The 72,089-nt window shown below is 40.0% G+C and overlaps 1 non-coding gene across 1 annotated transcript; it reads right to left on the bottom strand.

Moving 5' to 3' along the window:
- Window positions 1–27,682: 27,682 nt before the first annotated feature.
- On the bottom strand, window positions 27,683–27,755 carry TRNAV-CAC (transfer RNA valine (anticodon CAC)). Its single transcript has one exon. It is a non-coding gene; the product is annotated as a tRNA-Val (tRNA).
- Window positions 27,756–72,089: the final 44,334 nt, after the last annotated feature.

Consider the following 72,089-nt stretch of genomic DNA (forward strand, 5'->3'; position numbering starts at 1 on the left):
GGTGACTGAGAATCTATTCCTTTCAAAGGGAAGTTTGCAAACAACCATCAAACTAGTGAATTTGCAGGAGGTTTGTATTTGAAATGATATTTCTTTCTGGCTTTTGCAATGTCATTCTTAAATGCTGAAAAGAAAAAAAATTCTAAACCAAACAGACCTCATGGTTTCATTTTCCTGGTAAGAACTGTAAGAGCATATAACAAAATAAGTGGGGGTTAATATAAGCAGACATCCCAACTGGTATATAATGAGGCAGCTATTGCTATTTTTTAACTTATTTTTTTAAAAAAATATTTCTAATAGTGTTATATCCATCTGTCCTGAGAAAAATCTGATGAGAATTTTTCCTGGTTAGCTTTATGTCATGTTTCCCTAAAAGAAAACAAAGAAAACCTGAACAGAATTTTGTGTCTCTGTGTGTGTGTGTCTGTGTGGGCAGAGAAGGCTTGTCTGGGCATTTGGTTCACATATGTCTCATAAGCAGCCCCACCCCCACCTTCCTGTTTTCTGACATACTTTCTTGTTGCATCTTTTCAGTGGGAGTCTCTGCTCTCTCATCTGAGAGTTGACTTTTCAACTGAGAATCAGCACAGCAAATAGAATAGAATAGAATAGAATAGAATAGAATAGAATAGAATAGAATAGAATAGAATAGAATAGAATAGACCAGACCAGGTTGGAAGAGACCTTCAAGATCATCATGTCCAACCTATCAACTAATCCAACCCACCTAATCAACTAAACCATGGCACCAAGCATCCCATCAAGTCTCCTCCTGAACACCTCCAATGATGGTGACTCCACCACCTCCCCAGGCAGCCCATTCCAATGGGCAGTCACTCTCTCTGTGTAGAACTTCTTCCTAACATCCAGCCTAAACCTCCCCTGGCACAGCCTGAGACTGTGTCCTCTTGTTCTGGTGCTGGCTGCCTGGGAGAAGAGACCAACCTCTGCCTGTCTACAACCTCCCTTCAGGTAGTTGTAGAGAGCAATAAGGTCACCCCTGAATCTCATATCATTTAGTTTGCCACACTGTTCAGTCATGAGTAGTAGCAGGGAAAAGCTGCTCTTGTTTGTTTTTAAAAACATTGTGCAGGATGTTAACAAATTTAATATATAGGCATTTATAAATAGATCTCTACTCCAAACTGTCATTTTAGCATCCCTAGAAAACACGGGGCTTAGATTGTTGTATCCCTACCCCCATCTACCATTTTGTGCAGCTTCAGGAGAAGAAAAGGGGGATGGAAAGAGAGAAAGTTACCTTAGATAAGGAGAAAATCTTGGGCCTTACAGGTCTGTCTTACTTTTCTGATGGCAACAATTAGGATGAACATGCATAAGAAGAGCACTGAAGTAGGATCCCAAAATGCACAACTGTAAGGTAGACACTCCAGAGCAGCAGAAGTATTCTCAACACTCAACACACTGTCTGTTAGTCTGAGTCACCACTGTGGCATCCTTCCTCCTTTTTTTGACAAAGGTACAGACACACTAAAATATCTCACTTGACAGTGTGAGAACAGAAAGTGGGAGCAGGCCTTGGTAAAAGTTCCTGCAAGACGTAATCAACTCCCTTCTGTCACATATAAATTAGGAATTTATTAATTTACTAATTTGAAATTATGGTGTGTTGCACCTGAGAGCAGCTGCATCTGCTTTCCTTTACATTTTTAACACAACATAACTTTCCCTGTGCAATAGCCTGCAAGGTTTTTGTGTTCTGTCATGTAGTTTTTCTTTGGTAGCATAAGCTGCTCTTGAAAGCCCATGGGGCAGGTTTTAATCTGTTTGATGTTTTTTTTTAATGGTGGAAAAAAGTGACTAAGGGAGGTTTTGAGTTTTATGGCCCCTTCTTCCAGGAAGATATCTTCATTAACATATATGGAGCTGTTTTTCTAAGAAATACTATGCTGATCCAGAGATCAGAAGTTGTTTATACTGAAGAAATATCCTATTTGGGATCTCAGAAAATATTTGGGGTAATAATAGAAACAATAACTCTCAACCTGGAAGATGAGTGAAATCATTACTTTGAAAGTCTTAGGAATAGTTGTTTGTAACATGAGTAAATATTGCATGGTAAGATACAGTTTTGGGTCAGTGGATGGTCCCCTGTAAAAATCTTCCTATTTTGTATGTTTTCTATTTATGACAGAGAGCTTGCATGCATTCAAACTTTAAAATGCTCTGTTTCACCTTTCTGAATGAAAGTATTTTTGCCTCTCCTACATGTAAGCTGTCCAGATATGCAAAACTTGGAGAGCCGCATACCAGTGATTCAGCACCATAAAAGAGCAGAGATAATCTCCATGCTGCTCTGTTTGGTACTAACCTTAACGTACTCCTCTGCACTAGGTAACGGGATTAGTGACTCTTCAGGAAATCTGCTCTTCCAGTTTTCATTGCATCAGTATTACTTAGCTTCACTTAAAGCTGAAGAATTCCAAAGGACCTAGAAAAAAATCCACCCTTAGGGAATACTCTCTACTACTAATGAAAGTCTGTATTCAGAAGATGATTACAAAGGAAAAAGTGTGTAGAGCTTGGAATGGGAGAAGCTGAAGGGAACTTCAGGAAAGGCTGTTGAAAAAGAAAGTCCACAAATATGTAGATGCAAGGCTGTCTAATATCAGTTTACTTCATATATTCTTAATTCTTCTTGAAAAATCAGATTTAAAAAAGAAATCATCATCTTTAATTTAGAGAGAGAGAAAGAAAGTATGTTAAAGACAGTTGTACTGGGGACAGTGCTTATACTTGTCCCCTTTAAAATGAGTTATTAAGTATCCTTGAATACAAATTTACTTACAGGAAAGTACCAATACATTGTTGTGGGAATAATAGGCTTTGAACAGAAAAAAAATGATTTACCATCTCCTTGAACTTCAAGTTTTCTCCGTGGCAAAAGAATTGTAAGACAATAATATTGGTTAGCAAAAATCCTCCAAGAATGACATACTCAGAAAGTTTAAGAGATCTGTGTTTGTGTTTGCAGTGCCTGGACTCCCTGTGGAGGGTAAAGTATACAACACTGGACAGAAAATAGTGTAATATGTCACTGCAAGCAGCTAGTTGACCACACATGCTACAGACCAAAAGAATTGAAATCTGGATTAAGATTTCTTAACCCTTCAGTTCATAATTCATATCACAAGGTGGCTTGTGGGAAAGGATGAGAGCCAGGAGTGACTGTGATTGATGTAAGGAAGGCCAACAGGGCTGACATCCTGGTTGGAGTCTGTTATAGACCAGCCGCTTGGATCCCCACAAGTCCATGGGACCAGATGGGATCCATCCTAGGGTGCTGAGAGAGCTGTCAGAGGAGATGGCCAAGCTGCTCTCCATCATTTTCCAGCAGTCCTGGCTCACTGGAGATGTCCCAGAGGACTGGAAGCTGGCCAACGTGGTGCCCATCCACAAGAAGGGCCGGTTGGATGAGCCAGGGAATTACAGGCCTGTCAGTCTGACCTCAGTGCCAGGCAAGATCATGGAACAGGTCATCCTGAGTGCAATCACACAGCACTTAGAGGATGGCCAAGGGATCAGGCCCAGCCAGCATGGATTTAGGAAGGGCAGGTCCTGCCTCACCAATCTGATCTCCTTCTACAAGCAGGTGACTCGCCTGGTGGATGTGGCGAGGCCTGTGGATGTAGTCTACCTGGACTTCAGCAAGGCCTTTGACACCGTCCCCCATAGCAAACTCCTGGCCAAGCTGTCAGCCCGTGGCTTGGACAGCAGCACTCTGAGCTGGGTTAGGAACTGGCTGGAGTGTCGAGCCCAGAGAGTGGTGGTGAATGGTGTCACATCCGGCTGGCGGCCAGTCAGAAGTGGAGTCCCCCAGGGAGCAGTGCTGGGCCCCATCCTCTTTAACATCTTTATTGATGGTCTGGATGAGGGCATTGAGTCTATCATCAGTAAATTTGCTGATGACACCAAGCTGGAGACAGGAGTTGATCTGCTGGAGGGTAGAGAGGCTCTGCAGAGGGACCTGGACAGATGGGCAGAGTCCAATGGCGTGAGATTTAACACATCCAAGCGCCGGGTTCTGCACATTGGCCACAACAACCCCATGCAGTGCTACAGGCTGGGGTCAGAATGGCTGGAGAGCGGCCAGGCAGAGAGGGACCTGAGGGTGCTGGTTGATGGTAGGATGAACATGAGCCTGCAGTGTGCCCAGGCAGCCAAGAGGGCCAATGGCATCCTGGCCTGCATTAAGAACAGTGTGGCCAGCAGGAGCAGGGAGGTCATTCTGCCCCTGTACACTGCACTGGTTAGGCTACACCTCGAGTACTGTGTCCAGTTCTGGGCCCCTCAGTTTAGGAAGGATGTTGACTTGCTGGAACGAGTCCAGAGAAGGGCAACGAAGTTGGTGAGGGGCTTGGAACACAAGCCCTCTGAGGAGAGGCTGAGGGAGCTGTGGCTGCTTAGCCTGGAGAGGAGGAGACTTAAGGATGACCTTCTTGCTCTCTACAACTACCTGAAGGGAGGTTGTAGACAGGCAGAGGTTGGCCTCTTCTCCCAGGCAGCCAGCACCAGGACAAGAGGACACAGTCTCAAGCTGCGCCAGGGGAGATTCAGGCTGGAGGTCAGGAGGAAGTTTTACACTGAGAGAGTGATTGCCCACTGGAATGGGCTGCCCGGGGAAGTGGTGGAGTCGCCGTCACTGGAGGTGTTCAGGAGGAGACTTGACAGGGTGCTTGGTTGCACGGGTTAGTTGATTAGGTGGTGTTGGATGATAGGTTGGACGTGATGATCTTGAAGGTCTCTTCCAACCTGATCTATTCTATTCTATTCTATTTTATTCTATTCTATTCTATTCTATTCTATTCTATTTAAAGCAGTAAAAGTGACACATGGGGTCATGTAGTACGTTTGCAAGGAAAATAGACATAAAAATGCAAAGGTCGAGTTTTTTAGAGTTAGAGTTTTAAAAATGAAAGATAAATCAGGCTTTAGCATACATCAACCCACAAGTGTCTGAATCTATTCTTGCTAGCTGAGCTTTCCTTTCCCTTCCTAACAGAAATCTTAAGAATCAAAGTGGAGCAACAGAAGGTCCACTGGGACTGCCCGATTGAATAGACCTATTCCTGAACTCCTCAGATATTTTTTCTCTCAGTTTGTGGGCCAATTCTAGACATTGTGGATGATTCTGAAAACATTTTCCGAGTGTAGAGGTCAGTACTAATACCTTCAGCAGCAGCTAAGACACTGGAGACAAGGTAGAATATCTTGCTATTAGTGTGCCCCAGGTATCTTTAGAAATTCCTCTCTGCACCTCATTCCACTTAGAAGAGAACTCCTTAATAGAGATGGGCTGCTTACTCTTACATATTCTGATATCTTGAAACTGTGTTCCTCCTCTGGCAATGAGATACCAGAGCCTTGGAGGATGCTGTGCAGCACAACTGCCTTTCTAAAAGGTAACATGTAGGGGAATAGTTAAAGAATGATTCACAGGGATTGAACTGAAGGGTTCCCACTGGTGTTAGTTTGCCCCCTGTGAGTCTGACAGGGTAGATTAGGCTATACTGGGGAAAATAACATTCATGCTCAGTCACAAAAGATCACTGCTATTGTGTCATTTCTGAGAGGAGACAGTAGGTATTAGCCATCGGGTCTCAGTTTTGTTGATTTCAAGCTTGTTAAGCCGATTTTATGTTCATTGAAGGAGTGCTTGTGGTAATAACCAACTAAGCTGAAGCACTGTCATTCTGTAGCTAGGGCTCATAGAACTGAAACTCATCTCTTTTAGCTTAGTGCTGAGATAGGAGCCATTTTTTGCTCTGAAATTTATTTGTTAAAAAAGAAAAGCCAGTTTAAGCAGTATAAAGAGCTGTCCTGCTCGATCATGCAGAGCACAGTGGTTTCAGCTGGGTCCTGTAGTTCCTTCCCAAGCACTCTGGACATCCTTTATCAAGACGTTGTTAGTCCACCTCCCTCAGTCATAGAGAAGATGATGAATCTCTGATTTATACTTCCTGCCTGCCTGTCTATTCCTCCCATACTGCCTTTTTTTTTTGTTTTTAACACTTGCTGTTTGTTTCTTTTTTGCTGTCAGATACTAAAGAGTTAAAACTGTTTGAATCCACCATAGTCTCTCTTAGTGATGGGAAAAAAAAAAAAAAAAAGGCACTGTTTCTTTACTTTACTTGAGATATGACACAGAGGTTGCAGAAAAATGCAGTAAGTGACAGCATCTTTCAGGTTATTCTGTCATTTTTCTGAAATAAGAAAATTTTCAGCACTTATGAGTTAGGAACACTGACTCATTACCAACAGAAACAAACAATTTCAGGTGTCTGAATAAAAAGAAAAGAAAAGGAAAAGATCCCACAATAAGGCTGTTGCTGTCAAATAGCAGAAAATAACCTACCGATAACACGTCCGTATGGCCTGACTTCCTAAAAGACAATAGAGCCAGTCTTCTTAGGTTAGCTTTAGTCTTCTTGTTGGATTTAAAGAAACACATGAAAAAAATATGCATAATGTTATTATATTACAGTAGAGTACATATATCTTCAATAAAATGTGTTTTGATGTGCAGCTCAATGCAAAATAACAGACAAAATATATCTTACAGACAGTATGGTACTTAGAATTGTTATATGTCCAGAAATTCATGCATTATTGCTTCTCTATAGTTTATTATGCTGAGGCCAAATACTACAAAACATTCCCATGGATGATTTAATAAGTAAATGAACAGTCAGTAATGACAAAGATCACTTTGATTTCTCTTTTAGATAACGGGAAAGAATTAATTTTGCATGTGGAATCACCTTATCTGAAATAGAAACAAATTGTCTCCCTCATAGAAATAACTCTAAGACAGTCATTTATACAGTTGTACTTTGGATTTTGTGCTCTGTGAAATAGCTGTGTTCAGGTCAGGGTTTCTTGCTTCTTAGAGTGAACTCTGCCTTTTTCAAGTGAGGAGAAAGTTCTTCACAGAGAGAGTTGTTAGCCATTGGAATGGACTGCCCAGGGAGGTGGTGGAGTCACCATCCCTGGAGGTGTTCAAGAGGGGATTGGACATGGCACTTGGTGCCATGGTCTAGTAATCATGAGGTCTTGGGTGACAGTTTGGTCTTGATGATCTTTGAGGTCTTTCCCAACCTTGTTGATGCTATGATTCTAATATTTATTGCCTGAAGGCATTAATCATAATCCATTTCCTGTGAGAAATTAATATGCAAACAGACAAAGTTTATGTTTTGTTACTTAATTGTAGCTGGTCAGAAACTCCCATGATATAATTTCTGTTTCTGGACTGAATGACCATGCATGCTCTGCCAGGGTGAATATTTGCATGGGTGAATTGAAATTAATATTTCTGTGTGTACATACTTGAAATTCACTTCCACATTTGTGCCAGAAAATTGGATTTCAGAGAAGGTGAACAAAATGGGAAATTCTTTTAAAAATGGAGTGAAGTTCTTTGCATTAACCTAGAACTTACATTGCAAAAAAGAATTTTAAGAGGAGAATAGATATAAAACTGTTTACTGAGTGGTGACAAACTGTTTCTGAAGTTTCATAGTGTGGTTTTCTTGACCTTATTTCTTTCCATGGGATCAGTTGGATTTCTGCAGTTTTAATTCCTTGCTTCTGAGTTTAAAGAATCAAAAAGCATTCTTGGCTGCATCTGTATATACATTTTTGTAGCTCCTTCTGACTCCTTTTGACTCTTGCTTGTGTGGAAGATCAGCTGGGCACGTAACAGTGTACATACTTGCCAAACTGGTGCCCTTCCTTGCAGTTCTGAATGTTTTATATACTAAAGCTTTTATCTTTAGCTATCTTGGTTAGCTCTTCTGTGAGTTTCCCTGCTGCATTTTCAAACTCATGCTTCATTGATTTGGAAATCAATAAACCATATCTAACAAATCTGACCTGCTAATGAATAAGGATTTGCTCAAACTACTGTTTAAAGCCATGGAAATTTTATATTGAGCCCAGGAGTGATTATTTAAATGTTGATTAGTTAACAGGTCATATTCTTTAGAACAGCACTATTAATTTCAACAGCTCTATTGATTTCCTTCCTATCAAATTTGAATTGATAGCAAGTTCCCAGGCCAGTGCTGTTGGTTTCAATTGATCCAGCAACATGGTTTGACAAAAATATTGTGAAAAATGTGTACTATTAGTGTTCAATAACTCTTGCTTCAATATCTATTTTTATTCCACTCCCCAAAACTCATATCAGATGTAACAGGTATGAACGTTCAGACTAAGGCCTCAAATGAAAATTACACTTTGACATAAATAATGTGTGACATACAACTCACACTGTTCAGTAGAGGATGAACTCCAAATGTTACAGCTTCATTGAAAGCTTTTATTTTATTTGAAAATTGTGCTGGAAATCTTTGAGGAGTACACTTCTGTATGGGAAAAAAAAAATAAATAAAGAAAAAAAAAAGACATCCTTTGTGCTGTTCATGGTACTTGAATGTCTTAATTTTGACTGCAACTATGCTGCTCAGAGACTGACTTTTCCTCTGTTTTTTTTCCTCGTATTATTTTCTACTCCCTTTCTGGTTTCCATACAAAAATGTTCAACCCCATACATGTTAGAGAGAGACCAAAACTGCTACATAAGAAATATGTTGGTTTTTTAATGTTTGACAGAAATATCATAGAATAGACACAAAGAGACTGATGCCGAATTTTGCCCCAAAAGGCAAGAATAACTGCCTAAGAGACTCAGTTTAAGTCAGATAGACAGGAGGTATTTTATTAGCAACGCGTTGGAGAAATCACTAAATGAATTTCTACCTTTCCCGTAACAAAAGCATGTCTTTTATACAGTTTTGGATGTGGTATTGCATCACATAATCATATCTCTGCATACATATTCATAAGAGGCGTGGTGTAGGCGGAGCGTGGGCAGGGACATCTCTTTTGAGGATCTTCTTGGTGGTCAATTCCCGGTGTGCCTGGCTTAGTTTTACTGACTGGACAAGGCTGTTAGGGTCAGTTTGACCTTTCTGGTTCTGAATCATGCTTTCTCCGTCAGTCCTTATCACTTATCTCCTTTTTCTGTCACAGTGTCCCAGGCCTTAGCGATTTATTGCTCTATGTGGTTTGTGCTCCCTTCCATTGCTTCACATTCTCGAAAGCTATCTGTTTTGGGGCTTCAAGACCCTTCAAAATTACAGGAAGGTAAAGTGTTAAGTAAGCCAAAAACCTGGTGTGTATAGATCAGAAGACTAGGCAGTATGAAGTTTAAATTGCAGTGTAAGTGAAAGACAGGTTTTCACTGAGCTTTTAAAGACAAATCAGTCCAGTCAGTGATCCATGCTTTGTGAGTCAGCCTGTGGTTTTTTCTTACATTTATATATCTACTCAGTGCTATCAGTACTTATTTCTGTGGCACTGGTAAACAGCCCCTGTGTGCTGGGCTTGGATTCTGTATTTCCAAATATCTGGGAACTGGGTGCTATGGGGTTTTCTCTGCTCTTAGTCTTTCTTGGTTGCCTGTGATACCCTTCTAAAAAATAAGAAGCATGTCACCCTTCATAACAAGCACACTGTTGCTAATATCCTTGTTTCTTATCCCTGTCTTCCTTAGACACCAACACAGACATGCATACCCTTTATCCTCCTGTTCTAACTCTCTATGTATGACCAGAGAAGAAAACTTAGTTCCCAACTGCAGATACTCTTTGAAATCACATAGCTTTTTTCTCTGTCTGCTGCTTCTGCAGCCATCATCCTCAGCTTGATTCTGCAGCTCTGGAGAAGTCATACTGGAATTTAAGATAGTTATCTGTCATTTATATTAATGGTCATTATAGCTTTATGCACTAGCACTACTTACTTTCCATTGAGCTGAATAACATTTCATATATTTCCAACAGTGGAATTAAAGACTGATGAATCAGTCTTTACCTATCATACTGAATCTTTCTTAGAAAACTTGGCATGTACTTTGAAAGTATAAGGTGAGGGGATGTTAGTCACATTAGCAATTGACCCATGCTTAGAAACACTGGAGGAGATGTCAGTCATAGAGTGGAATTTGGAAGCAGTGACCAATAATTTATACTAGTGATCACTTGGCCCTTATCTAATAACCCACTCTGTACTTTTCACAACCTAATTTCATTTGATGTTAGTGATCACTGCTTTTCCACTTAAAATGATCTGATTAAACCTTGAAATATTTCCATTTTTCAAGATACAGCACATCTTCTGCAACTCTATGTAACATATATTCAGGTAGAATTTGATTAGACTGGGCAATTTACTTGTGATTCATGCCTAGTTTAAGATACTGAAGCAGGCAGGAAGGTGCCAGCACAATTTTAAGCCATCTAGGGCACCAGTTAAAGAGCCTTTCTGTGTCCTTGATACATAATGAACATTTTAGTTACTTTCAGAAGCACATTAGATTTGCTGATTGTAAAAACAAAACTTGCACCAACCTGTCAGGAGCCCTTACATTCTTTTTTCTTTTTTAATGTATCTCTCAGAATTCTAGGGTGTGTGAGAAATCTGCACAAATTATCACATTGTGAAGGATTACTATGTGACTGTTTTAGGTGATGGGGCCATGGGTATAGCAGAAATTAGTATTGACAAAGGCACCTATCACCTGTATTTTTATAGGTCATAGTGTAACACTTGCATTTGTTACTGGCATAATTAAACATATTTATATATGTATGTACTTATGCATTTTGTGTCTACTGTTGTGTATTTGTGTATATGTACACAATGTGTATGCAGTTATACAGACATAGATAGTATGAGTGTGAGTTACATATCTATTCATACACTTATCTATGTGACATATATAGGCACAACAGTTGATGCAAGAGAATACTGTGCCAAACTGGTGCTGGGAGTAGAGGGTATCAGTGAGCAGGCTCATCCTTCATGTTCTTTGATCACTTTAAGATCTCAGCAGTGGAAATGACCTCCAGGTTGGGACAGAGGGCACAAGTGCCACCTGAGTGGGGTCACAAAGGCTGTCACTGCAGTAAAGTCCATTTGTTCATGCGAATGTTTAGGTGTAGTTGCCACAGAAGCCATCTAAGATTGTGGCCAGGTGGGGGTTGGTCTCTTCTCCCAGGCAACCAGCACCAGAACAAGAGGACACAGTCTCAGGCTGCACCAGAAGAGGTTTAGGCTGGATGTTAGGAAGAAGTTCTTTACAGAAGAAGTGATTTGCTATTGGAATGTGCTGCCCAGGGAGGTGGTGGAATCACCATCATTGGAGGTGTTTAGGGAGACTTGATGGGGTGCTCGGTGCCATGTTTTAGTTGATTAGATGGTGTTGGGTGACAGGTTGGACTTGATGATCTCAAAGGTCTTTTCCAACCTGGTTAATTCTATTCTATTCCAAACCATTGTTTCTATTCTAATAAAGGCCAGTGAGAATTAAGGCTTGTACAAGTGGGGTGTCCAGAATGCACTGTGAGGACATAAAAACTGCTCCCATCTAGCTGTTTGGGTCTCTTCAGGGTTAATATTTGGTATGATGCATAAAAAACCCAGAATTGATAAGCGCCAGATGGATTTAGCCCAGAGACTAACTTGGATGTTTGGTTTATGCTACCACAAATTATCCCTGGTTACAACAGGGTGAGTATGCTCAGACAGGTACTGATATGAGGCCATGATTTCAAGACTGTCAGTCTTTGATCTACATTAAGGAACCAGTTAATACCTTGAACAGTACAGAAATTCAACTTTACAATGGATGTAGTGAGGAAATCTCAGCCCATCTTCTGCTCAGAATGATAAGGATTGGAAGGGACCGTTGGGAATCACCTAGTCCAACCCGTCTGCTAAAGCAGGTTCACCTAGATCAGACTGCACAGAAATATGTCCAAGTGGGCTTTGAATGTCCCTGGAGAAGATTACACAAGCTCTCTGGGCAGTCTCTTCTACTTCTCTGTCACCCTCAAATTAAGGAATTTTCCCCTTATGATTACCCGGAACTTCCTCTGTTTTAGTTTGCGTCCATTGCCTCTTGTCCTATCTCTGGGCACCACTGAAAAGAGACTGACCCCATTCTCTTGAACACTGCTCTGTAAGTATTTATAGGCATGGATAAGATCCCCTCTCACAGAATCACAGAATACATCTGTCTGGAAGAGACCTCAAAGATCATCCAGTTCAACCCCCAACCCAGCACTGAAGAGTCAACACTAAACCATGCCCCTAAGTGCCAGGTCCACATGCTGCTTGAACACCTTCAAGGGACAGTGACTCCAACATTGCCCTGGGCAGAACATTCCAGTTGTGGTGGGTTGAGGTTTTCAGTGTAGAAATATTTCCTAACACTCAGCCTAAAGCTCCCCAGCTGCAGCTTATAAATATTTCCTCTAGTCCTATCAATTGACACCAAGGAGAAGCAGCTGCCCCCCTTCTTGCTCCAACCTCCCTTCAAGTACTTGTAGAGAGCAATGAGGTCTCCCCTTATCCTCCAAAATGAACAGCTCCAGCTCCCTTAGACACTTCTTGTAGGTCATGTGTTCCAAGCCCTTCGCAAGCCTCGTAGCCCTTCTCTGGACACACTCCAGCACCTCAATGTTCTGCTTGTAGTGAGGGGCCCAGGACTGAACACAATACTTGACATGTGGCCTCATCAGTGCTGAGTACAGGGGGATGATCACCTCCCTGTTCGTGCTGGTCACAGTATTTCTAATACAAGCCAGGATACCACTGGCTTGCTTTCCCACCTGCGCACACTGCTGACTAATACCCCCAGGTCTCTGAGTTGCAGTTTTGCAATTTGTGACCCAGGTGCAGGACCTGGCACTTGGGCTTGTTAACTTCATAGAATTAGCCTTGGCCCGTCAATCTAACCTGCCCAGGTCCTATTGTAAAGCTTCTCTACCCTCTAGTAGATTGGCACAGCCAGCCAGCTTGGTGTCATCTGCAAATTTTCTGAAGGTGCACTCAATCCCCTAATCCAGATCATTGAGAAAGATATTAAATAGGACAGGCCCCAGTACTGAACTATGAGGGATGCCACTGGTGACTGGGCGCCAGCCAGATTTAGCTCAATGCACCATCACTTTTCTCCAGGTTGAAGAGCCCCAGGTCTTTCAACATCTCATTGTAAAAGGGATGTTCCAGACCTGTAATTATCTTTGTAGCCATTCAGTGGACATTTGTCAGTATTTCCTTGTTTCATTTGAACTGGGGAGCCTAGAATTGGATATGGTACTATAGATGTGGCCACAAGACATGGATATGATACTCCAGTGTAGCCACACTGCTGGCTTTTACATCCACCAGGACTCCCAGGTCCTTCTTCACAGAGCTGCTTTCCAGCAGGTCAACCCCTAACCTCTACTGGTTTATGGAATTATTCCTCCATAGATGTAGGACTCTAAGCCTGTCCATGTTGAGATTCATTAGGGTCCCTTCTATCCAGTTCCCCAGTTTATCTATATCTTGCTGAATGGCAGCACAGCCTTCTTGTGTGTCAACCATTCCTCCTGGTTTTGGGAGCAATCAAACTTTGCAAGACTACATCAGTACATCTCCATCCAGGTCATTGATGGAGATATTGAATCAGACTGAACCCAGTACTGGCCCCTGGGGAGCTCTTAGATACAGGCCTCCAACTAGACTCTGCACCACTGACCAGAACCCCTGAAGCTCTGTCATTCACATAGTTCTCAGTCCACCCCACTCTCCTCACTTCCTAAGCTTACCTCTGAGGATGTTATGTATTACATATTATCTATCACAAGTTACCAATGCAGCTTTCCATGCAATTTTTTTCTATTTTGAAATATTCTCAGAATTTTTCTGTCTTGACTGCAGTCATGTCTCTGGACACTCTTAGCTTCAAAAATCTTTCACTTTGCCCTAGGTTTGATTAACTCTTTACCCTTAACTTCAAGTTTAATTAACTCAACCTCTCTAAAAACCCATAAGAATCATGGAGTTCAGATATTAAATGATGCCTCTTAATTTTGCCTCAGCCATTTAGTACCTTTAATTACTGCAGGTATATGTACAAGAGCAACATATAAAATACATATTTTTCTAATACTGTTAATTGCACTTTTTTTAAAGTTTAGTGTAGGGACCTGTTGCCTACATTTAATTAAAGTGGAGCAACTAACATTCTAAAAGAACAGAACTACTTACATTAGTAATCTGTCTGCTCACAACATCCACATAAAAATATTTGAAACTGTTTTTCCATTGATTTTTTTCCTTAGGATTAGGAACTGATAGGTCAGAAAAACTTCATATTTTTAACTAGATTTTAAATTTTCTGAAATCAGGTCAGCAGTGATCTATAGAGGGATTCTCATGTCTTTCAAATCACTCAATGTTTGAACTAGGAACAAGGAAGCAAACAAAAACAAACAAAACCAAACTTTAGAGAACAATGGAAGAACAGTTTCCAATCAAATAAATATAAATAATCCACAATGGACAAAGCCCTTTATACAGTGGTGTGGTGGGTTGAAATTACCTCCACAACTAATTTGGAGAGCTACCCCCCAAAATAAAATTGCCAGACTATCTCAGTTGGAAGCAAATAAAGTTATATTTACAAGCAAACTAAAATCTAGAGGTATGAAATGCAATGAATATGTACAAAATAAACAATGTTTACATATATTCACATGTGCAAATAGAATCATAGAATCATAGAATCAGCAAGGTTGGAAAAGACCTCAAAGATCATCAAGTCCAACCTGTCACCAAAGATGCCACACTCTACATAGTAACATTTATGAGAATGTCCCAGAATAAGGCCTGCTTGACTGCACTACATCACCATACCACTTTTGGCATATTAAGTGTCTCTAAGTTTGGGTTTGGCTTATCCTCATTTACAGTTTATAAATAACACAAGGACCACCCTGGACAAAACCAGGGGTTTACCTTTAGCTTCTGGCTCTCTGTCCCCTTCCCCCTGTACAAGGGAAAAGAGAAAATAGAAGAGCAGAGAGTAGCTTGTTAGTTACTTAGCCACAATTAGAACGTGGCCAAGGTCAGCAACAGCCAAGCAAAAGCCACCAGCTAGTATCAGCTAGAGCAAAGAGACAAGAACTAGAATAATTTATGCAACTAACTTTATATTAGTTATCAGACCAGTGCAATTATTTAGACCTTATCATTATTTCCCCTTTACATCCAATGGTAATTTATCTATATGCTACTGCTTTCTACTGAGATCTGCGGAAAATTTCCTCGGCATCAGCCTAAAACCGCCACATATGGTTCAGCTGCCTTTTATTGCGCTAATACACATCTGAGAAAAAAGTTGTAAATCTGTTGTGCTGCAGATACACCCAAAGACTTTGCAATTTAAACAACCAAGAGAGGTCTTGAAGAAGGATAACATGAGGGTAGATAAGCTTGTTTGCCTAAGGGTGAACGACAGGTCTCATAATAAGCACCGGGTTTCCTATTCTAGTACTATTCCAGACTGCATAGCCGTTAGGACTTTCATCCCTCACACTTCTTTATGGCAAAAAGAAGACTGAGAGGTGACTTGGTTATAAGCATAGACAAAACCACTCTATAAGGAGAAAACAGTGGCTACTGAAGTGTTCTTTAATCTAGAAAACAAAGGCATTACAAAGTACAATAGCTGGAAGCTGAATTCAGACAACTGTAAATGAGAAACAAAGTAAGCATCTTTACACAGAGAAGGTGATTAAGCAGTGGAGGGAAAACATATCAAAGAGTTCTCAGCTTTCCTATCAATTAGAGGTTTCCATAACATTTTTCAGATGATACAAAAAACAGTTTTCAAAAGAGAATCTTTGTCTGGAAACATATGTGTAAGTTTTGATAAAAGCAGAATCTTTAAACTGTGAAATCTAGTTTTGTTTACAGTTGTTTGGATTTTCTTTCAGCAGCTGTTATTTTCAGATTAAGGAAAGATAGACAATATTGCAATTGCATTATGCATTTTTGAAAAATTATTGTTACTATAAATGATGGTCTCCTGGAGTTATGATATGTCAGAAACCCAGCTTCAGAATAGAATAATAGAATAATAGAATAAATCAGGTTGGAAGAGACCTTCAAGATCATCACGTCCAACCCTTCAACCAATCCAACGCACCTAAACAACTAACCCATGCAACCAAGCACCCCATCAAGTCTCCTCCTGAACACCTCCAATGGTGGTGACTCCACCACCTCCCTGGGCAGCCCATTCCAATGGGCAATCACTCTCTCTGTATAGAACTTCTTCCTGACATCCAGCCTGAACCTCCCCTGGTGCAGCCTGAGACTGTGTCCTCTTGTTCTGGTACTGGCTGCCTGGGAGAAGAGACCAAGATCCACCTGTCTACAAATAAAACCTCAAAACCCCACAAATCTATAAGCTTCCAGCCTTTTGGCTGGAGAGGAAGACACAGAAGTGACTCAGTATATTTCAGTCTCAAAAACCAAAAGAAAAATGAATGTTTGAAATCTTATTTAAATTTTGTCTGCATCGATGATATTTATTAAATACTCAAAAAGAAACCTGGGTTCCAGGTGGAATAATGAAGATGAGGTTGAGATTTTTTTTTTCCCCTTCTCCTGACATTTTGGTGGGATTTTGTTTGATTGTTTTTGTTTTTGTTTTTGGTTTTTTTTTTTAATGGAAATGATCAATTATCACATTTTCAAATGAAGAAGAAACTCAGACTGGTGGCTGTTAGGCAACATCTGAATTATTGTGAACTTACAGAATGAGAAGCCTTTACTTTTCCATGTCTTTCCTTTGTGGTTTAAAATTTTTGTTCTACCCTCAGAAAATAGTAGCTTTGATCTTTCTGAGGAAGTTTTCACCTTCTGAACTCTAAGGCTGGCTAGATCTTAAATACCACTAATAGAGGGTGTGCAGCATCAGATGGGCATAAGTTTGGCTTGTTCTATTTTAACATTTATATTTTACCCTGCACTCCATCCTGTGGCAGATCAGTCTAAAGATAGTCCCAGAAAAAAGCTTGAAATGCTCCAATTAACTTCTATTATACTAAGAAAATGTTGGTCTCAGATTTGACTGCTTCAGTGGCTCCAATAAACACAAATCATCCTGGTGCAGTGTACTGAATGAAAAGTGTGAACCTGATCCCAAGCTGTTAAAAGGATGCAGCTGAGTTATTTGTTTGTGTGCTGCTGGAGGAGGGAAGGAAATTTCTCTATGGTTCTGCTGCTTCCTTTGTTCTTCTGTTACAGCCTTATCTGCGTGCCCAAATAAAATGTCAAAGGCTGCAAGAGAAAGTCAGGAGCAGAGTGGTTTGTGAGTGAGAATCTGAGTGTGAGGAGGGGTAAGGTCATATCTTATTTTAAAGTGTTCTTGGTCACTATAGCTGCCCATAGCTGCCCATAGCTCCCCCAGCTTTCTCAAGAGGTTATGTTTTTCCAGCATTGTAAGACTTCCAGGGGAATAAATTAGCAATCCTCCTCTTATCTGATGCTCTGCTTCTTAATTCATACTGAATGTCAAAGGAAAAGATCCTGTTGTGTACAAAAACTCGGAAAGTCTGAACCTTTACTGGCAGGCTATATACTCCTTCTTTACACAGTCCTTCCAATCTACCTCCTGTTTCTGGAGCCATTTGTTCACTCTCATGGGAAAGGATAGCACCTGTGAACAGCTTTCTGTTTCCAGGATGATACCCCTAGTACAAAGCAGCTGTGGGAGGAGGCACCAGAGTGGAAACGCAGGAGAAGACAGGTGAAGTATTTTGAAAATTTGCAGCTATCTTTTTCTCCTTATTAAGAAAAGGGTCATAAAACACTCCTCTCTCTTGCCCCGATGGACTTAGCTGCCCATGTGAATCAATATTACAAAAATTATTTTCAACACAATTCCAGTTTCTTGGTCAAAATATACCAATCTCTGAATTCATAGAACAGCTGACTTTAATTTATTGTCTAGTAAATTGCTTGCCAAACTTGTATAGAATAACAGATAGAGCAGGAATACTTTTCTGATGTTTCACATTGCCTGTGACCACAAGTTCTTAGTACACTTCCAAGACTCATAGTTTTTAATAACACATGAATAATGAGGCATAATTCTCAAATATTGATTGAAATGAATAGAAGAGACATTTGCTATGTGTTCTTTGTCTGGAAGAGAAGGGGAAGAAGTTGCAAGGTTATACATTTTAACATGGCTCATATAACTTATCTACAGATATTCACAAAAGCAGAGCCTTTTCACCTGATAACCAATCTCTTCCTTAAGCCTCGTGTCTCTCTCCCTCCCTACCCCAAAACTCCTCCTGTATTTTTACATCACTGTGAAGCTGCTCAGGTTTGTTTGCTGATGTGGTCAGGAAAGTCATACAATGACAGCTTAGGCTTTAATTTCCAAGACAAATCAATGAGCAATTCTTAGACTGAGAAACAACAACTGACATAACATAACTACTAAACAGAGCGAAGGGTTGTGGCCACCACATATGTTTGATTCTGTAGTGTTTCTGACTCCAAGCGGATTCAGCTTCTGGTCAGATAAGACTAGCAGCATGGAGAGGATGTGAAGCCATGTTCTGTATTTTGTCTAACTAAATGGGTGTGAGACTTTGAAGATTATAAAGAGGAAGAATATATAGTTGGGGTTTACCAGGGCTTCTGCTGTATTGTTTGCTTTTAGCATTTCTGAAATTGTGGCTATGATATTAAATGCTAAAATTATTGCTACAAATGAAAGATTAATACATTAATATCCCAACCAATTTGATTTCCAAATGTTAAAAAAAGAGAAAGAATAGTGAAAAAGACTAAGGAATGGTGATAACACAATGCCTTGCATAGATGGGTGCCACCACTGCCACCCGTTCCCTTTTACACATAGCTGAGCTCTTTCAAGACACAGAGGTACAGACCATAGCCAGCTATTGGTTTATTCTTTTAGGTTGTATTCCTTTGTAACTTTTGACTCTTTCTTATGACATGCCTTTACAAGCCATTAGCAAAACAATTCTCATCTTCAGATCTAAGGGTACATGCTACCTTCAAAGTATTGTATAAAAGGACACAGTCTCAGGCTGCGCCAGGGGAAGTTCAGGCTGGAGGTCAGGAGGAAGTTTTACACAGAGAGAGTGATTGCCCATTGGAATGGACTGCCCAGGGAGGTGGTGAAGTCGCCGTCACTGGAGGTGTTCAGGAGGAGACTTGACAGGGTGCTTGGTTACATGGGTTAGTTGATTAGGTGGTGTTGGGTGATAGGTTGGACGCGATGATCTTGAAGGTCTCTTCCAACCTGGTTTATTCTATTCTACTTCACAATCTTCTTGACACCTTTGACTCTTTCCCCAAGACTCGATGAACTGAGTTTAGTTCCTCTAAATATTCTAATTTATTCCTCTAGATTATCTCTTTATGCATTTATTTCTCAATTACTTGGGGCTAATGAGGTGACTTAACACTGCACTGTGCACACTGCACTGTCCACAGCACAATCACCACAGGCATCTTTTTGACTGGCTTACAATCACATTCAATACCCTATAGGTGCACTGCAACTGTACTGTAATGCATCTTTGCATCTCACATTTGTGTGAAATATAGTTGTAGACTGTAATCTGGGCTTGCATTAATCAGCACTGTGATTATATGTGGCTAATATATCACTTGTATAGCGAACTTTGGTTACAGGATTTTTCAGTATGATGTTATCAAGTGTGCAATCAGATATAATAGACTTGGATTTCAAAAGCAAACATTTGAAATACCAGACTATGGGATAAATACTAAGATATTCTGTGTTGTGTTCCACTTTTATTAATGGCAACTGTCATATAATTTGCAGTAAACTGCTATATAATTATTCTCTACCATGAAATGGATCTTCTTTCAAAGTTCTGGAGTGATTTTCCATAAGATCTCTGTTCAGCTGATGATTTTCTAACAGGGTTATCTCCATTCTCATACTAAATTATGGAAGAGGCATTTTTTTAATACAACATTTTAAAGCAAGAAAGAATGTTATTTTTCTTTTTATCTTCTGCCATTCTCAAGGAAAATCACCTCTTCTGTTTTCCTTGGTGATGGCTTCATTGTAAAGTGATTTCTTCTGTTCTTTCCTAATGGAAGATGAGTGCTTATATTTCTCTCTTCATTTACCCATTTTATGTACTCTTAACCTTCTCTCTTCTGTCCCTCCTTTGCATTTTTTTACCTCCTCCATCTTCTGTTTCTCTCCCAGTGTAATATGAGCTTTCTCAGATCTCTCTCCACAAAAAGTGGTAAAAGAAGAAGATTGCTGGTCCAACAGGCATCTGGGAGGAACTTGGGTTTACATTTTAAGGTCTTTGGGAAATACTCTCTTTATCTTGTGTATTGTACTACAAGTAATATAAGAGTTCAGCACCATGACAAGAGCTACCTTGTGTAACCAAATTATACATAAGTAATGGCAGGATGTGAATATGAGAGCTGTGATTCAGGTGTCCTTATCAACACAGGTTATGGAGGTCTCTCAAAAAAAATGAAGAAGTAACGCAGAGCAAGGTTCTTTTGTTGCTTTTAGGCAAATTACATCTTTCTTCATTTTGTGACTACTGCAGTTCATCATACCCTAAGCTATCATACCTGACTTTGGCAGGGTACTCTGGAAGGTCTTGCATCAAAACCTGCCAGAAGAAATTATGATTGTGATTTTAACAGAACATTTAAACACTTGATACTAGGTACCTATGTTTAGTGATCTGAATCACTTTAGTGAATTTTACAAACTTTTCATCTGGGCATCTTTTGCTCTGGGTAAAGGCATGAAGTCAGGATCACATGCACAATGTCTACATATACAGCAATTACTTGCTGGCTGATATGGATACCAAAGGCTGAAAGAGACACTGCTAAGTTTATTTTCATTTTTTGCCATCTTGATGCAGATATCTGGGGGAGCCTTTGCTGGAGAGAGAGTCATAGTATCATAGTATCATAGTATCAGTCAGGGTTGGAAGGGACCACAAGGATCAGCTAGTTCCAAGCCCCCTGCCATGGGCAGGGACACCCCACACTACATCAGGCTGGCCAGAGCCTCATCCAGCCTGGGCTTAAACACCCCCAGGGACGGGGCCTCAACCACCTCCCTGGACAACCCGTTCCAGGGCTTCACCACTCTCATGGCGAAGAACTTCCTCCTCACATCCAGTCTGAATCTCCCCACCTCCAGCTTCCTTCCATTCCCCCTAGTCCTATCACTGCCTAAGATCCCAAGGAATCCCTCCCCAGCCTTCTTGTAGGCCCCCTTCAGATACTGGAAGGCTACAATTAGGTTACCTCGGAGCCTTCTCTTCTCCAGACTGAACAGCCCCAACTCCTTCAGTCTGTCTTCATAGGAGAGGTGCTCTAGCCCTCTGATCATCCTTGTGGCCCCTCGTGGTCAGGGGGAAGCATTGGCTTCCATTGTTCTGTGAAGGGATTTTATCCTCAGTCTTGCTAAATCACTTTCCTTTTACTCTCCACTTTTTTCATCAAAGTTTCATAGCTTTTCAAGACGATGTTTCTGTTCTAAAAGCAATAGCTTCTTATGAGCATGGATTCACTTCTCCACTCTGTGCCCTCTTAATGTGTATAACATCATAGTCAACTTATTGGCTTGCTCACAGATTAATGTTGACAGCTACAGCCCAAACTTAACTGGGACATGGTTGCATAGCAGAGCTTCACACAGCTGGTTACACCCTTGACCAGATGAGTAAAGTCTTACATGACTATACTGCCTCTGTGCAATGGATGGAGATGGTAAGCCCTTCTGAAGTGATTCAGCAGTTGTATTTATTTTTTTGTAGAAAAGTTAGGTGAGATAAATCCCAGACTTGCAGATCATATGTGGATGTCTGACAGATACATATGTGGTTAACAAACCCAAATCTACCTGACAACCAGCCACTTGCATGTACGAGACCAGCACTATCTATAATGTAAAGACTCCTACTGTGAGAGTATCAGGTTCTATGGATATAAGGACTGTCTTGCTGTGTAGGATCAAAAATACATCAAACCTGCCTCTGGAAGTGGTCAGTTCCAAATCTTTATGGAAGACTATATGAATAAAGTGAGAGATATAAAGCTCAGTCTTCCAACTTCCAGCAGAGGTATCTGTTCTCAAAGTGTCTGAATTTTCTGAAACTAAGAAAGGCTCTGAAACTGAAGATGTATTTATTTAAATGCATTTCCTTAACTGTATTCCCTTAAATTAAAATGTAGTCCCTTAATAGTAGAGATAATTTTTTTACATATGGTGTTTACATGTATTTATATTAATATTTTACTTAGAAGCAAATTAAAATGAAAAATAACATTACTGCAGCACTCCTTGGCTATTGGTTACAGGAATGCTGCAATTTGGCTTCTGTTCCTATATTTATTATTTACTTACTTATTCCACAGACTAAAGCAGATGTGGAAGATGATTATACACTTACCAGGCTACGAGCTCCCTGAGCTTGCTGCTCAAGTTATTGGTTTCTCATTCAAAGTGGTTCATCCTATCCCTGCTCACCCAGTTCAATCCACTGGAAAGTGATACTTTTTTTTTTCCCCTTTCCAGTGCATATTGTTCCAAGAGTAAAATTTCCTATTGATTCTCATGGTCATTGTGTGAAGCCTGAAATGAAAGGAAAAACACCATAAATATGCTGAGCTGATGGTTTGTTCAAGAGAGAAAATCATAGATGAAGCAAGGGCAATTGCTAAAATGAAGAGTCCTGACCTGTGCCCAGCCTTGACTCAGGAATGACAAAGATTATCTAAACTGGTCAGAGCCTCTGTGGGATTAAGATATGTGAGGCTGGCTCTGGTTTGCCAAAAGGAAAAACAAGCTAACATGGAAATGATTTATACAAGGAAGAAAGATTATCACAACAAGAAGCAAATGAATGAATTATTAATTATTCAGTCCCGAGAGGAAATTATAACAATCTTTAAAGAAGTAAGCATGCTAAAGAAATGGAGCATTAAGGAAAGCTGCTCTCAAAGAAACAGCAATACCTGTTTGACAAATCTGCCAAGGAAATATGAAGCCAGCCTCCTAAATTAAGGTAGAAAGTGAATAATTTGAATGAGACTATTAATACCATTAAAATTGATTGCCTTAAGATTTGTTGTTGTGCTGTTAGATTAAAAGATAGATCAATGTCAGTTTTGTATGGGAGCCCCTCCCACACCAATCAATCAGTGACTCTACAGCTGCTGCCCTCCAACCCTCCCAGTACATTTTTATTTCTCTTCCACCACTTTTATTCCATGAGCACAATCTGCTCCACTTGGGGGATGGCAAATAATCCTTGCTATAGAGTCCTCCTACACTATGTTTATGCTACACACTGTGGGCAGGTGCAAACTGGTCCTATCAGTGCCCTGAGCTGAAAGGAAAAAGGATACATGAGGGCATTAATAAAGTGCTGAGCTAATGAAAGCAGTTGAGAGGCTGAGATTATTAGCACATGATGGGTAATGAATTGCCACAAGTCACTTAAGAGGTTTGTGTGTGTGTGTGTGTTTGTGTTGGTATTGGCTTCTGTTTGGTTGGTTTTAATTTATTTGTTTGTGGTTTTTTTGTTGTTTTGTTGCATTCAGTTCTGGACACAGGCAAAATGAGTTCACTTGTTCCCTCAGCAACCACCTATTGATGTGCAGCATGCAGTGTAAACATACATACAGCTGGAGAGTAGCTTTTTTTCATAATAGGAATGTCAAATATTAGTATTGGTAACTATAGAATCTAACTTGACTACAATTTATATTGGTGACAACTTTCCTTGGTGGAAATCTGACCTTGAACCCATAGTGTTTTTCTAAAGCCTATCAACAGTATTGCTGACAATAATATCCCACACATTTTCATTATCACAAGGCTTTATTTGTGCTTTGATATAAAATCTCCATTAAAACGTCCTTCTGCACACTGACTGGATTCAGTCTCTGGTCTCATCCCTGTTCAAAGCTGGTTCAAAACTGTCGTGTATTATTCAGGTATTAAACCTCAAAAAGAAGAGCATGTGAAGCCATTACTGAGGACTCCCTTGGGTAGGGGGGAGTTGCCATGGCTGCCTCCTGTGTGCTGTTCAGAAGAGTTACCCCTGAGAATCTGCTTTGGCTTCCTGGATACCCCTGCTGTTGCCACTGCTGAGAATGCTTGGGATAAGCAGAAGTTTACTCTCTAGAGTTCATATGTTCTGCGGATCTTCTGATGCAGCTTGAAGTACTTATCACTATCTAATGGGTGGACTGAGCAAGTACATGTCATATCACTAAATCTTTCTTTCTCTGTGTGAAAAGGTATCAGGAAGGGTGTCTCAGACGGTCAAAGCTATTGGAGAGGATGTTTTCAGAGTCACCTCAACAAATAACTTAGAAACTGGATTATAGATTGTGAGCAAAGGTATGATTAAACTATGTGTAGGTATACCAGATTGATAGGAATTTAATCTCAGCAGCACAAACTTTCTCTCTCCTTTGGTAGTTTCCCACATGACTGGAAAAGCCTGTCTTGGAATTTGTGTTGCAATAGCTTTAACAGTTCTAATGCTGGGTATAACCAGATTAAGTACTTCATGTGTTGTGTACAGCAATAACATTTCCTAGTAATAGTACTGATTCGCGCTGGCAGAGACTTGCAGAATCCGTGGATAATTTGAGCCATGGAATACAGAAGATAGTGAAGCTTGTAGACCATACCAAGAGTGCTTCAGATGAACATCTGAGCATTCTGAAAAATAAAGTCAAGTACATGGATGGACCACTCAGTGGATAAAGAACTGACTTGATGGCCACACCCAAGAGTGGCTGTCAATGCATCCATGTCCAAGTGGAGTCCCCCAGGGATCAGTACCGGGACCGGTCTTGTTTAACATCTTTGTTGGTGACACGGACATTGAGTGCACCCTCATCAAGTTTGCTGATGACACCAAGCTGTGTGGTGCAGCAGACATGCTGGAGGGAAGGGATCCATCCAGAGGGACCTTGACAGGCTGGAGAGGTGGTCCCATGACAACCTCATGAAGTTCAACAAGACCAAGTGCAACGTCCTGCATCTGGGTCAGGGCAATCCGAGACACTGATATAGGCTGGGCAGTGACTGGCTTGAGAGCAGCCCTGAAGAAAAGGACTTGGGGGTGCTGGTGGATGAGAAGTTCAATATGAGCCAGCAGTGTGCACTTGCAGCCCAGAAAGCCAATTGTATCCTGGGCTGCATCAAAAGAAGCATAGCCAGCAGGTCAAGGGAGGTGATTCTCCCCCTCTACTCAGAAATATTAGACTGCACGTATGAGTGTATAGGTATATGATCCATAATTCTGCAGGAGCTGTTGTAATCCTCTTTTCAGTTAGTAAGTTTGGAAATAGGAATTTCTTCTTCCTAATGTTAGTTTGATTTCACTGTTTGGATACAGAAGGCATCTGTACCGCTGTATTCTGTCAGTGTTTCAAAAACTCTGTATGAAGGTCTAATCAATATGGTGCAAAAATGCTGACAGAAGTCAAAATAGGTTTTCTAGTCTACGTGTGAAATTTCCCCTAAAACATCCTTACTGTAGACAAGCTGTGAAGTGCAAGGTGTAGCCCGAACAGCCAGAACTGCCACTTTCAAGTTTTATGTTTTTACTTTTTTTTCTAGAATACATACATGCAAGAGAATTGGCCTATTTACAGAAGGAGCTGTCCTGAAAATCCTCTGGGAACTGCCTTCATGGACTGTGATAGAGCTTCCTTTATGGCTAAAAAATAAGTGAAAGAATGTGTGCCCCCTCAAGATGTTAACCAAAAAGGACACACTTTCCTCATCTTACACTGTAATTATTCTTTCTGCATTGTATCTGTTGTGGGGATTATGGGAACAAAGAAAAAAATCTGCATTTTAGAAGGATATTGTGACCTGCAGTAAGAATAGGAATAGAGTGTTGCTATTTTATTTTTCTTTAATGTTAAGATTCTCTCATCCTTATCCACAAAAGGAGGTAATACACAGGAATAAGTGAGAAAAAATTCAAAGGTATACCTAATATCTCTGTTTGGCAGAATCACCTCATTAAATGAATCTAAACTATTGCTTGTTGGACGTAGCACCTTATAGTGAAGGACATGTATTTTTCAAGTCCCAGAGAAGTTAAGCATTGATTATAAATAGACTACTCTGTGTCAGAAAACAAATGTACATACACCTGAAAAGGAACCTTTCTAGTTAGCAGTTAAAAAGCTCTGCTCACCAAAAGGTTTTTATGGCATAAAGTATTGGAAGTTTATTCTTTTATATGTTCAGACAGTACTGATTGCTTGGCAGCTTATGATGTTATTTGGTTCATTGATTTATTTTTCATTGATTTGTATGAATCTAGATTTCCTGAGAATGTACTGTCTTAGGAGTGTTTTTGGAAGGTATTAAAATGATGAAAGCTGTTGACTTGATAGCCTTGGGGACTGAAAACATCTATTGATGCTCTATGTTGAAGAAAACCTGATGTAAATTTCCCCTCACTAATCCATTAATTTGTATCAAATCTTGTTGAGAGGGAAACTTCCTGGGGTGATATTTCATCTTCTTTGTCCCATACATCCACGAGCCTGAAGCTGTCAAAAAGTACTGGTGCAGACTAGACTTACAATACACAAAAAAGGATTCAAGCATCACTGACACTGACCCTGAACATCCATCAGATTAAAAGATTCATTTCAAATAATTTCCATAGCATCTAGTGATGAATTAAAGAAGACATTACACTGCTTTCAGAATATCATCTTATCTTCCTTGTGTTGCGTTCAGCTGCCTATTTAGAGGTGGAAATCATGGTAGCCTAGTAATGTTCCCCTGAGACATCTAGTCTCTGCATCTGCGAACCTCTCTAGAGCAATTCCATGGTCTGTAGCAAAACACTTACCAGGGGGAAAAGCTGATTAGCTGCAGACTTCCTCACTCTGGAATTTAAATAGAAAATTGTGTGCCTTATTTTTTTTTTTCTTTCCCTTTCCTCCCAGAAACACTGTTATGTAAAACTTCTGTTTGTTTTCTGTAACCTTGTCATTAATTTTATTCAGTAGTAAATTCTACTATTTCCATCAGTAAACACTTTATTTTTGTTAAATAAAATTGGAAAAATCCTGACTCTGATGAACTTTCCTAAGGGAAATCTTTTCTCTTATTGCAGGAAAAACCCCCAAAACTTCTATGGTAAAATTAGTTTGTAGAGCCTAGTGAATAAGAAGACAATTAGCCTTAAAGTAATTGTGACAAACAACAATTATTTTAATCCTCCAAAAATTAATAATGTATTTGCATATATTTAAACAAGCTTTTAAATTTAATATGTAATTCTAATTTTATTTTATGCATACAGAAATATGGCCTAAGCATCTAGATAAAGCTTGAATTGTTAGTTTCCTATATGGATTAATCATAGAATCAGTCACGGTTGGAAGGGACCAAAAGGATCATCTAGTTAGAATAAAAAAAAAAAAAAAAAACAACCAAAAAACTTTTATTAGAATAAACCAAACCAGGTTGGAAGAGACCTTCAAGATCATCGTGTCCAACCCATCAACCAATCCAACCCACCCAAACAGCTAACCCATGGCACCAAGCACCCCATCAAGTCCCCTTCTGAACACCTCCAATGACGGCGACTCCACCACCTCCCCGGGCAACGCATTCCATAGCGCAATCACTCTTTCTGTATAGAACTTCTTCCTAACATCCAACCTGAACCTCCCCTTAAAAAATCAGAGGTGTTTCTGCCCGGTTTCGAACCGGGGACCTTTCGCGTGTGAGGCGAACGTGATAACCACTACACTACAGAAACCTGGAAGCAGCCTCCACTCCCCCTGCCATGGGCAGGGACACCCCACACTAGATCAGGCTGGCCAGAGCCTCATCCAGCCTGCTCTTAAACACCTCCAGGGATGGGGCCTCAACCACCTCCCTGGACAACCCATTCCAGGGTTTCACCACTCTCACCACCACTCTCACCACCCTCACATCCAGCCTGAATCTCCCCACCTCCAGTTTCATTCCATTCCCCCTAGTCCTATCACTACCTGATATCCAAATTAATGAATGAGAGGTTGTTTTGCCCCTTCTTAGGGTGGATCATTACTTAGAGAGGGATTTGATCTTGACTACTAGCATGATGATTGACTTGCAGAATGAGAAGAGCACCAGGATGTGAGAGTCTGACTTTTGTAAGGTGTTCTCAGTGGAGTTCCTAAGACTATAGTTGCCATTTGGAAGTTTTATTCAAAGAGATTTAAAAAAGTTAAGAGCCTGAGTATGATGCCAATACAAACATATTAAAATAAAACCAACCAAACACCTTCCAAAAATAGGCCTTTGTGAATTACAAAAGAATCCTTAAGAAACTACTCTTGAGAGGCTTGATTCAAATGATTAATGGTAATGGTTAATAACATTATCATCATTTTTTCCCCACTTTGTTATGGTTTCATTTAGTTAACAAAGGATCTTCATAAACTATGATTTATCTTTCTATGTGCATGCTTTTTTTCATAATGAAGTTTAATCTGGCGACTCCTTTCCTCTATGCCTCCACTCCGCAATTTGGATCTTTATGCTGCATATCATTTTACGTAATTAGCCTATATTTAGTTTCCTCTCTGTGTTGGAAGGTTCTGAGACATATGCTTTTTCTTGGAAAAAACCATTTCTGTGGCAGCTTTCCTGAACTTCATTGGACTTGATCTGTGAGCAGAGCCTAGATTTGTCTGTTGTATGATTTGCAACACCATTCTCTGCAATTCAAAATGATCTCAGTGACTGAGAGTCCCTGAATGTATTTTAACTAGAGAGACATAAATGGCTTGCTTAACCTGACCTTCAGCTGTCCTTTCTTTTGCAGTCCTGAGCCAATTTCATAGGTGAAGAGTATAAACTGCATGTAGTCTGTTAGTATCAGATACAGTAGTGAAGTGGCTTTCCCACGCTTGATGCCTGTCATGCTTCTTCAGTGCTGAAAAGCAATTATTAGTCTTTGTTTCTTTTATACTATATATTGGCAAAACAATCATTGCAAAGAACTGTAGAGGTAGAAACCATTATCTTTGCACTATAGTGGTAACAGAGCTTTTAAGCTTACTGAAAATATCCATTAGGTTCTGTTCTCTTATCTACAAATGCTTTCTATTTTGCTTTGTTCCTTTCTGGCAGTTGAATCACCAACTTTTGCTGTATTAAGAATGGATAACTCAAGTATTTCATCAGGTGATTTTCATTTTCCACCAGACTTTGTTCAAGGCTGAAGGCATTCTTCATTTGTTTTGAGTCCTGCTATATTAAATATAATTTGGATATCAATTTTAACCATATTGACTTTAAAGATTTTGGTTTCTCCCTTAACAGTTGTGACATGATATTACATTTCTGTACAAGTGTAAAAACAAAAGGAAAGGAAAGGAAAATAAAAGGAGGAGAGGTTCGGAGAGGAGAGGTTCGGAGAGGAGAGGTTTGGAGAGGGGAGGGGAGGGGAGGGGAGAGGTTCGGTGAGGAGAGGAGAGGAGAGGAGAGGAGAGGAGAGGAGAGGAGAGGAGAGGAGGGGAGGGGAGGGGAGAGGAGAGGAGAGGAGAGGAGAGGAGAGGAGAGGAGAGGAGAGGAGAGGAGAGGAGAGGAGAGGAGAGGAGAGGAGAGGAGAGGAGAGGAGGGGAGGGGAGGGGAGGGGAGGGGAGGGGAGGGGAGGGGAGAGGAGAGGAGAGGAGACTCGAGGAGAGGAGACTCGAGGAGAGGAGACTCGAGGAGAGGAGACTCGAGGAGAGGAGAGGAGACTCGAGGAGAGGAGACTCGAGGAGAGGAGAGGAGAGGAGAGGAGAGGAGAGGAGAGGAGAGGAGAGGAGAGGAGAGGAGAGGAGAGGAGACTCGAGGAGAGGAGAGGAGAGGAGAGGAGAGGAGAGGAGAGGAGAGGAGAGGAGAAAAAAGAAAAAGGAAAGGAAAAGAAAAAAACTGGAGCCAATTTTAGCTTCTGATCTGTGAGAATTTTTTGAGCTTCACTGTGCTAGGTCATCATATCTCTATGACTCACATAAATCATTGTTTTCAAATACTCTTAATAGTTTCAAGAGCTTAAGCAGGATGTATCTGATTTTTTTTTCAGTGGGTCTTTGAGCTACCAGCACACCACAGTTGTATCCTCCCACCTGAATTAGAACAACTAAAAGTTATCTAAGGTATCGTCTCCAGCAGGAATTGTCCTTGGTAGAAGAATATGGTTCCTGAAAACCAAATTGACAATGCAGGCAAAAGAAACAGTGTTTTGTACCCATAGAATTTACTTCTGCTCAGATCTCTCTAGAGGTCCAGTGCTGGTTTTGGGTATGGATTTCCATGTTCTCAAAAAACCATGTTATCTTGCAACCTCTTTCACCATCCCCATCAGAAATCATTTCCCTCTACTTGCTTGCTTTTGCCTCATTAATGTCCCTCAGAATTTCCCTGCTGCCATCCAGGGGTAATCTGTTAGTCTGTTTTGTAGTGTGAGAATGTTTTAGAAGCCTCTTTAATACTGACATTTTTGGAAAACATTTGACAACCTCAACTAGAAACCTTTTCTAATATCTCCTGATGACTAATTAGCATGGGGCCTACAGAATGAAATCTTATTTGTGAAGGTGAAATGTGAACATACACACAGGAGAAGTTATTTAGAAAAAGAGACTCATAAATTGACTTAATGACTAAGAAATCATATTTAATTAAGATAGAAGAGGGGAAAACAAATGCACATTTCCTGGTTTGGTAGTGCCCACTCCATACTACAGTGCTGCAAGAGTTATAGCTTGGGCACTGTACTTAATGTTTAATCCAAATTTTAATCAAATTCCTTAGGTGTTGCTTAGGATAAGGTTTTCTTCTTGCATTTGCTAAAGCTGCCAGAACTATTCAACTTGTATAAAACTGAAAAATTGCTTTTTCACACCTCTTTTTTTGACACCATCTGACATGGTGTATGGGCAGTTTATATAAAAGTAGTTATGGTCACCCATTGTTACAGTTTTAAAGGGTTTATTTTCTTTTATCTCAGCTTCTGTTTCTTTTCCCCTGATATAGAAGATAGATTTTATAATCCTATTAGCTTTTGTACTGGCATTTGACATCTTTGTCTTTGACACTTGGTGAGCAAGGAGAAGTTCTATCCAATATACAGAGCCAGTTCATCCTCAGAACTAAAAGATAAGATGTGGGGTTTTCTGTTATGGTTTGTGGGTTGGTTTTTGTTTGCTTTTGTGTGAGTTTCTACTGTCATGTTGTCTCACAGTAGAGGAATGAGGAAACTTAGGTACCTTCTGCTGCATTCAGACTGAGATGAGAGCTGCTCCAGGAGAAATGGACTATTTAGTTAGGGCTTTCTAAACATGAATTATTCTGCCCTGTCATTCCCATTCTTATCTGTTTGAGCACTGCCTGTTCTCCACTCCTGTATCTAAGCTAATTTTACATCCACATTCAATACTATTCTCAGCCTACCTCAAATTTAATTTCTCACTTGCACAAAGCAGAAATAAGATACTTTTATTTCCTCTGCCTTGAGACAGATCTATTTCAGAAATATCTATTATACCTAGGTCTTCTTCAGTTGCAAGTTTTCTATTCTTCTAGTTACTTTCAGTCAGGAGGACAGGAGACAGTTCAGCTGACGTGACTGTCTTTACTGCCATGCCCTTGTGTAATTTTGCAGGAAGGCTACTGTCTGTCAAAGCTTTCTCCCAGGTGTCCTTTTCCCAGATCACACAGAAGGAAAAGGCTCATGTCTAGGCACTTCAAGATATCAGGCCATGTGCTGAGCAGCTGCTCTAGCACTTGACAGTCAACCAAGCACCTAGGGGAAGCTACAGATCTGCTTGTCATGAGCTGTACATTCAAAATCCCTGTGACATGAGATACCTTTCTCTGCCTTCAATCTTTCCTCACCACACCAACCCTCTCCCCCCTTCCCCCCCCCCCCCCCCCATTATCTGTCTACTTCATTTGCATAGTAAAATCCTGTTTTGTGCATCTGTTCCCATGTTCCCACACAAGCATGTCCAGTGTCACATAGGGTCCTCTAAGCATTCAGATTTTGCCAGTAGTAAATGTCTGAATATGCTTTGGTTGTTACTGAACTTTAGTGCTGTGTATTATTGCATATATGTACCTGGCATAAGGCTCTGAACCACTGAACTCAAAGCATGTGTGGTAGTTTTAGGCTATGCCCTTAAAATATTATTACAGATTTCAAGCAGAAAAGTAGAAAAATAAATCACTATTGGGTGTGAAAAGGAAAACAAAACCAATTCTAAGCAATTTCATTGGGGAAATATCTACTGTGAGATTTGCTCTACCAAAATATTCTGGGGGGCGCTTCTCTTCTCTGCTTGCTTTGTGCTCTGAAGGGAGACTAATCTGCTTCTGCTTGACTTCGGCTGCATTGTTTTGGTGAAGTCAAACAACTACTTTTTCTTTGCTCCTTTCTCCCTTTTGGATGGGGGAGGAAATACTCCATGTTCTTGTACATATTCATCGCATTCCATTGAGGATTGTAATTTTGCTTGTAAATACAGCTTTCATTTGCTTCCAACTGAGCCGGTCTGGCAAAGTTAATGTTGGGGGGTATGGGGTGTATTGTGTGTAAATTTCAACCCACCATACCATGTCCATTTCTTTAAATATTTTGTAGAAGACAAGAGTAGATGTTTGCCCCAAACTGGTTCCCAACAAAGATTCCAAATTGTATCTGGGCTCTGATGAAGCTGATCATTGGTCATGCACTAAAAATATAACTGATATATGTAAATATTATTTTTCAAAAATGGAGAGGCTAAAGTTGTCTCTTAAAATGAAGAACATGCACTAATGTAGTTTTACAGATGAAACCCCCTGAAGCAATGCCTTTGTATTGAACCTCACTCATTTTATTTAAAGCTGTAATTCCATGTCTGCAAAGAAAGTGAGATCTTTTCAGTATTAAAAAAATAAAAGCAATAATAGAACAGTTCTTGGTTTTATGTATCAGCAAAAGGTAAGATTTAGTCTTTGTTGTGTGACAGAGAAGTGTTTTCGAGCTGCCAATTTCTGTCTGCATCTGTGTTCCTTTCCACATTTTCATGCAAAGGAAATAAATACTAAAGGGAATCAAAGAGCATTCCAGTTTGTAACATCTATCTTCTACCTTCGCATTCTTCTTTCCTCACAGATTTTTGGTTCTGTTTTAAACAATGCCTTTATAGCACTTTCATTTCTATGCTGTGTGTGCTCATGCAATTAATGCAAGTACCATTGACTCACTATGAGTCACTGCCTACCTACCAACTATACTTTTAAGTCACCAAAGTACTTTTTAGCCAGCATATTTTCCCATTTTTTGAACAGACTTTTGTCCACATCATTCTTCATTTTGTGTTCTGCAAACAGGAAGGTGAAGAAAATACCGAGACAAATGACAAAATAAACCCTTAAACTTATTTCTTCTTGCTTGATTGGATTTTTATTTATTTTTTTATTTTTTTATTAATATTCTACTCTCAGCAAACCAAGGTATCCAAAAAATGTATGGGGGAAAAGAAACTGAGGCATATATTTGTAAATGTAAAAAGGACAGTGTGGCAGTTTGGTCTGGGTGCCCCCTGCTGTGGCCACATAAGATACATCTCCGGTGTCCTGAGGGTCCAGCCCAGTGGATGGAAACTACAACCCTATGCAGTGCTACAGGCTAGGGTCAGAGTGGCTGGAGAGCGGCCAGGCAGAGAGGGACCTGGGGGTGCTGGTTGATGGTAGGGTGAACATGAGCCTGCAGTGTGCCCAGGCAGCCAGGAGGGAAAATGGCATCCTGGCCTGCATCAGGAACAGTGTGGCCAGCAGGAGCAGGGAGGTCATTCTGCCCCTGTACACTGCACTGGTTAGGCCACACCTCGAGTACTGTGTCCATTTCTGGGCCCCTCAGTTTAGGAAAGATGTTGACTTGCTGGATCATGTCCAGAGAAGGGCAACAAAGTTGTTGAGGGCCTTGGAACACAAGCCCTATGAGGAGAAGCTGAGGGAGCTGGGGCTGTTTAGCCTGGAGAAGAGGAGACTCAGGGGTGACCTTATTGCTCTCTACAACTACCTGAACGGGGGTTGTAGACAGGCAGAGGTTGGTCTCTTCTCCCAGGCAACCAGCACCAGAACAAGAGGACACAGTCTCAGGCTGCGCCAGGGGAGGTTTAGGCTGGAGGTCAGGAGGAAGTTTTACACAGAGAGAGTGATTGCCCACTGGAATGGGCTGCCCGGGGAGGTGGTGGAATCGCCATCACTGTAGGTGTTCAGGAGGAGACTTGACAGGGTGCTTGGTTGCATGGTTTAGTTGATTGGGTGGTGTTGGATGATAGGTTGGACGTGATGATCTTGAAGTTCTCTTCCAACCTGGTCTATTCTATTCTATTCTATTCTATTCTATTCTATTCTATTCTATTCTATTCTATTCTATTCTATTCTATTCTATTCTATTCTATTCTATTCTATTCTATTCTATTCTATTCCATTCTATTCCATTCCATTCCATTCCATTCCATTCCATTCCATTCCATTCCATTCCATTCCATTCCATTCCATTCCATTCCATTCCATTCCATTCCATTCCCATAAAGTCCTGCTCCTTATAAAAACCACCAGCGAGGTCTCACACTTCCTCTTTCTTCCCTCGCTGCCCCGTGGGAGATGCTCCCTATCTGGTAATGGAGGGGGAGTTACCTTGCAGCCTCTTGGGCCTGGCTAGGCCTAATGCCAGGAGGAGAAGGGGGAAGGGCAATCTCAGATCTGGCCAACTGAGATTAGCCTAACAGTGGAGGGGGCAAAGAAAGAGCCCTGGGGGTTTTGGGTGTACCCTCAGGTGGGGAGAGGGGAGTGCAGGGATGCTTCTGGGTATGCTTTGGGATCTCCTTTGTCACTGTGTTTGTAGTTCCTCTGTGAAACATTCACTGTTTTTCCATTTAAATTTTCTGTCACTTCTGCAATTGGTTTGTGTGAGTCTCATTTTTTTTGCCCTGGTGGGAGGCAAGAGAGGATCTGCCTTCCAACTCACCAGTTACATGTTCAATTCTTACCAAAATCTACCAGTTTCTCAATGCCCTTTGTGCTTTAGAAAATCTCTCTCTGAGATTCTTGTTTACCAACTTTGAGACTTTAACCTGTACTAATGAGGACTTAAGCTAGGAAAGGCAGACATTCCCTCTAGCCCTGGAGTCACTAGCAGGTGCTGCTGTAAAAACACTTTGAAATGTGTAAGAGCAGTCCTTGTCGAAGTTTTTTTGTACTAGCCCCCATCTGCTTTTCAAGCAGCTGGAGTAGGGGTCTGTCAGATTAAGATGCATTCTGCTGCCTCCTAGGTGATTGTATACAATATTTATGTTCACATCGCCACTTCTAATTACACTTTTTCTTGAAGCCATTGGATTCACTCTTATTCAAATATTACTTCTAGATTTGTCACTATAGAATAGGCTATCAACCCCTCCTTCATTGTCCTACATCTGATTCAATGACCTTAGGCTTTTATGAACCTTACAGTTTAAGATAAGTGCTGACAGAGGCAGCTTGGGTACCTTTATGTAATTTTTATCCTTCAGCAGCACAATGAATGTATATCACACTAGTCAATATGGAGACATAAATAACACTTTGATTTAAGATGTCATGAGCACATATCCCAGTATACTTTCTATTGGTAGTATCAGCATGGTAAACCACTGACAACTTGCTGTATGATGCTTTTATGAGGTTCAGACATATAATTTATCCTGAAGTGGCCTGGGTTACAAGGATAGCTATGATATTATTAGAATAGCCATCCTCACAGTGATATAATTAACTGAGAAAATTAATAAGCACTTGACCTGTCTGGGATGATTTTTCTTAGTGTTAGATTCACAAAAATCTGTTTTTAAAATATACTGTTTGTTTTCCTCCCACTGCATGTGCATGGTGTCAATTCCATAAATAATGCAAGGGAAATGTCAGACGAATAGGTACACAGGCTATGGAAAATTGAGAAAATATTGAAGAATCTTGGCATTTTACAGAATGTTATACACTGTAAGATGCTTTTGTGTGTGTGATAGATGGGTGATTTCTAATTGAACCATAGAATAGTTTGGCTCGGAAGGGATTTTTAATGATCATCTAGTTCCTTCCCTCTGCCATGGACAGGGACACCTTTCAGTAGATCAGATTATTCAAAGTCCCATCCAGTCTGGTCTTAAACACTTCTGAAGATGGTGCAACCTGCTCCAGTGCCTCACCACACTCACAGTAAAGAACTTCCCTACACCTAAACTACATGTACCCTTTTGCAGTCTATTTTATGTCAAATATTTAACAGCCTCCATGCTTTCCAAGTTTTCATTTCCAGAATGATGTATTTAATGGCAGAGATGATCTTCCATTACTATGTTTGATATGTCTCATTACATCTATATCTAAATTTTGTATGCATAAAAACCTTTATATGGGAAGAGTTTGCATGCTTATTCCATTTGTCTTAACACAACAAATAAACCTGATAAAGAAGATAATCCATATTTCTGTAGTAAAATAATGAATCAATGTGCTGAATTGTTTATGGTCATTCCACCCTTTGAAAGAAAATTAATTTGAGGAGCACGTAACTGTTCTCAAGAAAGCAATCAGTAAAACAATAGACCTGTCAAACAAATACTTCATGCTGAATTATTCACTGTGCTCTAACATTTAATTAACAGACGAACACCGTAGTTCTTGCTCATGTCTAGTTATAGGAAACCATTATGTGTTCCCTACCATGTGTCCTCACTCAGTTAAATATCTGTGTCATGAGGAAGCCTGAGCCGTTGATGTTTATTAATTCATGACTAGTGCTTGAAACACTGACCACAGAAATAAAGTCATGAATTAGAGAAGGAACTTCTTGTGCATTAGAGGTGGCCCTTACAGATTATTTCTGGACTCCATGTGTCTGATCTCTGCCTGTCAATTGATGGCAGTTGTTAAAAAAGAAGCTAGCATGTGGAAATTGAAGAGCCCAGACGTCTGATTGTGTTTTTGGATAATCCCTTTGACACTTTGTCACTGAAAAAAATAGTCAGGTGTATGATCTGTAAATAAAGACATTTAATTTGATGTGTTTTTTAAGATTTCTGGATCACTGGAACTCACATTTCCTTTGCCATTGAATCCCTACTTGTGTAAATGTGGTGGGGTGGAAGGGTAAGGCCAAGAAGCCTCCTCCCTTCCCCCTTGTAAGGTAAAGGGAAAGAAAAATTGAAGGGAAGGGAAAAAAAAACTCACAAGCTGAATTAGCAAGGCAGTGGAGCTATATTTACAAAGCAGTGTAGGGTATGCAGGGGAATATTTACAAATTTACAATATCTACAATATATACAAAGATATACAACAGAGTAACACAGAAATGAGAGTGACCCCCCTCGGCAGAGGGGGTTCCCCACCTCCGCTCTCCCCTCTCTCCCCCCCTTTCCCCAGAATGGGATAGAAAGAGAAAGGAAAGAGAGGAAAAAAAAATGTTAGAAGCAGTTTGTGTTAATTGGAAAGGAGTTAATACCGGCTTTTATCGGTTCTCAAGGCCAAAGCCTTGGCAGAAAGCCCAGCACAGAGATAGCTGCTGCACTGTGGAGAGGCGGAAGCAAGACTGATAGAAAAGTCCTGGAAATGCTCAGTTCACTCCCAGTTCAGAAGGTGCTTCCTCCCACTTCACCAATGAAATAGTTTAGATTATTCTTTCCGTTTACCAACTCCCGTCCACCATATTCCCTTTCTTAAGGGGGCAACGTCAACCGGCCACAGTAAATTTGGGTTGCTGTCAACTGCAAAAGAATTCCATTACATCACAAGAAATTTTTAGCAGCAGATCTAGTCTGAAAAGTCACAGTTTGAACTTGGGACTGTTTGCTTCTGACTAGTATTCATTCTAAATTGAGAAAAAATATTTAAAAGCTTGAAAATTATTAAGCCTGAGGCTACTTGTCCTTTATGTGTCTGATAGAAAAAGGAAAAGACTTGAGGGGACAGTTCTTTCAGCTTTTGCTTGCAGACTGATAATTAAAAAGGAAACAAACTAGAAATAGACTAGAAAAGTCTGTAACCAGGATGGTCATGTAGGTCAAAGAGACACCATATTCAGGACACATGATGAAAGTTTTCAGGTGACAGTTCAGCTGAGCAATAAACATGACCTCTTTGTTCTATTCATGATGCACAGTTATGTTTTAATAAAAGTATTATTATTGATATCGAAATATATATCTCTGTGTGTGTGTGTGCACAATTCTAACCACTGAAATTCTTTTCTTCACATTTCTTTTGGCAAATAGCTATGACTCCACCTTACTTGTAAGCTGGAAAAGCAATCAAATGAGCCACATGTAGATCATACTGCATGACACAAGAAACATTTAATCAGTGATAACAAAGTGACACATTGCAACATACTTTGTGATGTGTGTTTCAAAGAAGCTTATTTAACATCAGCAGTAACAGTGTAAATATATGCAAAACAGAAGTCAGTCTGGACTCAAAGCTGTCTTGAGAAAACTTTATGATGTTTTGCTCTCAGTCAGTCAGCTGCAAAATACATGCACTGAATACATTGTTCTATGTAAGGAGCAACCAATGTGGAAATTACTGTTCCTTAATCCTAATGAATTATCACAGTCATGAAAACAAATTGAAATCTTTATCACAAGCAAATAGGGAAGTCAAAGCCTCCCCCTTGCATTAGATTAAAATGAGAATATTTTAACACATAATCTCTCCCTGTCAGGACCTTGAGAGCCCTTTTAAAGCATATGTGTCTCTGATATGTTTGCATTCTGTGGATTACCCTTGGACTCACAATATTACCTTGCTTTTGCCAGATGTTCACTGGCCAGTCAGTAGGAGTTAATGTTGTCATCAGCCTGCCCTGCTCATTCTGCTCCACTGCCCTGGGACTGTGACTTGGTGGTGAGGGTTTGATCCTGCCTGCATGGGAGCTATTCTTAGGCTCCCTCTCCTAGGGGAGCCACACGCTCTTGATGCTCTGACAATCATTTCTTAGCTATGCTTGTTTATTGCTTTCTAAGAACGTCTCGTAATTATTTTATCAATGCTAACCTTCTTGGTTTTTTTCCCCAAAGGAAATACACTGGTACACATATTAAAAATTTCTATGTGTTACAGATGCATTGCTGATATTTGGGAACAAATGCAAGCTCTTTTTTTGAATGGATGGCCTTGTTGTTTTCACGTGAACTGCATAAGCTGTTTCTGGAATGAACTTGGCCATTGGTTCCTAACACACTATTTATATAGCCTGAAAAATAGATGATGGAACAGCAGATGTTTTGTTTTCATTACTAGTCACAGATTTTAAATCCAGAGTAGACTGTCATGTGATCTACTTGAACTCCCAGGAGCACAGCCAAACTTTGGTCTACTGCTGAGATCTACCTTCATATCTTAAGACTGAGATCTTGACCAACACTCCAGCTTATGAATGTGATTACATTGGTACAGACTCCTTAATTCTTCTTTCATATGTTGGTTACACACTAGTAAGTCTTAACTACAAATCTATGTGTGTATATTTATTTTGCTTTTCAGCCATACTGACTCAACAGTGGCAGTATGACTCATTAATCCTTTACACTGAACAGACAATGCTAAGGTATCACATTTCTGTAGAAGATGTCATCCCCAGGCAGGAGACATGCCTGAGGACTGGAGGAAAACCAGCATCACTCCAGTCTTCAAAAAGGGAAAGAAAGAGGACCCTGATTACTACAAGCTAATCAGACCCACCTTCATCCCTGAAAAGATGATTGAACAGTTTGTTCTTGGCATTGTCTCAAAGCATATCGAGGAAAAGGGAGTTATCAAGAGTAGTTAGCGTGGATTCACCAAGGGGAAGTCATGCTTGACCAACTTGATAGTCTTTTACAATGGCATAACTGGATGGACAGATGTGGGGAGGACAGTGGATGCAGTCACCTTGACTTCTACAAGGTTTTAGACACCACCTCTACAGCTTCCTGGTTGAGAACTGGTTAAAGTACATGGTATAGAGGGTTGTGGTCACGGGAGCAGAGTCTAGCTGGAGGTCCATGGATCGTGGAGCTCGTCAGGGATCAGTACTGGGTCCAGTCCTGTTCAGCATCTTCATCAATGACCTGGATGAAGGGACAGTGTACTCTCAGCAAGTTTGCTGATTATATAGAACTGGAAGGAGTGGCTGACATGACAAAAGGTTGTGCTGCCATTCAGTGTGACCCAGCCAGGCTGGGGAATTATGAGGGGAGAAACCTGACGAAACTCGACAACGGCAAGTGTAGAGTACTGCATCTAGGGAAAAACAATCCCCGTATAGGTTGGAAGCTGACCTGCTGGAAAGCAGCTCTGGCAAAAAGAATGTGGGAGTCCTGGTGGACAACAGTCTGCTCACAAGCCAACAATGTGCCCTTGCAGCCAGGAAGGCCAGTGGCATCCTGGGATGCATTAAGAAGAGTGTGACCCACAGCTTAAGAGAGGTGGTCCTCCCCATCTACTGTGCCTTGGTGATGCTTCATCTGGAATACTATGTCCAGTTCTGGGCTCCCCAGTTTAAGAAGGCTAAGGAGCTATTAGGGAGAGGCCAGTGGAGAGCCATTATGGTTAGGGGACTCGAACATCTACCTTATAAGGAAAGGCTGAGAGAGCTGTGTCTGCTTAGCCTGGAGGAGACTGAGAGGTGATATCATGAATGCTTATAAATATCTGAAAGCCGAGTGTCTGGAGGATGAAGCCAGACTCTTCTAAGTGGTGCTCAGTGACAGGACAACAGGCAATGAACACCAATGGAATGCAGGAGGTTCCATATAAACATAAGGAAAAAATTATTCACTTTGAGGGTGGCAGAGCACTAGAACAGGCTGCCCAGAGAGGCTGTGAAGTCTCTGTCAGTTAAAGGCATTCAAAACCCACCTGGACATGTTCCTGGGTGATTTGCCTCAGGTGATCCTGCTCTACCAGATGATTTAGACTAGATGATTTTCAGAGGTCCCTTCTAACCCCTATTATTCTGTAATTCTATAAGCTTCACCAAATCTCAACATGCAAAGTTGATTACATATAAAGAATACAAAGAAAATCTTTTGTCCTTTGGCCTGTGCCTGATATTTTCCTCTATCTTTCTCAAACACAGCTCTGTAAGACATATGAAAGCCTGTTACTTGAGATTTGCTGCTGGTCCTTTCTGGGAAGCAGACTTTAAGTGCAACACTTGACAGAATCTGATGAAGTGGCTTAGTAAGGCTTGTGGAAGAGAGGTGGGTTGGTCTAGGATTTTGTAGAGAGTAATGGCTGAACTGTAGAGGAAACAGAAGGATATAGGAGTGGGAGAACGATTAGACCGGTATGCTCCCCTATCTGTGGTGATCTCTACCAAAGACCATAAGAGTGCTCATGGGGGCATACTTCATTAGTGAGGGATTCCTCTTTCTGGTGTGATCTATGTTTCTTCTGTGGTGCATGTGGGTGTTATCATGGCAGCACTGCAGGCCAGAAAATGGGGTTACTTGTGGCTGGGGATTTCTGAACATCAGCTTAGCTACTGCTTCAAAGCGGTAACATGGTTGTGATGATGGTGGTGTGGTGTATGCTTTATGCACAGCTCAAGCTCTGGCAAATTCCCCAGGAGAGGGATTGTGTTTTAAATTTTTCCACTTGCTCTTTCAGGAAGGGATCCCTGCCCCTTCAAGAAAATCAATATGGATAGCTGAGGAATTTAATACTCATGATATATCAAAGTGTCCTCTTGCAGTTCAGCTCAGATCCAGCCATTATACCAAACTTCATAAAGAAAAATATCTAACAGTCTAATGAGACTTTTCCCTGTTTAAAGAACAAGAGGTTGGACTGAATGTGCAACTACCAGCAAAACAAAACAAATCTCAGACTTTCAGGCTCAGCTTATTGCATTATACTGGTAGATATTAGGACTTGTGTCCAAGCACTGAAAGAAAATATTCTGCACAGAAACATTAATGGGAAAAAATCATTTGGATTCCAAGTTAAGCCAGCTTGTATTCTCTCAAGTAACTTCTGGGAATAGTGTTAGGAATTAGCAGAGACCATGGATCATTCCTGCTAGGAAGCTACGGAACAGAAGGGACCAGACTATGTGATTGACCTTGGGCCAAGGAATGGGCCCTGGCACTATTTGGTTTAAAGTTATACATATAGCCTCAGGATAACAATCTATAAGTCAAGACAATTCAGAAAACTCAACTATGGTTAGGAAATAAACATTAACTCGTGGACAGATTTAAACAGACTGTTGTGAACTTTCTCATTTTTTCAGATTTGGCAAGACAAAATCATAGTATAAACATGGAGTTTTCTTGTATTTTGGTGTTTTGTCTCCTGGAATTTATGCTGAAATATGCATCTGAATAGCTTGCTGGGAATGTCTGGCCTTAAATGGAAGGGATAGTAGCCATTTGCAAATTGTAGTAAGTCTTGCTCTGATCCTCAGCTGAATGAACTTGATCACACAGTTTCTAACAGGTCTATTCCATCTCACTATCGCTCTCATAATGCTGATAACACCATATTATTTTCAAATACTTTAAAAGTAGACACCCAGTTTCTAACAGTAATTTAGTGGGTTTTGTTTTTTATTTTTGTTCAAACTCTAACAATCAGCTTTTAGCATGGGTGCAATGGCCATGGCAATTCTTACTACATTGGGCAAGTGCCTGTTAATAGTTGATCTGCATGATATAGTAACAGCAATAATATTTTGTTTAACTATAGGAATTATTTTTGCCTTCACAGATGAGGCTTTGAGCCACTTTCAGATCTGCTTCCAGTTACCAGATTGCCTGTTTCTCCTAGCAATGATCATTTGGCTGGAAAACTTAACAAATACTACATAAAGGTTTTGAAAAACCTTACATGAAATGGCACAAATTATTTTGGTTTATTGTTAAAATATTGTTTTTTTGGTGTGAGATGTCAGGGATTTACCTAATTTTAGTTATACAGCTAAACTTTATCCATTATAAAGTAGAATTAACAAATGCTTTCCCTAAAGTCACTAACATCAGGAACCTTTCTCTTTAATAAGTGGTGATAGAACAAAATGCCCAAAGCAAAACACCAAAGCTGCCCAAATAATGTAATAATATGCCCTGTGATCACTTTCATTCAGAAGCATTATCAGAGGACACTGTTGTTATCATGCAGTACTTCAACACTGTAGGCTGCTCAGGTGAGGATCGTGCTCTGCTTCTTGGAAGCAGTCGTATCTGCACACTGTACTGAATTATTACTCATCCCTGCTGAGACCACACCTGGAATACTGTGTCTAGTTTTGGGCTCCCCAGTTCAAGAGAGACAGGAACCTGCTGGAGAGAATCCAATGGAGAGCCACAGGGATGATTAGGGGACTTGAGCACCTCCTCTATGAAGAGACTGAGAGCCCTGGGGCTTTTTATTCTTGAGAAGACTGAGAGGGGATCTGATCAACAACTAAATATCTGAGGGGTAGGTGTCAAGTGGATGGAGCTAATCTCGTTTTGGTGGTGTGCATAAGACAAGGAACAAGGGGTACAAGATGGAACATAGAAGATTTCACCTCAACATGAGGAGAAACTGTTTTACAGTGAGGGTGACAGAGCACTGGAACAGGCTGCCTAAAATGATTGTGGAGTCTCCTTTGGACACATTCAAAACCTGTCTGGATGCATTTCTGTGCAGGCTACCCTAAATGATTCTGCTTTTGGCAGGGGGGGTTAGCCCCTGTGATCTCTGAAGGTTCCTTCTAACCATCTGAGGTTAGACGTTGATTAGACCTTCTCTTAGTCTTCTTCTTCTTAACTTTCTGTGATTCTGTGAAAGAAGGGCAGGCAGCTATTACATATTCATTAATGAATTCCTGAGCAGCCTTCAGTGCATCAGTGTCTAATGGGAGTTTTGGATAGAATATATCTTTTTAAGTTAGTCACATTCCTAACAGAACACACGCAAACAACATTCCTTGTCAACTAGAACTTGTGTTTTCAGCAGTAGTTCTTGATGGTTTGCCTTCTCTCACAGGACATGCAGAGAGGATCTTAATGATTTACCAGGGCTCCTCTTGAGAAGCCCACTGGATAAGTGTGCTCCCAGGAGCTGTGATCTTTTTTTTTACCTGAAAGTGGTTCTAGAGTGTTAGAAAGCTTGTATAGTCGTGTGGTAATGTAAGAATACAGTGCAAAGAGAAAGGTTTTCTTCAAACTATCCTTTGAACACATTTCATGACTGAATTTAGTAACTATATATATATGACGAAAGTAATTGCAGCTTGCCATGCATTAAGCAATTAGTTGCTTCTCAAATTCTCCTAATGATGTATACTTTTTAAACAGCTTACTATGTGCTCAGATTGGCTTTAGAGCAGCCAAGCTCACCACATATCTGATTTAACTGCACAAAAGCAAGGAATTGGAGGGCTTGCACAACTGGATGCTTCTAGTCATCTGCTGTCTGTGACCCACTTTAATTTAGCACTTGCAGGTCAGCAAATGTACAGAAAGGGATGACATTTTAGATATAGGAATATGATAAGGTTCTCTCTTTTCTGAATTTGGACTGTATGATCTTCAGAGGTCCCTTCTGACCCATAACACCCTGTGATCTTGTAACCTCATTAATGTTTATAGAGATGTAAAGGGTGAGTGCTAAGAGGATGGAGCCAGGCTCTTCCCAGTGATGACCAATGGTAGAACAAGGGGCAATGGGTGGAAGTTGAGGCATAGGAAGTTCCATGGAAAAATAAGGAAACTTCTTTTTTCACTGTGAGGGTGATGGAACACTGGAACAGGCTGCCCAGGGGGGTTGTGGAGTCTCCCTCTATGGAGATATTCAAAACCCTCCTGGATGCATTCCAGTGTGATCTGGTATAGGTGATCCTGCTCTGGCAGGGAGGTTGGACTGGATGATCTTTTGAGGTTCCTTCCAACCCCTCACATTCTGTGATTCTGTGATAGCAAAACCCTATATTGCAATGGACACCAAAGCTCATTATGTTAAGCCACCTACTTTTATTTCCTTGTACAGAGTAAGAAATATCAGGTATAAACCAGATCATATTATAATGATAATCTTGTCCATCATCCACTTAGGAGATTTTGTTCTCCATATTGCACATGCAGGTGCCTTCTCCAGCACATTGTAAAACAGTACTCACACGAGGATTTTGGTAATTCTCTCTGGAAACTACTGCAGATTCAGCAGGTGAAGCCTATTGTGTATAGCACTTAAGAGTACAAAGGGAAGTGAAGAGGTGCTCTGAGCAGCTTAGAGATGTGGGTAGGGATGGATGAGTTCCATCTGTGCTTGCTCTAGAGAGAGCCAAGATACCATGTATCTTGAAAGCAGTACAGCTCCACTTACTTTTAGAAACACGTTGCTGTTTATTTCAAGGAAAAATTACTTAAACTCTAGTAATTACAGCTATTACCTCTAGAAAATCTATCTACATCAAACAACCTATTAAGTAGTTATATCTTCAGATGTTGAAGGACAAGATGAATTTTTATTATAACCAATTAAACCCTAAAAGAGCAACAGGGAATGAGGCTGTGACCTCCACTAATATCTGCTTTCTACCACTTTGGATGATGTGGGAGCTATGCATATTTTTGACAAATACCATACGGACCTCACTTTCCCTAATTGTTACTGCCTTGCCTGACTGGAAAGGGAAATCCACATGAAAGAAAATAATAACAGAGTATCAGGAAAATGTCCAAGGTCCTTGTGGGAAGTAATAGGAAAGCTCTGAATAGGAAATCACCTCTGCCAAATACCAAATTGGTAGGCAAATTTACCCTTTCCAGGCCCAAGCAGGATACTAAAACTTCTCAGATCCTGATTCAAGAAAAGAAGGGAGGTTAAGTGGGCTGTCAGCAGCTGCACAGTGAGGATATAATGACTGACTGAGGGACACATAACCAAGCTGAAACAAAACAAACAGTCTCACCTACCCCCACCTAACCTAGGGATGGAAGTAGTAGAATAAAGCTGAATTTATTGACGCTCGGATGGAAAGATGAAAGCTGAAGTAAGGATCTTTTGTTTGTTTAAGCTCTTTGTGTTTGAGTGAATAATGCTTTGTTTTGGAGAAGCTGACTTGGGGTCACTTCAATTCATCTGCTGTCATAGGCTCTTGGAAGAAAAGGCATATTGATGACAAACACAGTTGGGTCTGTCAGTTGAACATGAGTAGTAAATGAGATATTGCTGCCAGGATTTCCAGTCTGAGAGTGGTGGGGGCATGTGACTCTATCCACAGAAAGCTGAAGGTAACAAACTTCTCAGGAAAGTGTGCTTGAAAGGTATGATGAGGCACTTCAGTACAGTTTATCTGTAGTTGCAACTAGCACTACAATTCCTGCAGTTTAAGTAAGCAGGATATTATCTGTTAGAAATCCTTTCCTTTAATTCAAGCAATCTGAAAAAAAAGAACAAATATTTACTTAAAAATGTGTAAAATGCTAGCATCTTTGGCTTCCTGCCAACAGTTGATGTGTACAACAAATGATCCAGAACCAGCACATCTCAGTTTAGCACTTAAAAAGGAATATTTGGTAGAAATGTTACTGTATGTTTTGGGGGATTTTTTTCCCTCAATAGCTAGATTTCTGCTCACATGGTTTAAAAATATTTGAAGAAATGCAATTTTCAATGGTCTTAAAAGATGAAATGTCTAATATTTATTTAAGGATATTATCTCCCTTGCAATTTTCTTTGAAGTATGACCTGTAAACACCTAGTAGCCAGTATCAATTACACGTTCCCCATTAGCGGAATGGTCCTGAAAGCAGACACCGGCATGGCCCAGGAAGGTTTCAAATTGCCTTTTTCAACAGAGCAAGATAGATGCATTATTTGAAATGACAAGTAGGGGAATTCTTACTTGTTTCAACAAACAGGAAGAGCAAGAAGGCCTGTTGAGTCCATATTAACACATATAAGGAATAAGAAAATCTAGCAGAAAAGTTGTTTATGGTTACTATTAGTTGTCTGCTAGAAGGCCACGAACAGGAGACCACGGAAGGGAAAGGCAAACTACTTCACTGCAGTCTTAACTTTCATATTTGTAGTTCAAAGGGACTTCTATATTTGACTATTACAGAATGAAAAAATGGTCTTTTGTTAAATCTAAGCTGTAGTCTGTTTCACTGAATTTGAAAAGGACTGGTTTCCTTTTATTGATACACTTACTGTAAGAAAATGTTTAAACTGAAATCTATATAGGGATAGAAATTCATATTTACTGTTGTTGTAGATTCATCGGTATATCTCTTACTCCAGGACTGATATGTCAGAGAGCAGATTTTGATTTCTTTTGAAAAGAGAAAGTGAGGTGTGAAAAAATCCAAGAAAAATATTTTTCTCTTCAAATAAGATTTTATATTTAATCTGGAAAAAAAACAACAAACAAACTTCAGAAAGGAAATGATCTACGATCTGTCTAGAATTAATGACCTATCACCTTAACAGAGAGGAAGGGCCATAGACCTTGAAATAAAAACAATGCCATGCAATAGCAAAAACTGTAAGTAGTTCTTGCAGCGCCAAATCTCTAAAATACATTCTGTAAATCTCTTCTGTGTTGATTCTGTTGGTTTTAGGTAACAAGTGGTGGGAGATCCAACAGAGGGGTGCTTGATGTTGAAGCTTGTTTAAGCATTTTCTCCTATGTGTGTATATATATTGTCAGAATTTTACAGTGGTGTGACTAGATAATGCCGCTCATCCCCCAGACCCGCTTAACTTATTGGAACGCATATCTTTCTCTGCTTCTCAGTCAAGTTTGGCTGAATCATCAGCTACTAAATACAAATGATACTAGAGATGGAAAGAATGCAAGACAAACTCATATGTATGTTAATGCAGGTGTTCCTAAAGTGATCCTTTACTAAATTAAGAGCTGCAATGTTGTCTTGTATTATGTACCTGGCTATGTATGGAACTAGAACTTGAAGACCCTCTTCCAGATATAGAAACACAGAATCACGGATTGCTTTGCATTGAAAGGAAACTTAAAGATCATCTATCGCTGCTAGATGGACAGTAACATTAACTGTGGACAGGGACCTATTCTGCTATGGGCGGGGACATCACCCACTAGAACAGGTTGCCCAAGGCACTATCCACGCTGGCTTTAAGCACTTTCAGGGTTGGTCAACCTGTTCCAATCCTCATGGTAAAGAATTTCCTACTTATTTCTAATCTAAATCTACCTTCTTTTCACTGGTGTTCAGTGTTTCCTCAGACAAAAGAACGTGCAGAGGTTTCTCTGGAAACCATCTGTGGCAGCTTGGGCAGGTTCAAATTCTGACCTGATACCAGAGCCCAGAAAAGCTAGCTTTTTGAACATCCTTTCCTGAAAATTTGGAGAAATACCTCCTATCATTAGTCTCTGACTTTGGCCCATGTTCATCTCAAATGAGCTGATGAACACAAGTACATATATCTGTAGCTATCAAGCTACTTCTGCAACATGAAAATTACTGTTTTAGTCCTGATTTGAGAAGCGGAATCATTATCTCATTCATGTGTCTGAGACCTGCTCACTCAAAGTAACTGGGACTGCTTTCAGAAGTATATGTATGTATTATCCTCTCAGATAGATGTAGCCTAAAGCTTTGCAGTCTGAGTTTCTGCTCTCTTCCTGTATCACTGATCCACGCATTTGCTACAACATATAGCACTACTCATTTTTCTTCATACAGAGATAATCTAGTCAGTCCAATATTTTGTTTGAACTTGCCTTTTGCTGCTGGACTAGACAAAATCAATATAGTAGCTTTTGTTTTGTTTTGTTTTGTTTTTCCAGTTAACCTGAATTTGGACAATTTAAAAAAATTGAAAAGGCAGATAAATAATTACAAAAGTGCAGTTTCTCTTCCTCCCTCCCCCCCTTCCCCCCTTTATTTTTTTTCATCACCAGAGTCTACTGATAATGCATTATCCTTACCCTTTTCTAACAATACTTTAGAATAGCAAAGATAGGCTTTCTTTGCAGACTTTGCACTCCTAATTGTGGTACATCATGGTCACAGTGTGACACTGTGATGAAATAAAATGTTGAAAGAGGACATTTTCTGTCTAGTGTTCCTCTGATGCTGTTGTCTTTATTTTTGTCCCTTAACTACAGTGCTACAAGGTAGTATCATCTGGAAAGTTACCTGCCTACTTTCCTTCATATTTCCGGGCATAAGCTGAAGTAATGAATCCAAGACAACCCTTTCATCTTTCTTTTCTCAGACCATGCTTAATCATAGTCTTCCCAAGGGTCTACTTGACATCCTGTCATCAACTCATGCTTTCCAGGCTGCCCAGAAACGTCACCAAAGATGTCTGAATGACTTCTTCCAAACTGAAGACTTATCACAAGGATTTTAGGACTGGCTGTTAATTTGCTAGTGTGAAGTTGTACAACCTTATTTTGAAAATTCAGAGGTACTGTTCTGCACCAGGATGAGGATGAACAGGTTCCTTTTGGGGTTACAGTATAAAAGGGAGAACAACATGTGGAATAAGGAAGAAAGTGGGAAGAGAAATACAGAAAACAATCTTATATTACGTCCCTTCAGATGGTGGGAAGCTCACTTTTCTGCAGCATCAATCACACACTAGTTGGGTAGCCACAGCATGTTATGCGGGATTCTCATCCATGGAAAAACTTAATCTCCCTCCATATGGTGCCACCTTATATCTGCTGTAGCAAAACTCTATAAATTCTCTTGACAGGTAGGAATGGTATCTCTTTATTTATGCCCACTAGAGCATATCTAGCTACACATACCTAGGAACTATGTCCAGAAGCAGCACGTACCCAGGGAATTCCAGCACATTCCCTTACATTGTTATATGTTCGTGGTTGTATGTGGTCATATCACGGTCATTCATGCTAGCACACGGGTTTCTCAGGCCTTATATAGAAGGCCCAGTATAGCAGAGGTGCCTTGCTTGAGGTCTTTAATTCCCTGAATACAGGGTGTTCTATCAGACTCCTAATGGGCTGCCCAGAGAGATGGTGGAGTCACCATCACTGGAGGTATTTAGGAAGAGACTTGATGGGGTGCTTGGTGCCATGGTTTAGTTGATTAGATAGTGTTGGATGATAGGTTGGACTTGATGATCTCAAAGGTCTCTTTCAACCTGGTCTATTCTATTCTATTCTATTCTATTCTATTCTATTCTATTCTATTCTATTCTATTCTATTCTATTCTAGATATTCATTAATATCCTAAATAGTTGGTTTCCTCAAGTTAGCTAAACTTAGTTCAGCTTAGTTAGTTTTATTCTAAAACTATTATTTTTTTCAATAAACAACTTGAACATTTAAAATATTCTGAGCAATAGTCTCTGTTCCTTCTACATTTCCACATGCCTGATACATATATGTGCCCAGCTGTGCTGGTATGTATGATAAGGTATTTTAACAGCCAACAGTGGTTGAACTACCTGCAGTTTTATCAAAGACCATAGGTACAGAAAGTAATCACAGCTTCATATTTTGATGCATAGATGAATGGATTTAGGAAGGGCAGGTCCTGCCTGACCAACTTGATCTCCTTCTATGATCAGGTGACCTGCCTGGTGGATGTGGGGAAGGCTGTTGATGTAGTCTACCTGGACTTCAGCAAGGCCTTTGACACCATCCCCCACAGCAACTCCTGGTCAAGCTGGCAGCCCGTGGCTTGGACAGGAGTGCTCTGTGTCGGGTTAGGAACTTGCTGGAGGGCTGAGCCCAGAGAGTGGTGGTGAATGGTGCCACATTCAGCTGTCAGCCAGTCACTAGTGGTGTCCCCCAAGGATCAGGGCCCCATACTCATTAACATCTTTAGTGATGACCTGGATGAGGGCATTGACTCCATCATCAGTAAGTTTGCAGATGACAGTATTTAACCCAAAATCCTCAACAAATCTCTGTATAATATTTTCTTGTTTTCCCCATAGTATTTACAAATTAGCCACAAATATTGTGATAGTTAGAGGTAGTACTTCTGATATTTTAATCTCTCAACATGAACAGCTTCTGCAAAAATGTGAAGGAATTAAATTTTCTACTGTATCATAGGATGACCAACACTCTGCAAACATAAAATCAAAACTCCAAATACACATTTAGCATTTGGCCTTCATTATTCTGGTCATTAGATTTCTAAACCCAGAAGGAGTAATTAATCTGACCTAGTACATAAAAAGGTCATTTAATGCCCCCTAGTAATGACTACATGATTTTAACTAACTTATATTTTGGAAAAAGCCACTACACTAGATGTGAATACTTTGAAGAGATACTTATTATACTGTTCCTCAAAATAAAAATATTCCATTCAGAATGCAAAGTATCTGGGATTTCTTTTCTTCCCCTGTGGGAAGACAGAACAGAACAGAACAAACCAGGTTGGAAGAGACCTTCAAGGTCATCGCATCCAACCCATCAATCAATCCATCCCACCTAAACAACTAACCCATGGCACCAAGCACCCCACCAAGTCTCCTCCTGAACACCTCCAGTGACGGCGACTCCACCACCTTCTCGGGCAGCCCATTCCAATGGGCAATCACTTTCTCTGTATAGAACTTCTTCCTAACATCCAGCCTAAACCTTGCCTGGCACAGCCTGAGACTGTGTCCTCATGTTCTGGTACTGGCTGCCTGGGAGAAGAGACCAACATCTGCCTGTCTACAACCTCCCTTCAGGTAGTTGTAGAGAGCAATAGTGTCACCCCTGAGTCTCCTCCTCTCCAGGCTAAGCAACCCCAGCTCCCTCAATCTCTCCTCATAGGGCTTGTGTTCCAAACCCCTCACCATTGAAGCAGGTATGAAAAACCTCCCCCCTCAAACCCAAAAACCAAACACACACCTCAAAACATGTGCCCGTTGAAAATAATAATAAATAATAAAAAATACCTATACAAACCTGATGAAAGACCTGTGATAATTTTACACTGAAACTAATTTTCTCAACTTTAGCTTGGAATACATATACAAGAATGACTTACGAGCTTTGGCTATCACTGAACACAGAAATGTAGAACAGCAGTGCTGACCTAATCTTGTCTGGAAAAAACCATGAAAATCTCCATAGTGATCTGCTTGCAAAGATTGTTTTAGAGTGAGAGAGGAATTTTGGGGTGTTAAGAAAAATGAAGTGACGAGAAAAAGGAAATGAAAACTTTTAGTCTATTAAACATTATAACCACAACTTTTTGCTGTTGCACTTTTAAGGGAATTTTACCAATAAGCATTACCAGCAACAAGTGCACATATTGTCATGGCCTTTGGGGACTATCCAACATTTTCAAATGCTATTCAGTTGCTAATTCCAAATCCATATCCACATTTTGGATAAATATCTACTGTTGACAACCTTGGCAGGGAAAAGTAAAAAATATTCCAATTCATTGTGTGACCAGACTGAGACATTCATCAAAGCTTTAGTTCCCACCGACTGTCATTCTCCATTTTCGCACTAGCTAGAATGTGACACCCAGGGTTCATGAAAATAAATGAAGTTTAAACATTGCACATAAAGTTTCTCACAGGTTGTTGTTGTTTGTCTTTCTTTCTTTATGTTTTTTTACTTTTCTCCCCCCTGTTTATATGGATCCTATTATCAGCAAAATCCTACTTCTGGAATTCATTACCTGTTAATGCTATGACATGGAACTGCAATGCAATGTGAGTTTTGTTCCACTAGGCACACATGCGCATACAACCATTTGGTTTTTTGGAGCCTTCATAGAGGAGGTTGAGTCATTACCAGAGGACATTTCCAGCGATGCTGGCTCTCTGATGTCAGTTGTGTGAGTGCCAGTGATACATTTGAAAACTGACACTGTAAGTAATGCTATTATACATTTTTAAATAAATGACATATAAATGCCTTCACCTTTATTTCATCTTCCAGTCTTGCAATTCTGAGTCTCTCTGTCTTTTACTGTATTAATCTTTAAGTTAATTTTATCAGTAAAATTCATGTACTATCCACGGATACGACTGGGAGAAGTTCTAAGTAAAAATGAAATCTTCTTGTCTGAAAGATCTCAAAATCCTCTATCTGAAATATGATGTCTGCATTTACAAAAGCATTTCATCTTAGAAATTAAGTCAGTTTCAACAGATGGTCATGCAGAGGGATCTTCACCTTCACTTTTCTCTAAGCAGCAATGCTGAAAGTAATGATTTAAAAGCTTCCTGGATTAATTTAAGTTTGTCTTGTTTTCTTAGGATCCTCTTTCACCTGTCTTGGCACATGCTTTGAGAATACTAAATCTTTTACTTAGTAGCCAGGAAAGCCTTTTAGAAATCTGTGAACAGGTATCAATTTGTCCAGTTTTAGCGTGACAAGGCTATGGTATGACATTTTGCTCTTCACTGTGGAAAGCATAGAGCTAGATCTGATAGTGGGAAAAATCAAGGAGGTTCTTAATTCTAGGAGGATAAATGCATTCAGAAATTCACAGAGGAAAACTGACACGCATCAAAGACTGTCATTCTCTGTGCCTAAATGTCTTCAGGTAGTACTTCCCGTAAAGCTGTGTGCATGCAGAAGCTCCACATTCAGAGTGTAACGCCATCACGCTTTGCACTTTCCCTTGAAGGAGGGTAAAAATACATATCAGCTCCTAATATTTCTTGTACAAAATAGATCTTGTCATAAAGTGTAGTGGAATAAAAAGAATAATCTCCAAGATATTGAGATTGGATAGTTCTTACAAATTCTTAATTCCTTTGCTCAGAGATAAGAATATAACCTTTTGTCTTCACAGTGCTAATTCCTGCATTTTCAGACACCTGCTTTGACTACTTCATACTTTCCTGTTGCTTATATTACTGCAGAAGAACAATAAATTTCCTGATTTAAATAATCTGAAGTATCGGTGTTCCTGTCTGGCAGGAATCATTGATCCTGTTGTACTGATAAATGACTGTGGAGCTGCATAATCCAAGGCTGTGAGTATATCTGCAGTACTGATATCTGCTTTGAAATGATGCTAGAACATGGGGAAAATGTGTTAGCCTTCTGCTCTCCAGCTACCAGTCTGTGTGTCATTTCACAGACTTAAAAAATAACAATTTTCCTTTGGTACTCATTTTCCCATTAAATAGAATAATTAAAATGATGTTGATAGGTGGTTGAATAAAGGCACAGATCAAATGGCAATGTGTGGAGTGTCACTGTAACTTTCTGAGGACTATTGGTGTACAGAAGCAGCAGTACTTCCTAAGTGGTACTATGAAGGCTACTGTGCTGAAGCCACAATTGTTAGAAAAAGTTGCTAAATCCCACTTTACCTACTTTAGTAGAATTTTATTAATTTGTAGTTCCCAAATCTTGCAGTTTGTGGAAATGAGGTGATGCATGGTTCTACAGTGGATGTAGTCTACCTGGACTTCAGCAAGGCCTTTGACACCAGCCCTCACAGCAAACTCCTGGACAAGCTGGCAGCTCATGGCTTGGACAGCAGCACTCTGTGTTGGGTTAGGAACTGGCTGGAGGGCTGAGGCCAGAGAGTGGTGGTGAATGGTGCCACATCCAGCTGGCAGCCAGTCACTAGTGGTGTCCCCCAGGGATCAGTGCTGGGCCCCATGCTCTTTAATATCTTTATTAATGACCTGGATGAGGGCATTGACTCCATCATCAGTAAGTTTGCAGATGACACCAAGCTGGGGGCAGGTGGTGATCTGTTGCTATGCTATGCTATGCTATGCTATTCTGTTATCTACATATAGCATATACATTCTTTCTCAGGTACTGGGAAATGGTAGTTACTACCAGATCTGCTTGTGGGAATTCAAACGTGGAAAGAACCCAAATGCCTTTGATGAAGTCATAGTCTTGAACTGAAAAATATCTCCCTGTTTTCCCTTTCATAAGTTCGTATTTTTTTCCCTCTCCTTTGCTGCACAGTGTCTGTTTGTGTGATATACAGTACCCATAATGAGTTGCTAATGAGCTGTCAATTATGAATGCAATTTATAGACAAGAGAGATTGAGGATTTGAGGTACTCTTTCAACAAATAGGTCTGTATCTGAATTCTCTTTCATGGACAGATATAGTGTTTCTGTGACAGTGTCTTTTATACTAAAATTTTAATCTCAGTCTCTCTGAATGTAGTTACCCATTTACTGGTTTTTTTTTTGAATGATATATTGACTGTAGCCTGAATATTTCAATGAACAAAGACTCCAATATAACAGAAACTATTATACCAAAAGCAGACTCAGAAGAATTATGCTCATTAAACTGTGATCGTGAAACAATTAATTTAATGGGAAATTTGCCATCAAATTCAGTGTGAACAGAAACAGAAACTAATTTCTTAAAGGTATTCAGAAACATGGTCTTTAATAACAGTTTTGCAATGCATCATGATACAAAGAGAATTAGCTACAAGTAATCTAACTAAACTGGAGGATCATAGAATTGTCAGGGTTGGAAGGGACATGAATGATCTTCTAGTTCCAACCCCCCCCGCCATGGGCACATGAAGGAAATCTGTACATACAGATATGGCTCCTCTGTGCACAAAACTTGAAATTATTTACACAGTTGGATTTTTTATTTGCCTTTTCTGTACAGTCAAGAGTAACTGAGGCACAAATGCTAAAGCAAAAGTCAAGATTATATATAAACAATGGCAGAAATGAACTCAGATCTCTCAGCCACTAACCCGTATAATCATGCTTGAGCACAGCAGCAAACCCTGGTGCAAGACTGGGCATCAGGTGGACTGTGCACTCATCAGGCAAATGAGGACTAGTCACTCCATTACCATTAATTACAGCTTTAGTGGTCTGAAATTGAGGTGGCTCATGAAACAGAGCTTTTTATGAAAAAACAAGTTCATAGACGGATTACCTTGTATGAATCCTCAGATTTGATGAGCTTCATTCCATCTTTGAGATAAGGCATTCCAGCATGAGCTGTTGCCATCGTCAGAGACTTAAATATCTATTAGAAATGGAATAGATCTTCTTCAAGAGAAATCAGTCACTGGTGCTTAGCAGAGAGGATGCTAAGATCCTAACTTGGTTACTTAAGGCATGCTATTTACTCCTCCAAACATACAAAATGGTCAAATGTCATTTGGGTATGTTATGTTTTTCTATTTAGTTTATTTTCATTGATATGTTTCTGCTCAGTCCTGAAATGCTACTTGTGCACAGTAATTTTCCAGAGCTGCAGAACTAGAGATTTTATTTATGTTTGTTTGTTTGGTTTGCACTGGCTATAATTTATATTTTGGAAAAACCTGGTACTTTTTGTCCTGTCAGAATGAACATCTGGAAAGAACCAAGGGTATGGAGGCTTTCAAATATTTGCTCTGATTTTGAGTAGTGCAACTATGGTACTGTACTTACAGCCCTGCACTGCTCTTCTGATAAAAAGGAGAAAAATAAAAGAAGCTGTTTAAAAGACAGGTTATTATTTTGTTTAATGTGAAGTGTTCACCTGACAAGCTTATTGAGCTTGATTTGTGTATGGAACCCTTCTGCAAATCTGCAGTCTATCTGATTTCCCTTTCTCCTCCTCTTCACTTCCCTCTCTGCCACTAGCACTGACATCAACCATTGTGCCATCTGAGGTAAAAAAAAAAAAAGAAAGGCACCTGGAGTATTAAAGTGATTTAACCACTTTGATTTATGTTAATGGTACAGAAGAGAATATTTTTTGGTCCTCAAAAACATAACAGGCAATTGATGTGCCATATTGCAGTATGGTTTTAGCTATCAACATGTCAAGATTTAGTTTTGCTGTTAACATTTTACGATTTAGAAGGCTATAAGAATATGTGCAGTGTAGCAACAACTCAGGCATCATTCCCTTGGCTATATTTATTGGGCTTTCATTTTTTTCTTTTATAGAAGAAATTGAAAAATAAAAAGAGGAAGAAAAGAAAGACAGACATTTTCTTTCTTTCATTTTATTCTTTCTGTCAAGTTGTGAGAATGAAGAGTAAGAAAATTGAATTCTAATAGTTTGTTTTCAGACTGAAGTAGACTCAGGGCAGAAGAATGCAAGAGTACGTTTTGTGGATTTCTTGATAAACTAAAGATAATCTGTGCATAAGCTATAGTGTCATTGCTTCTACACTCTATTTAGCCTTATAGCTGAGAGCTACATATTTTACATGCTGGGAAGGGGGTGGTCTGTAAAGCCAATTGTCTGACAATTTGGAAGTACCATGGTCATATGGCCTATATGGTCATACAATAATTTATTTTCCTTCTAGACCTTCATTTTCTTCTACTTCAGCTGTGAAAAATCAGTATGATATACTTCTTGGTGTGTAAGTGGGAAACTAAGTTTTTCATGCTAGAAGAATGTCACAGTGACTAGAGATACTAAGTAAGGTCTAAATTCCAGTGTGAATTGGCTATTTTACTCCCCCCCCCCCCCCCCCCCCTATTTTTTAATTTCTGGTCATTGGATAAAAGTTGTTGAGAACAAACACTGCAAATAAATGTGGTACATAAAAAGCAGATCTTCACCTGTTATGGCTTCCACATTGAATAGGATCTAGACATATGCCACTCTTCTTTCCCCTCCTGTGCTTCTGATAGAAGTCCAAAAGTATGAGCTGGAAGGATGGGCAGGAGTAAAAGACTTTCAGATCCTACCAAACAGAAATTCTTCCCTAGATCTTAGTCCTCCAAAAGTTTTGCCTACTGAGGATGCTGCACAGATTAATTATTTATCTTTGAGCTTTATTGTGGTGACAACAATATCACAAAGAAGTCTATTGAGAAATAAATATTATTTTGCTGACTGAACAGACTTTGAAATAAATACGATCAGAGCTACACAACAAATGGAAGGATAAGAACAAATATCGATTAGCTGCTCATAAAAAGAGCCAGTGATCTTGTGCATTGTGTTGAAAAATACTGGGTAATTACCTAATTAAAGATTGCACCACCAATACACATAAACAACTCAGCTGAATTAATAATGTACAGGCAAAATTCCGATGTCAAAGCAGATAACTATGACAATGTTATAGCATCTATGAGGGCTTTGATTTTGATATTGATATTGATTTTGTATGGAAGATACTCAGCTCCCACAGTGCTAGACTTCAATTTACAATCTAAAGAAGAAAAGAAAACTTATTTCCAGTGGTTTTTTTGTTATTTAAGGGATTAGTTTCCTATCCTTAATGCTCTTTGGCTATACAAGTATCTTTTAAATGCAGAAGTGTATACATAGGTTTGTTTGTTTGGTTGGTTTGGTTTGGTTTTAAACTAATTTATATGGGGAAAGATAAAGTAGGCCATGCAGGTTTTTGTCTTTTTTTTTTTTTCTTCTCAATAGAACATCTGATGCCAGCAAACCTCTTTTATGATTTATAAGAGCATTCACTTTCCTTTCGAAACACCGAATCTTTGTTGTTATTTGACATTCATGTTTACTGTACAAAAAGAAAAAAATTGGTTTACCTTGACTCAAGTGTGTATTTAAAGAGGGAAGTTGTATGGGAGGAAAATAATCTGTTCCCTAAACAGCAACAAGATTGCTCTTTTCTGCACATCTCAGCTGATGCTTAGGTCTGAAAGGCAGGATTTTCAGTTGGCCAATAATTTTTGGACTACATGTTGCCACGAGGCAGGCTTTTTTAAATACCTTTCTTTTATGAAGAAACAGTAAAATGATTCAAACATGTCACTCAAAATGGACTTAGTAAAAAGTCTGAAGAGATCCAGATGACATAATTGAGATCACAGACAGATTGGGTACAAAAGTGGTATTGTCTAACATTAACCTGAAGTCTGATTTAATTGTTCCTCAGCACCATGTTTTGTTATCTTCTGCATTAAAAAAAAAACAAAACCAAAACCAACCAAACAAAAATAAAAGTAGGTACAGGGATTTAGAGATGTTCTTATTAACAAAAGATGTTATTTTTTGTTGTGTATGAAAATCATATTGTATGTTTTAATCATATGCATGAGGTTTGGTACTCCTGGGTATTCTTTAAGGAATAGAAGCATCTGATTTCTTCATTTGCAAGCCAGAAACCTGACAGGCACAGATGCAAACTAGTCCATCTTCAGGTGTAAAAGCTGTTTTATGAAGCCAGAATCCAGGCAATTAAGCAGGTTCCCCTCCTGGTGGGCTGGTATTTAGCCAGACTGTCAGTACTGAATATACTGCTCTAGGAAAAGAGAGGCAGACCATGACAAACAAAACACCTGAACCATTTTCTTGAGAAAACAAATAGCTAGAAAGTAAGATTGCATATTATTATAAATGTATTTTTGCCTGTAGTTAGAATACAGAATTAACCAGATTGGAAAAGACCTTTGAGATCATCAAGTCCAACCAATCAACTGACACCATCTAATCAACTAAACCATGACACTAAGTGCCCCATCCAGCCATTTTAAACACTTCCAGTAGTGGTGACTCCACTACCTCCCTGGGCAGCCCATTCCAATGGCCATTCATTCTTTCTGTGTAGAATTTCTTCCTGACATCCAGCCTAAACATCCCCTGGTACAGCTTCAGAATGTGTCCTCTTGTTCTGGTGCTGGTTGCCTAGGAAAAGAGACCAACTCCCACCTGGCTGCAACCTCCCTTCACGTAGTTGTAGATGGCAATAAGGTCTTCCCTGAGCCTCCTCTTCTCCAGGACAAACAATCCCATCTCCCTCAGCTGCTCCTCACAGGGCTTGTGCTCCAGATCCCTCACCAGCCCCATTGTCCTTCTCTGGACATATTCAAGCATCTCAACTTGAATCTTCTTGAACTGAGGGGCCCAGAACTGGACACAGTACTCAAGGTGTGGCCTAACCAGTGCTGAGTACAGGGTCACAATGACTTCCTTGCCCCTGCTGGCCACACTATTCCTGATGTAGGCCAGGATGCCATTGGCCTTCTTGGCCACCTGGGCACACTGCTGGTTTATGATCAACCTACTCTCAACCAGTACCCCCATGTCCCTTTCTGCCTGGCTGTTCTCCAGCCACTCTGACACCAGCCTGTAGCACTGCATGGGGTTCATCAGTATTTCCACAGGATCTCTAGAGGTATGCTGCACAACTGACACAAACAGGTTACAGTGCAAACTCTTGATGTAACCTCATAAACGGGAATCTAAACTGAGGCTACTCCTGAGATACAAAGTTGTTTACTCAGAGACACATTGGTAGTGCAGGGCAAAACAGCCTACGTCAATCCACCTCCATATCACTCCTGCTTATTAACGTCAGGTTAGTGTGTACTTCCATAATGAATTTGTATCTGTGTAATAGATATATGAATAACCTCTGTTTTTTTCTAAACAATGTTAAAATGAAAGCACTGCGAAGTTAAGATTCAGACCAGGCGGAACATTCTGATGGTTGTTTTTACATGCTGACTGGCTCCCAAATCCGGTCTCCTGCCTTTGGCCCTGGATTTGATTGTATACTTAGAATATGTTCCTCTCTACTCTGATGTATATGAAAATAATGAAAAACTTCAGTGGTGTTATGTCAATATAAAACAGATGTTCTGAGTGGAGTACCACTAACGAATTTAAGGCCTTGATTTTCCCTCCAATTTAACCTTTCCATATATATTGCAAATGTAATATTACACCTCAAAACTTAAACCTAAGATTGCGAGCACAATTGTTCTTCCAGTCCTCCTTGATTTTCTGAAGTCTTGATATTTGTGAGCTAATGCACTGCCTCATGTAATAGGACTGCAAGCTGGTTTAAGGAAAGGATTTCCTCCACGTGCAGTGTCACCTACTGGGGGTAGCCCAAGTCCTGGATCATATGACAAGTGAGCACTGGATTGTGCAGCAGACATTCACTAGCTTGTGGGTGGGGAGGGCATCTTGTTTCTTGTGCTGGCTCTGGTATGTGTTAACCTTACTAATGTGGGTTACTGTGGCCTCCACAGCAGGGAAGGACATGAAGCAGGAGCCTTCAAATGAATTAGTGCAGGACAGCTGACCAGTATGCGTTTAGTTACTTTCCTTGTCTAGGTGATGTCAGGTAGTAAGATAAGTATGTGACTTCCAACACAAGAATGTAAAGGACACTGAAGCCTGAAATATTAGAGTATAAGTATCCATGTTTTCACCTGGAAAGCTTTCTGATAATATTAAAACCCACATACAATAAGATGCAAAATATTAAAAGAAAAAATAGGAAAACCATAAATAAATGGATTAGTTGTGTGATACATCAGACAGAACATAATTGAATCCTACGTCATATTTTCCATATATTTATCTGCAGCCCCCCCATAAACTTTCTTCAAAATAGCCTGGGTCCATTCACCCATGCAAGAGTCTATTGACAAGCCCATTCAGTTTCAAAAGAGATATTTATTTTCTAGGTGTTCAGAGGTTTGTTATCTGAATAAAAATGGATCATTTAGCAAAGCATGTACATAATTTTCAAGAGCACCACATTGGGTCAGAGTTAGCATATACTTTTGCTGCCAGATCAAGGAATTACTTGTTTTGAAGGATATTAGAACTTGTTTTGAAGGATATTAGAACATGTTTTACTAGATATAAGGCAGTTTCTGTTATGTATTTTAAAACATCTCTTCCTTTTTGAACATGTATAATAGACCTACTGTTCTCTTACCCATACGGAATATTCTTTTCTGAACATTGTTTTTCAAAGAGAACATGACAACCTGCAGACTTGGCTTTCAAGGAATCTTTATTTCTCTGCTGGGAATTCATTGAGGACAGACAGTTTACTCAACCATTTTAGCATGCATCACAAGCAACTGCTGCCCTCTATGTGTATTGCCTCCTCTTCATGAGCAGTGTATTTTTGCCGTATGAAGTTTAGTGGACATTTGAAAGGTTGTAACTTACATGTTGTCCAAATTATATTACAGATAAAACATATGGCAAATGAGGGGTGTGACACAGAGCATTTACTACTGTGGTTGATTTCTCATTTTGAAGGTGAAATGCAGCATGAGCCTGGAAATATCTTGGGCAAACCTCTTGCAGGCTGATCTTTCTCTTCAGAAGTCTTTTTACTTAGAGTGAAATATTTCTATTTGAGACCTTGAGGAATGATAGCCATGGTGGCTCACACTTACTCAAGAAGTCATCTCCTAGTCTGAGATTTGAATAAGGACAAAGAAGCAGCAAAGCTTGTTGTAGTATAAAAGACTGTACTTGTGATGACTTTAATAAAAAATATGATTTAGTAATAGCAATGTCTGAACTGCTGGAAACCTGCAGTAGATCTTTAGAGAATATAAAATGGCATTGCTCTCTATAGCACTCTGCCACTGTAAGCCAGCTGAGGTATTGCTATTTTAACTTCCCTGTAGCTTGACATTTCCTTATTTTAATTGTGTAACCTCTGTCCTGGACTGTATTCTGGCATTAAAACTTCACCATCCCCCTCCTTTGATTGCTACTTTTTAAAGCAAGAGGAGTAAAATTAATTGCCTCTGATCTACAGCAATGATAATTACATAGTCCCAACTGGGACCTGACCAAGGATGAACTGCTGTTGTTGCTTTTTGGCTGAAGACACTAAACAGGGATAATAGAGAAGTATGTCTGTTAGAGCATACTGCTTGTTTCCTGCAGTAGAGAATGATAGAAGTCTATAGTTGTACAATTACAGTTTAGCATTTGCAGATTGCAATAGTATCCAACAGAGGCTGAGAAGAAGAAGAAGAAGAAGAAGAAGAAGAAGAAGAAGAAGAAGAAGAAGAAGAAGAAATAATTCCATTGCTGTATATCTCACTTTGCTAAGTATGTCAGTGAAAATAGCTGGCCTACTGGCTCTTTACTCCTTGAGCTTTTGTTAAAGCATCAGAGCAATATTACAAATCTAGAAAAAAATATTAAAAACACAGCTTGTACATAGTATGACTTTAGAAAAGAAAATGAAGCAGTGATGGTGAAAAAGGCTGAGAACAGTTAGGAAATGCAATCACTGCATTTAGTAGCTCTTCATTTGTTACCTCTTAAATCAGAAAATGATTGAGCTTCTTAATGCCTTTCTGTATAAACCTGTGTATACATTATACCTCTACATTTTTCCACAGAAAGCATTAGCAAAAGAAACTTTGCAGGATGTTAAAATGTGTGTGTATGTATTTTGCAAATCCATTTGTCAGGAAGAATAAAAGAAATTTTTCTGATCTTAAAAAAAACCCCAAACCTTAACATTTCATTTAAACAGAAGAAAGCATGTATCTAAGAGGTATTGCAAAGTGCAAAATTAAAGCATCACATTGAGTTAGGTCTCTAACTCATGCTACTGACTTTGCAATGGTTAGGCTATTAAAGATTAATATATTTTATTCAATTTTCTGATTTCTATATCCTCAGAGTACAATTTTTTGTACTGAGCAACACTCATTGGGAAAGATTTTTTAATTATTACTTTAAGGCTTCTTTTTCTAGTGCAATCTATTTACTAAAACAATCCAAACCCATGATACTTACCATTAAATTACAGGGTTGAACAACAAAAATATAAAAAGTATTGTCTAGACTATGAGCAAAGGATTCAATACTTCCTTCATTCAGCTCTGTGAAGTTTGCAAAGAAGCTTTATTGCAAGAAAGAGTAAGATGTAAATAATGATATGAAATTTCTTACTGGCACATAGTCTTCAGAGAAAGCACAATAAGATACAAACATCTCAAAGTTTCTATATCTGAACTAAGCCTGCACATGACATCACAGAATCACAGAATTGTCAGGTTTGGAAGGAATCATGGGCAGGGACACTTTCCACTAGATCAGGTTGCCCAGAGCCACATCCATCCTGCCCTTAAAAACATCCAGGGATGGGCCTTCTAGACCTCTTTGGGCAACCTGTTCCAGTGTCTCACCACCCTTACAGTGAAGAACTTCTTCCTAAAGTCTAATCTAAATCTACCCTCCTCTAGCTGGGATCCATTTTCCCTAGTCCTATCACTATCTGACACCCTAAAAAGTCCTTCACCAGCTTTCTTTTAGGTCCCTTCAGACACTGGCAGGCTGCAATAAAGTCTCTTCAGAGCCTTCTTTTCTCCAAACTGAATAAACCCAACTCTGCCAGCCTGTCCTCATAAGAGGGGAACTCCTATGACATAACTGCATGTGCTTTCAAATGCATGACCTTTGAGGATTTTGGTTTAGATTAGTTAACATCTATTAAATGTACCAAATTCAAGGTAAAATTTATGCAAGGAAAGAGTATGGTGAAATGCAGAGTCCAACATGATGACATTTAACAAGCACAAGTGCCAGGTGCTGAACTTTGGCCACAGCAACCCCATGCAGCACTACAGGCTGGGGTCAGAGTGGCTGGAGAGCAGCCAGGCAGAAAGAGACATGGGGGTACTGGTTGACAGCCAGCTGAACATGGGCCATCAGTGTGCCTAGGTGGCCAAGAAGGCCAATGGCATCCTGGCCTGCATCACAGTATCACAGTGTCACAGTATAACTAAGGTTGGAAATGACCTCAAGGTTCATTGAGTCCAACCTATCAACACAGACCTCATGACTAGACCATGGCACCAAATGCTACATCCAATCCCCTCTTGAACACCTCCAGGGACGGTGACTCCACCACCTCCCTGGGCAGCACATTCCAATGACGAATGACTCTCTCAGTGAAGAATTTCCTCCTCACCTCGAGTCTAAACCTCCCCTGGCACAACTTGAGACTGTGTCCCCTTGTTCTGGTGCTGGTTGCCTGGGAGAAGAGACCAACCTCCTCCTGGCTACAACCACCTTTCAGGTAGTTGTAGAGGGCAATGAGGTCACCCCTGAGCCTCCTCTTCTCCAGGCTAAACAATCCCAGCTCCCTCAGCCTCTCCTCATAGGGCTTGTGCTCAAGGCCTCTCACCAGCCTTGTTGCCCTTCTATGGACACGTTCAAGTGTTTCGATGTCCTTCTTAAACTGAGGGGCCCAGAACTGGACACAGTACTCAAGGTGTGGCCTAACCAAAGCAGAGTACAGGGGCACAATGACTTCCCTGCTCCTGCTGGCCACACCATTCCTAATGCAGGCCAGGATGCCATTGGCCTTCTTGGCCACCTGGGCACACTGCTGGCTCATATTCAGGCAGCTGTTGATCAGCACCCCCAGGTCACTCTCTGTTTGGGAGCTCTCCAGCCACTCCGACCCCATCAGGAATAATGTGGCCAGCAGGAGCAGGGAGGACATTGTGCCCCTGTACTGAGCACTGGTTAGGCCACACCTTGTGTGTCCAGTTCTGGGTCTCTCAATTTAAGAAGGACATTGAGACTGTTGAACATGTCCAAAGAAGGACAACGAGGCTGGTGAGGGGTTTGGAGCACAAGCCTTATGAGGAGAGGCTGAGGGAGCTGGGGTTGCTTAGCCTGGAGAAGAGGAGGCTCAGGGGAGACCTTATTGCTGTCTACAACTACATAAAGGGAGGTTGTAGTCAGGAGGGAGTTGGTCTCTTCTCTCAGGCAACCAGCACCAGAACAAGAGGACACAGTCTCAAGATGCACCAGGGGAAGTTTAGGCTTGAGGTGAGGAGAATGTTCTTCACAGAGAGAGTTGTAAGTCATTGGAGTGGTCTGCCCAGGGAGGTGGTGGAGTCACTGTCCCTGAAGGTATTCAAGAGGGGATTGGATGTGGTACTTGGTGCCATGGTTTAGTAGTCATGAGGTGTTGGGTGACAGGTTGGACTTGATGATCTTTGAGGTCTTTTCCACCCTTATAGATTCTATGATTTTATGATTCTATGATTATTCTGTAAATGCGATAATTTTTCCTCAGTCTTAGAAACCTGGCATTGAAATAAACTTCAGAGAGAAATGTCTCGCTTCCTTTACATGAGATTTTGAAAGTAATTTTCCAGCATGAATTTCTAATTAAGACATTTTAAAAGTGCACCTGAATAACATTAAAGAGTGCAACTTGGTCTATGTGAACTTGCTCTACTGGGGCTGGGGGATTAGTAGTTTGGACTAGATGATCTCCAAAGTTCCCTTTGGAGCCCATCATTTTGTGATTCTGTGATCCTGGGATTTTCCCTGGTATACAAAGCCAAAAATTTATGTAAGAAATAAAACTGGATTTTATGAAACTTCAGGCAAGGTAGAAGACATCACCAAAGCAAGACTTATGCTAGTCCTTTGAGGTGACAAATTTCATGTTTTTAGCATTTGGAAGCTGTTTTTGTAGTCTGTGTTGCTCCTACCACATGGCATACAATTATGTGTTTAGAGTAACTGAAGCTTCAGTGAGCAAAACAAATAGACTGAAACCCTCTCATCTAACAAATATCAGCCATTTTCTCAAAGTGCAAATCTGGAGAAAGCATCATTTTCACCTGATTACCGTGCCATCATAAAAAATCATGATGTGAGTAATGTCTGCTGTACCCTTAAATCTCACCTCCATCCTGCTTTACAGGAACTTTAACTTTCAAAAGATTATACCTGTACCAGGACTGCAGTGTTCAAAACACTGTCTGCTTGCACAAAGAGTTGACATAAACTTAGGTTTCTGTCTGTGACTTCATTGTTGCTATGACACTTCTATTCCCTAGGGAGCAGGATACACCTCAGTCCTCAGGTGAATCATTTTAGTTGGATGAGATCACTTCTACCAGACTCAGTGGCCTTGGAGGTGTCTCTAGCTATTCATGTTTTTCTATTCTTATGCCAGAAGTGATTGCAATCTCTGAAATGGTCTTTCAGGCCTCTCAACTGGCTGTCAGAAATAAAACATGCTTAAATGTTGTGTAAAGCAAGTTTAGATGAATCTTGTGCAGAGACGCCTAAACGGTCCATAGAATTCAGTGATAACTGTAAATACCTAGCCACTTATTGCAAAGGGTAAGTGCAATTCCAAGAGCATACTGGAAACAAACAGCTTTTTAAGTAGATGTGTCAGGATTTGCAAATCCAAACCAGCAATCTGCATGAGAACCGCAGGTCGCTCTGAGCAGTGCCATTGCCCAGCTGACCAGCGTTGCTAAGCCAACATCAATCAGGAGAGAGTGATACAGAATGATAGAATGGCCTGGGATGGAAAGGACCTCCAATGGTCATCTAGTCCAACCCCCTCTGCAGTAACCAGGGGCATCCTCAACTAGATCAGGCTGTCCAGAGCCCTTTTGAGTCCCACTCAATATCTCCAGGGGGCCCCAACCACGTCCCTGAACAACCTTTTTCAGTGTTTCACCACCCTCATGGTAAAGAAGCTGTTCATAATATCCAATCTAAATCTGCTCTTCTCTAGTTTGAAGCCATTGCCTCTCGTCCTGTTGATGCAGGCCTTTGTAAACAGTCTCTCTCCATCCTTTCTGTAGGCCTCTTTCAGGTACTGGAAGGCTTCTATCAGGTTTCCCCTGAGCCTCCTCTTCTCCAGGTGGAACAACCCCAGCTCCCTCAACCTGTCTTCATAGCAGAGGTGCTCCAACCCCCTGATCATTTTCATGGCCCTCCTCTGGACCCTATCCATCAGGTCCATGTCCTCCCTATATTGAGGGTTCCAGACCTGGACACAGTACTCCACAGATATTCTAAATGGAATACTTGCAATCATTCTCTTTAGGAAAGAGCAGTGAAGTACAAATGAATGGTTGCATATTTCATGATGGAGTGCTGTAACTCTTTGAGAAGGTAGTTTGGTGTCAAATGCTTTTCTCTGTATATCCTGCAATGGAAATAAAAGAGCAGGTCTGGGTGGGGAGCCCTTCCCTCTGTGGCAATGCACACAACAGCAGTGAAGAGGTTGTTTGGAGAACACCTGTGGTGCTGCTGTGCAGATGCTGACACACGTGTAGTCTTGATGGCTTCTTCTGTTGGTATCCTTGAAGCTGAACATTTCATGCTTACTCCTGACTTACACAGCGCTGTTGAACTGGAAAGAGAGGCCTGTTGTAGTACAAAACATATGCCTTGCTTTTCTTGCATGTAGCTGCCATAAACAAATAAGAAGTGTGAGAAACGTGTTATCTAAAGAAGATTATGAGATTCTGTTTTAAAAAAGTGAGGTTCTGATAGGCTACTAATGAAAAAGAAATACTACAGATGCAAAACTGGATGTAATGAAATAATAATTGCAAGCACGGTTTTGTAAGTTCATCACGAAATCATCTCAAATACCATTATCTCGACTGAAAGACCCACTGCTGACTATGATTCAGATGCTCATATTTAGATTTTTTTTACATGATTTTTCCTTAATTTTCTTCATTAGTGGAAGCATTTGCATGATAACAGGATCTTTGCTTTTAAGAGTTCATCAGCTACTGCCATTTAGTTCCCACTTGAAGTAATAATCTTCTGTTTATAATTTCATAATTGTTTGCAGTACAGGTGATTAAAATCTCACAAACATAGCATTATTTTGACTTCAGGCGGGGAACAAGCAGCAGATGAACTCTTCAGAAACAAAGACGCTGTTTTCATGTAAAGTAAGGTGAAGAAATGAGTAAGAGGAACACATCCAAATGCAATGTTTTTCACTGTTTTCTTTTAGGCAACAATAGCTCTTTGAAACCCACACAATTCAGAACCTCACATCTCCAGTAGAATACTTCCTTCAACTCTAATGAATTTTTCTGGTTTTCCTCTCCAGGTACATGTTTCTAAGCACAGGAAAAATATTCACTTACACATTAATTAGGCAAAATAAACTCTCCTATGCATTAATTGACACAAAGTTCAGAACTCTTGCAGACAATCCATCATACGAATTTCACCCTTGTGGAAACCTGAGTCAGCGTGATGTCATCATCAAGCGTATTTGGATATTCTAACACGAGGTGTGAAAGTTAGGGGGTTGTGTTCCTTTTCCTTTTTTGTTGGAGCTTGTATAGATGTCTTTACAGGCTCTCATTTCTGCCCCCAGCCACCCAGTGGTGTTTAAATTATTCATCTTGCTGGGACACCATCACGTTTCACAACATGTAAGCAAACAATACTTGGAAATTCAGTGCAGTTAGGGTCTGTCAGATGGGTGACTCAAGATATTCAGGTTGAATTTGCTGAATACCAAGAAATTTCACTTCTCTATTTCTCATAAACCCCAAAGGAACTTGTAACCCAATGATGAGTGATTATCTCTCAGAAACTGCTAAGTACAGGGATAAGTGCCACTCTTTAATGAATATGATAATTTAAAAAAACCACTAAAAGTTGTACTTATTCAGCCCTTTGTTATTTAAATAGAAATATGCAAAGCACTAAAAAACAAACATTCTGGTTCTACTCCTCAGTGACATTTGTTTTGCTACATGTATTACTTCCATTACATGAGCAGGACTGTGAGAATGGGATGTATTTCCCTGGGAAATATGTAAGTCCAGCACTGTATCTGAATAATGCTGCATGATTTTTTCCTAGCAACCCCCCCCCCCCCCAGCCCCCCCCCAGCTCGATTCTGAGGGCTAAGTAATAGGACTTTTTAATTATACTCTTTGCCTGGTGACTGATGGTTCAGAGAGGGCTACAGTAGTTACTCAGAGGCAAGATATCTAAAGGGTTATCTCAGAGTGTCTTAGTAAAACAAGCCTCTTCTGGCTGGTTCTGAGTCACTCTAGGGCCTCTTGAATATGAAGTTTGTCAGATTCAAGTTCCATGCAAAATGCAAACATTTAGTTCCTAAAGATGGCATTCACAGGCACCAATGGCTTTGGCTAGCAGCTACCTCAGAGGGTAAGAAATTCCTAAGAAGGGAGTAAAGAGGCCCCTCAGTATTGTACATGAGGTCAGACTTTCAGATAAGAATCAGAGGTTGGAAATTCTGTTCTTGGTATGACAGTGAGTAAGTGCTGTCGCACTCCCCAAAGTCCTCACTCTCTGTCTCTCCATATGGGGATACGGCTCAAGTCCTCTTTTGCTCTTTCTTCATCCAATCACATAGCAGCCACATCCCTGGATCTCACTTTGGAATGCCCTGTCCAGGCAGATGTGCTTTGTGAATACCAGACTGCCCTGGACCCCTGCTTGCTGAAGGTACATCAAGAAACACCTGGGATTGTGATGAGAGCACAGGAAAAAATACTTCAGCGTCAGTAAAAAATGAGGTGTGCACAACATAATAGGAAGATGCTGAGGTGTTAAGGAGCTACACTACTGTTCATGATATTACATCTTTGTGTTGGACAATTCAGGGTTGCACCACATTGCCTAAAATTGCAGATAGCTGATAAAGTCCCTGTGTATATTTACTATTAGACTCTTAAATAATTTATGAATTCAGAAAATTGATCATTCTAGCATACTTTGCCTGCGTTGGTATGAGAGTTTCTAGGAGGAATTTTTCACTTGGGCAAGTTCCCAATTCCATTCTTTAGTGAAAACTGAAAAAGGGAACTTGAAGAGTATTTCTCAAAATACAAATAATTTAGTGAATTGTTAAAAGTATGGATCTATGGCAAACTCAAAGGAAAGAGTAAAGGATCTTCAGTCTAAATACTGTCTAGGTTGTTTTAGATTGATTTCAGTGGAAGAATCATGTTGTCCCAGTGCTGATTCAGCAGAAAACTACTAGAACCTGTCAAATCTTTACAGTTAGATTTAAATACATGATTAAGAACAAATAACTAAAACATAAAATATCAGATGATACTGGCAGTATATATATAGAACTTCATCTCACTAAATACAGGTAATTTCTGGAAGATGACTTTCTCTCCTTCTTAATAACCCACACACGATTTTCAGGCATAAATATGAAGGGAGATACAAATTCTTTCTTGCTGTGCTTCTGATCTGAGAGCCAAATCTTCTGCAAGTGAAAATTATTGCAGTTTCAAAGACATTTATGCTGTCATGTGAGTTGAGGTCCTGGTCTGAGTCCAAAGACTGAAAAGGGTGAAGAAATTATTTTTCTTTTAATCATTATTGAGAATAATACTGTAGTAGCTATGGCCAGAGATAAAGCTGCTTACTCTAAAGGGTGGAATATATTGTTGGAGATTTATACATCATAAATGTAAAAATGTGCAGCTGTTTTGGTTTTGTAAATTTGAAAGAAAAAAGGACTTGTGAAATTGATGTTGGAGAATTCAAGTATACGCAGGTACTAATTAAATATGTGTACAATTTTGAAAGGAAGGACATGTAAACCTTTCTAGTTGCATAAACTAAGAGTTTTCTTGTTTAAAAACTACTGTCTTATAAGGGCTCTAATTTAGTTGGACAGATTTGCAAAGATCTTTGAAAGTGTGAAATAAAGGTTAAGAAGGAAATGTCTTCTTTACAATCTGTTTATGGCTTTTTTGGGGACTGTGCTTTATCTTGACAAATAAGATAAAGATCTTTTGACAGCAATCCACTTATTCTTATCTTGCTAGCGACTTAAAAACTGAATTATTCATCCTCAGTGTGAAATTTTGTATTTTCCATTCTAAATTCAACTGCACAGTTAGCACCTAGGCTCCACTAAAATGTACCAAATGTGATAAAACAAATAGTTCAAATTGCCGCTATAAGATTGCAAAACATTATAAACATTCTATAAATTAAAGAGCTTTCATGAGCTAGTAACTCACATAAACTTATAGTGCTATACACAACATTAAGTATTTCTCTAGTTTCTTTCAGTACCTGTTAGGTTTGAGGTGGGGTGAGTGAACTCAAAAGCTTTGCTAAATCAGACAGGGATTTTCCTTTTCATGTTAAGTCTCTAAGTGAACTCACTTGAGCCATTGAAATTGCAAATACGTGTTAACCTGGGTGACACCACACAAATACGTGAAGAGGCTTGATTGCTGACTGCCAATCCTAGACCTACAAATCCCATAATACAAATATGGCTGTACCACAAATTATGCATCAAAACATTTGATGGAAGCTAATATAAACTCTGCCAGTGACAATTTTACAATAATATAGCAAATAAAGCATATAAATCTTTATTTCTGTAATAAAAGTGGTGCTTTGCAAAGACAATGTATCTCTCTTGAGTGCTGTTTAGAACTGATCCAAAACATGAAGCCACATACTTTAAAATTAATTACAAGAATTGCATGTAAAAACTAATAAATCTTGCTAGAAAGAAGTCTTTCATTCTTAGCAGTGTCGAACCATGCAAGGATTTCCCTCAATAACCTGTTTTTTCCTGCATACAGCTTCTCTTGCTCATTTATGTATGTATATAGATTATATATCAGTTAAACATTAGCATCTC

This window comes from Melanerpes formicivorus, unplaced genomic scaffold (genome assembly GCF_026170545.1).
Source record: "Melanerpes formicivorus ecotype bairdi unplaced genomic scaffold, bMelFor1.0.p_v2 SCAF_2, whole genome shotgun sequence".
In the NCBI taxonomy this organism is placed as follows: domain Eukaryota; kingdom Metazoa; phylum Chordata; class Aves; order Piciformes; family Picidae; genus Melanerpes; species Melanerpes formicivorus.